The sequence below is a fragment of the Peromyscus maniculatus genome, chromosome 13 (genome assembly GCF_049852395.1).
Source record: "Peromyscus maniculatus bairdii isolate BWxNUB_F1_BW_parent chromosome 13, HU_Pman_BW_mat_3.1, whole genome shotgun sequence".
Lineage (NCBI taxonomy): Eukaryota > Metazoa > Chordata > Mammalia > Rodentia > Cricetidae > Peromyscus > Peromyscus maniculatus.
Genome location: NC_134864.1, coordinates 55691263 through 55761392, shown reverse-complemented (window position 1 = coordinate 55761392; position 70130 = coordinate 55691263). Strand labels below are relative to the sequence as shown.

At 45.7% G+C, this 70130-nt stretch overlaps 3 protein-coding genes across 5 annotated transcripts in view; 2 read left to right on the top strand and 1 right to left on the bottom strand.

Moving 5' to 3' along the window:
* Positions 1 to 20169, top strand: part of LOC102906072 (aldehyde oxidase 2) — a 102983-nt gene extending 82814 nt beyond the window's left edge. The window contains exons 35-36 of the mRNA XM_076550488.1: positions 15131 to 15205; positions 18545 to 20169. Of these exons, the coding sequence (XP_076406603.1) occupies positions 15131 to 15184 (54 nt within the window). The 3' untranslated portion in view covers positions 15185 to 15205; positions 18545 to 20169. The remainder of the gene's footprint in view (positions 1 to 15130; positions 15206 to 18544) is intronic.
* Positions 20170 to 34389: 14220 nt separating this feature from the next.
* On the top strand, positions 34390 to 50696 carry Bzw1 (basic leucine zipper and W2 domains 1). 2 transcript variants are annotated; one of them, XM_076550485.1, is made up of 12 exons: positions 34390 to 34527; positions 35701 to 35774; positions 39691 to 39867; positions 41968 to 42062; positions 43500 to 43565; positions 44309 to 44444; positions 45502 to 45611; positions 45730 to 45900; positions 46890 to 47036; positions 47691 to 47829; positions 48257 to 48379; positions 49211 to 50696. In XM_076550485.1, exons 2-12 carry the CDS (start codon positions 35711 to 35713, stop codon positions 49240 to 49242), a joined length of 1260 nt encoding a protein of 419 aa, XP_076406600.1. In that variant the 5' UTR covers positions 34390 to 34527; positions 35701 to 35710; the 3' UTR covers positions 49243 to 50696. The 2 variants fall into 2 exon arrangements, with proteins under 2 accessions (XP_076406600.1, XP_042116269.2); XM_042260335.2 differs by lacking the exon at positions 34390 to 34527 and adding an exon at positions 34905 to 35040.
* A 7808-nt stretch (positions 50697 to 58504) lies between these two features.
* On the bottom strand, positions 58505 to 69810 carry Clk1 (CDC like kinase 1). Of its 2 annotated transcripts, XM_076550486.1 has the most exons (13): positions 69656 to 69810; positions 67549 to 67709; positions 66840 to 67065; positions 65770 to 65860; positions 65316 to 65382; positions 63688 to 63804; positions 63437 to 63603; positions 61241 to 61335; positions 61026 to 61155; positions 60214 to 60296; positions 59595 to 59674; positions 59241 to 59331; positions 58505 to 58851 (listed from the first exon to the last, which is right to left on the bottom strand). In XM_076550486.1, the coding sequence occupies exons 2-13, from the start codon at positions 67707 to 67709 to the stop codon at positions 58708 to 58710; spliced, it is 1452 nt and encodes a 483-aa protein (XP_076406601.1). In that variant the 5' UTR covers positions 69656 to 69810; the 3' UTR covers positions 58505 to 58707. The 2 variants fall into 2 exon arrangements, with proteins under 2 accessions (XP_076406601.1, XP_076406602.1); XM_076550487.1 differs by lacking the exon at positions 65770 to 65860 and having other exon boundaries at positions 69656 to 69808.
* Positions 69811 to 70130: the final 320 nt, after the last annotated feature.

Here is a 70130-nt window from a genome sequence, read left to right as displayed (position 1 = left end):
GGCCTTGAACTCATAGAGATCTGCCTGCCTCTGCCTCCCGAGTGCTGGAATTAAAGGCGTGCACCACCACCGCCCAGCTTAAAACCTCTTAAATGTCATATTCTGTAGGTCTCTGAAGTGTTTGAATACCATCTATCTATCTAAAATATATGTTTCTATGAACTTGAAAACATAACTACAAGTTTGATAGTTATAGATGACTAACTATTACCTGTATTTATTATCCTAAATAGCTTTCAAGGACTAAAACTTTACATAACATTTTAAAATGAGCTGCATGGATACAATAACTTAAACAAGAATAGAAACATATATACAGTATAACAAAATAACCTTAAATTGGTATCAATATACAAAAATCCATACCAATGCAAAGTATTTGAGACTAGTGGTTGTTTAAAGGTAGACTCAACAATCCACCCTTTTATTTCATCATTTCTATACTATATCCCCCTTTTTTCCTTCAGAAAGAGATCCTTGAATCTATCTCCTTTGTTTAGTTTTTTCCCTGACCATGACCAATAATAACTTGTAACCAACCCAACTAAATGATGCCAAACATCTACAACCCATCGAATAACCAAAAGCCACCCACCCCACCTCTTGGGAATGTGAGCATTACGTTCTCTAAACTGCTTTCTGTTATCTGGGAGTACTGGCATTCCCCCCCCCCCCCCCGAGACAGGGTTTCTCTGTGTAGCTTTGGAGCCTGTCCTGGAACTCACTCTGTAGACCAGGCTGGCCTCGAACTCACAGAGAACCACCTGCCTCTGCCTCCCAAGTGCTGGGATTAAAGGTGTGCGCCACCACCACCTGGCAAGTGCTGGCATCTTTAGGAGACCCTGGGAAATTAGGGATAATGGTCAAGTCCTGGGAGAGTTAGCTGTATTATTTGTTGTCCAGGCTCTGTGCAATGGGAAAGGGCAAGGCTTATCTAAATTCCTAGCTGGAATAGCCTGTGAGGCTGACACATCTCAGCCAGCAGCCTTGAAGCTGTTCCGGATGCAGAACTCTGAAGAAACTGCAACAGAGGCACTCTGAGAGGCTGGGTCACCTGGGCCACCCATTTGCATTGGTGTCTGGTCCCCTTGCTTTGAAAACACACAAACTTTCAAAGGTAACACACATATCTGCATTAACACAAGTATGGAATGCGCTGTGTGCAAATCAGTTAAAGATGATTTTTTGTTTTATGTTTGAGCAGGTAAAAGGCATCTGTCAGCTTTATAAGTCCGTTTGGACTGTATAACCAAACTGTAATATAAATCTCTAGCCATCCATATGAAAGAAGGATGGCATGTAATAATAAGTCACGAGGACTCTGTAGCCAACAAGATTAATCATGTCTCATCTTATCTCAGAGCTGTTCCCATGTAAGGGGATCAGCTTACACATCACCTGTCCTGTAGGTTGTTTTTTTTTTTTTTATTTCCTCCCCCATGTCTGTAGCCAAGATACCCAGGAGGTCTCCCCTGGTCAAATCTGATCTCTATTAATCTGGAAGGAATACATAGCCTTTTGTTTCTTATGGCAACAAAAACATAACCTCCTCTCCCAATGCAACACATTGTCCAACTTCCGTTTTGAAGTTAAGACATTTTAAAAATATATAGTTGTATTATTTAGCAGTTTGCATAATCCAGTGTCTCTCAGGAGCTATTTTTTTTTGTGCATTAACATTTAAAAATTCAGAGTTAACAAGACACCATATAAGATCCAGACTCCCTGTGTATTTTCCATTCTTTGTGGCTTATTATTTTTTTATTACTTTACTCTCTCTTTAAAGACTTTACTATTTTTTGATGACTGTCTATACCCCTTTTCTTTCTGTTCTTAAGCCTACACACCTTGTTAAAAACACTGGAACCTGTTTGGAGGTTTTCTCAATTAAAAGCTTCTTTACAGCATATCTGTAACTTTTTTTTGTCTTCATGAGCAAAATCTTTTTCTTTTAAAGATTAAGTTTATTGTGTATACCAGTGTTCTGCCTGCATGTATACTTGCTGCCAGAAGAAGGCACCAGATCTCACTATAGAAGGTTGTGAGCCACCATGTGGTTGCTGGGAATTGAACTCAGGACCTCTGGAAGAGCAGCCAGTGCTCTTAACCTCTGAGCCATCTCTCCGGCCCCTCAGGAGCAAAACCTTAAATCTCCCACACAGCTTAGCTCATGGCGCACTGGCCACTCAAATTCACAGGTAGCAGGTGGGAGATGTGTCTCTGTGCCTCAGCCAGCATGAGAGACTGTGGGACTAAGAGGCCGTGTTCGGCTCGGTTCTGTGTGTTTGGAACCTTTTTTTAAAGCTTTCTCGGGTCTTCTTGTGTGGAAATATGTGGCTCCACATTAAGTGCCATTTGTTTGCAGATTTTTCTGTCCTGCCAGCCAGTTCCCAAATCACAACACGGAGACTTATTATGAACTATGAAAGATAGCTGAGGCCTGTCCCAATAGCTCTCATAACTTAAATTAACCCATCTCTATTCATCTGTGTGTTGCCCTGTGACTCGTGACATTTACCTGTTCTCCTGCATGTCTTGCTGCCTCCCCGTCTGGCTCTTGGCCCCTACTTCTTCTTCCCAGTGTCCCGTGTGCCTGAAAATCCTGCCTAGCTATTGGCTGTTCAGCTTTTTGTTAAACCAGTCAGAGTGACACATCTTTACAGTGTACAAAAAGATGATTCCGCAGCACTTAGTTTAATAGAATTTTTCATGCTATCTTTATAAAAGTAACGCACACTGGACATAGTGGTGCACACCTTTCATCCCAGCACTCAGGAGAGAGAGGCAGGTGGATCTCTGTGAGTTCGAGGCCAGCCTGGTCTACAGAGTGAGTTCCAGGACAGTCAGAGCTACCTAGTGAGACACTGTCAATAGATAAATAAAAGTAAAAGTAACATGTGTCTGTTAAGTTTCAAACCCTGGAAAAATGGCTGAGGTGTCAATTTAACATATCAAAGCAGATCTGGTCACTAGGTTCTCCCAGCATCCCCCAGTCACTACCTGTATTGGTGAAATTATTAAGGCCACTCCACATAGTTAAAAGGAAGATCTATTTAGTGGGTAATTTACAAATGAAGGGATAGGTAGGTCTTGGGGTCTGGGGAAGGTGTATCGCAGTCCAGCAGTGTTCTCTAGGGTCCAGGAAAAGAGAGAGAGCTGGCCCATCCAGATCTCAGGTCTCTTGGCGCCTCCCTTGGCCCCGCCTTGTAGGCGTGACAGTTGCTGAAGCCTCAATTGGGGTTGGAACTTCCAGATCAAAGCTAGAATGGCTACCCACTACAAACCTGTTACAGGGTATGGCTGGCTAGTACTCCCTGCCCCCTACCCTGAACTCTCCAGCCCAGGGACTGGGCAGCCCTTCCCCCAGAGGGGGATATATAATCCAGACATTTTGGTTACCTGCCCTTTTGTACCTTTGGTCTCCTGGCTGCCGCATCTCAGGTTCCCCTCTACCCCCTTTCCCCAAGTGGCCCATCTCAGTCTGATCACATCCACTCTGGACTCTCCCAGGGACCTACCTACCTATGCTCTTCCTATTCTATACACTAAACTTTCTCCTCCACCATGCCTAGAAGCAGTCATGTCCTCTCCTTTCCTTTTTATTTCTTTTTTTTTTTTTTTCATTCAATGTCCACTTTGGAAAAGTTAGAATATGTGGGAAAGAATAAGATGGAAGTTGAAATCAACCATAATCCTTTCAATGAGAAATAACTGTGACTATGTTGTGTGTGCATGAGTGTGCACGTATGTACGAGTGTGTGTGTGTGCACGTGCACGCACGTGTGCACGCGCGTAAGAGTGAGGCTGATAATGATACTGGGTGTCTCCCTTGATTGATCTCCACCTTATATTTTCAGGATTTATTTATCTGTTTATTTATTTAGTTTTTACATATGTCTGCACATATATGCTTGCCTGTGTGTGCAGATATGTGCAGAGGCCCACAGAGGTCAGCAGAGAGCACTGGATCCCCAGGAGCTTGAGTTGCAGGCAGTTATGAGCCTATGAGCCACCTGACATGGGTTCTGAAAACCAAACTCTGGCCCTCTGGAAGAGCAGCAGGAGCTCTTAACTGTTGAGCCAAATCTCCAGACCCTGTTGCTGTTGTTGTTGTTTTATAAAGTTCCCTCACTGGACCTGGAGTTCTCTGGTCCCCTGGGCTGGCTGGCCAGTAAGCCCCAGAGACCCTCCTGTCTCCACCTCCCCAGTGACACTGCTGCCCCTGGCCTTTGGCAGAGGTGCTAGGGATCCAAACTTTATCAGCTGAGCCACCTCCACCACTCCTGTGACACACTTTAGCCAGCTTTTACTTTGAATATGCTCACATGTACAGCAGATCTTATTTGTAAACTCATTTTACAAAATGGGCTTACCCCAGACATGAACTCTTGAAAGGATTCGAGCGGTGTTGTGGGGAGGGATTCCTAGAAATCTGAGTGGAGAAGGTACTTTTCCCATGAACTATCACTCAAACTCCTTATTAAATCTAAAGAACATATCTCCCCAGTGTACCCAAGCTGCGAACTCATCATCTAGGCACAGCTGGAAAAACAGCTGGGGCAGGGAAGAGTGTTGTCCTCCGAGTAATAAGCCCCACTGCTCCTAAAGTGGCTTGGACCACGTGGAGTGCAACTATTTGTTCTTCATGGTTATCCTGGCCTGTAACATTCCAAGTCATCCCACTGGCCTCATGAATATTTGAAAGAATAAAAATATTGGCCATTCCCTGATAAGACTTGGGGGACCCCAGAGTTGCTTTCTTATCGTCATGGCAGGAAAATGGTGGCATGTAGGCAGCATGTGCTGAAGAAGGAGCCGGGAGTTCTATATCCAGACCCACAGGCAGCAGGATGAGAGAGAGACTCTAGGCCTAGCTTGGGATTCCGTGGTGTAAGAATGGCCCCCATAAGCTCATAGATTTGAATGCTTGGTCACCAAGGACTGGCACTATTAGGAGGTGTGGCCTTGTTGGAAGTGTGTCACTGGGTGTGGGCTTTGAAGTTTCAGATGCTCAAGCCAGGCCCAGGGGGCTCGCTCTCTCTCTCTCTCTCTCTCTCTCTCTCTCTCTCTCTCTCTCTCTCTCTCTCTCTTTCTCTTCCTGCTGCCTATGGATCCAGATGTAGAACTCTCAGCTCCTTCTCCAACACCATGTCTACCTGCATGCCTCCATGTCCCACCATGATGCTAATGGACTAAACCTCTGAAACTGTAAGCCAGTACCAATTCAATGTTTTCCTTTATAAGAGTTGCTGTGGGCTGGGCAGTGGTGGCGCATGCCTTTAATCTCAGCACTTGGGAGGCAGAGCCAGGCCGATCTCTGTGAGTTCGAGGCCAGCCTGGACTACCAAGTGAGTTCCAGGAAAGGCACAATGCTACACAGAGAAACCCCGTCTTAAAACAAACAAACAAGGGGCTGGAGAGATGGCTCAGAGGTTAAGAGCACTGACTGCTCTTCCAGAGGTCCCGAGTTCAATTCCCAGCAACCACATGGTGGCTCACAACCATCTGTAATGAGATCTGGTGCCCTCTTCTGTATACATAATAAATAAATAAATCTTTAAAAAAAACAAACAAACAAACAAACAAAAGAGTTGCTGTGGTCATGATGTCTCTTCACAGCAATATGGCGTTAACTAAGACATGTTCTGAAACCCCAAACCCACCCCCTAGTGACACACTTCTTCCAGCAAGGCCACACTTCACACTCCCTAACCCCTCTAAACAGTGCTGCTCCCTGGTGACTAAGCGTTCAAATATCTGAGTCTGAGGAGGCCATTGCTGGTCAGACCACCATACCTTCTTAAGCTGATCACCAGCAAAGAGGAAATACCTCAAACCCAGCCTTGAGTGAATCGTCCCTAGAAGAGCAAAGAGGACACTGACAGAAGACCGGAAATACACAAAATAGTCTTCTGCAGGAAATGGCCACACTCCTCTATCCAATGGAAAAGCAGCAGTGAGTCTGTGCTTGTGATACCAGCCCTTGGGAGGCTGAAGCAGGAGGATCATGAATTTGAGGCCAGCCTGGGATCCATAGCGAGACACTGTTTTAAAAAAAATTGTGTGAGATGTATATGTGTATGTGTATAGAATGTGTGTTTATGTATGAAATTTATGTACGTGAAATGGCTGTGTGTATATATACATATATACACATATATATGTATGTATGTTCTGTGTGCATACATAGATATACATATATGTATATATGGTGTGTGTGCATATAGCATGTGTGTTTATGTATGGAATTTATATACATGTTCTGTGTGCATACATATATATGTATATATGGTGTGTGTGTGTGTGTGTGTGTGTGTGTGTGTGTGTGTGTGTGTGTGAAAGGCTCTGCTGTTCCACATCCCTTTCCTGGCATTCTGTGAAGCTTTTACTCCAGATAGCTCCGAGTTCAATCAGGGACAGAGAAGCAAAGACACACACACAGAGTATTTCTCATCACCAACACCAGACAAGCTCAGGGTACAGAAGGTCTCCTGGCAGGATGGGGACTGTGTGCATACAGCCCTGGAGGGAGCTAAGCTGCATTGATGAGGGGTGGGCAGGAAATATATGAAAGCATACGTTGGGAAGGCAGAGGCATTCCTCTCAGGGGAGTAAACTGAAGTCCTGTGGGATCAGAGTTCACACAGCAGGACAGGGTAAGAACACCTACCTCAGCTACAGTCTCATGCAGCTCAGTCTGACCTCCCGTTTGCTGTGTGGTCCAGGACAATTTTGAGTGCCTGATCCTCCTGCCGCTAACTTTCGAGCGCTGAGCGCTGGGATTACAGGCCTGTGCCGCCATGTTGGGCTGTTGACCGCTGTTTATTTTAGTTGAAGTATATGTGCGGATCTAAAATCAGGGGTGTAGTTCAATCGTAGCACCTTTGCCTCGCATACGAAATGCCTTGGGGTTTGGTCCTCAGCACAGAGAGGAGAAAAAAAAGTCAAGGGGATATATAAAATGATTCACATCAACAAGCAATGTTATAACCATGGCTGAAATAAATAATTTTTGTTTTTGCTCGGAAGGCATGGACAGGAGGATTATTTCAAGTTCAAGCCCAGCCTAGTGGACTGAGTGAGTGCCAGGCTAGCCAGAGCTACATAGGAAGACCCTGTATCAAAAAAAGGAAAGGGAGAGGAGGAGAGGGGAGGGGAGGGAAAGGGAAGAGACGGGAGGAGAGGGGAGGGGAGGGGAGGGGAGGGGAGGGGAGGGGAGGGGAGGGGAGGGGAGGGGAGGGGAGAGGAGGGGAGGGGAGGGAAGGCCCAGGTGGCTCAGGGTTTAGAGTGCTCGAATTCCCAAGAACCCACATCATAGACCATAAATACTAGCAGGTTTTGTATTTAACCTTTGAATTCTGAAATAAAAAACAGAGCCTGCTCTGATGACTAAGAACGTGGGAAGTTCTGTGGACTAAAACACGAGCCTTGGAAAGTTCAGGGCCTCCTCATCCGGGAACCTCTCCCCCACCACTAGAGAAATCACAACCTACCTGGATCTTTTTCTTAAACAGAAATGAAGGTAAAATACTCAGTACTTTTCCCCTGGAATTAAATGAAATAATGCCTGTAAAAATACTGTGTAAATACAAGTTGCTCCGTAAACACTAGAGCTAAGTTTTCCCCTAAATACTCATAACTGTTAATGACCTTCAAAACACGCCTCTCCGACGAGGCTGAAAAACTATTTCCACATTAACCAAGTTGACCTGCTGAGGCCAGAACAAACAGCAACTTACAACTGAAAGCCACATTTTCATGGGTAAACATCTTGTTTCCAAAACAAAACAAAAATCCCAGTGAGTCAGTGTTTATTATACATTGAGTTCTGGTGTTCAAGACTTTTGTTTGTGTTTTGTTTTAATACCTATTTTGTGTGTGCACCGTGTGGGAGTCAGAGGACAATGTGCTGGAGGCAGGTCTCCCTTCATCCTGTGGTGCCAGGGATCGAACTTGGGTTGCAGGCCTTGGTTGCACGCGCCTTCACCCAATAAGCTTTCTTGCCAGCCCCACATAGAACTTTATTGGTTTGAGAATTTGGGTTTGGTTCTCTCTTGAAGTTAATCTCTGGTAAATAGCAGTGTTGATGATGCTATTGTGTGCAGTTCTGAGTGGCCTGGCCCAACAGGAGGCGTTATCTCTATGACATTTCCTTTCTGGTGATGAGAGGAAGAAAAATGTGCTTTGTACGTAATCAATCACAATTCCACAAGAAAAAAAAATTCTCTTAAATATATAAAAAGAAAGAGATATAAAGTTTCAAATTAGTACTTAGGAAGAAGATTTAAAAAAAACTTTAAAAGTGTTTTTTTTGTTTTGTTTTGTTTTTCTTTTTTGATTTTTTGAAACAGGGTTTCTCTGTGTAGCTTTGGAGCCTGTCCTGGATCTCGCTCTGTAGACCAGGCTGGCCTCAAACTCACAGAGATCCGCCTGCCTCTGCCTCCCGAGTGCTGGGATTAAAAGTGTATGCCACACCACCGCTGGGCTTCTTTAAAGGTTTTAAAATGAGATTTTTTTTAAAGTACGGTTCTGAAATGGCACTCGGGAGGCCTTGGCGGGTTTGAACCAAGGAGACACACCATGCGGGAGGCCACACGGTGGAAAGTTAGTCACACCAGGCAGGCATGGCATCCACGTGGAAAGTTTTATTAAGCGGGGAGGGGAGAGGGAATAGAGAGAACGAGGGAGAGACAGAGACAGAGACAGAGTGAAAGGAAACAAAAAATGTGGTATGTGTGGCTCACCCCTTTAATCCCAGCACTCCAGAGGCAGAGGCAGGTGGATCTCTGTGAGTTCAAGACCAGCCTGGTCTACAGAGTGAGTTCCAGAACAGCCAGGGCTGCACAGAGAAACCCTGTCCTGAAAAAAAAATAAAATAAAATAAACAAATAACTTGGGATCTTGTTGTTACTAGTAGGGGAAAGAAATTAAATAAATTAAAGAAATTAAATTGATCTGTATGAGGGCTCTGGGTGAGGGGTAGGCTTGTCCAGCCTCACAAAGCCCTAAATTCAATCCCCAGCATCAGGGAGAAGAAGAAAAAAAAAAAAAAGAAGGGAGAAGAGATCTAGGGGATGACAAGGTAGAAACACAGTAAAGTCAATTAGCATGTTGTTTCCTTTTCCAGGAAGCTAAAATTGAACAACCCAGCCTAGAAACAAGTTTGCACATAGTTCACAAAGCATTTTGAATAGCAGCCTTGGCCTTGCTGACTCATGAAGGAGCCGCCCAAGCACCACAGACTCAGAAGTCCTTTCCTTCTTAGCCTGACTCTCCCTGAGACAAGCCCTGCTACTGTGTAAGAGGCTGGCCTCCTTTCTGTAGGCTCACTTTTCACCTGCAAACCCGGCGAGGTGGGGGGGGGCGGTCCCCAGGCCTTGATCCCCGGTCCTCCTCTACAGGACTTGCTCTCACCAGCCCCATATCTCATGTTCTCTCTGCCTACTTTCTTCTCATGATGCCCAGACTCGGCGTCAGCAACCTTAAGTGAGTCACCTGCTTAGCTCACTAAATTAGGGAGCCCCCTCCTCTCAGATGGCAGAGGAGAGGCAGTTGAGAACGGATGCCCCATCTACCTACACCAGCCGCTCAAGATGAAGTGTGCTGAACCCTCACAGTATGTATGGATACCCAGCTCCGATTTCTCTGCACGAGAGGAGTCGGCACTGCCAGTCCTACAGGACTGCATTCCATTTCCCGGGGTGCATGTACGACAAGCAGAAACAGGCAGCCTCCAGCATGTTTAGCTACAGTCTTAGCCACAGATAATCGGCAAGCCTTGATCTCAGTCATATGGATTCTCTGAGCCGGAAAACAACGGAAGGCATGCATGACTCTGTATAGGCTTCTCAGGGTGGAATCTCCCCCAAGAACTGAAGCCCTGCTCCTGAGACATGTGCATACAGCCTCTTGGATGCGTACAGACTCCTTCCTCGCCACATTCTTCTCCCCGCCCTTGGAAGACGTTTGGCGCGTAGCTTGTAAAACTGGTTCTGCTTTAAACACTATGCCCGGGACACAGGGACTGGGTTTGTCCCCTGCAGTGCCTGGGGACAGGGCACAGCCATCCTTCTGCTGCTGAAGCGTTCTTCCCTGGCCCAGTTTTGGTGGTCGTTGTTGGTTTTAAATGCGGCGCTTTTACTCTGTGATGAGGCGAGGTGATGAGTATCAGAGCTTTATTAGGAGGAGAGGAGGACAGAAGAGAGCATGGCCAGGCCTGTTGGAAAGACACCTGCGGAGGAGGGAGGGGAGGGAGGAGGAGAGAGCAGAAGGAGAGGGGAGGAGAGGGGAGGACCCGCTTTTTAAGGATTTCCTGGCACACGTGCGTGCGTGTGGGTTTAAGGGGCTGTACCACTCATGCACAGATTGTGTGACCACGCCGCTCGCATGGCACAATCACATAGCGCACGGATTACGTAGGACGGAAGACCCCTTGCTTGGCTCCTGAGCTGCGCATGTGCGGTCACCCTGCTGGGGGGGGGGGGCGTGGCCGGAATCCTAACAGTCATGGTGGTGACGACGGCATGGTGTGTTTTTGTAGTGCCAGCAATGGGGTGCAGGTCTTTACACACATTAGACGTACTCTCTACATCCGACCTGTAGCCAGCCCTCTAATACTGTTATAGAATGGATTTTTTTTTTTAATCAAAAAAACTCTCCTGCTGGCAGAAGGATCAGAAAGTCAAGATCACCCCCAGCCATAAGGCGTTGGAGGCAAGCCTGGGCTCCATAAGACCCTGTCTCAGAGAAAAAAGAAAAGTGCGCTACCCTGAGATATACATCTCAAGAGTCCACACCAGAGGCCCCGGGAGTGCAGAGGCTCTCATTTGGTTCTTGCTGGCCTTGACCTTACTGAAGGTGACCTTGAAGTGTGCTGTCCTCATGGGACAGCAGTCCTAACACAGAAAGTCCCCCTGTCTTCCTGAGCTCCGCGGATCTTTTCCCCAATAGCTTACGTCAGCATCTTGTGTGAAATAAAGCCGCTCGCTCATGGGGGAAAGTCCCTTGAGGGGCTGGTAGGATGGCTTAGCAGGTAAAGCTCTGTATGTCTGTACGTCTGTGTGTTATGGTACAGCACTCCGGAGGCGGATAGAGCCAAGGTGCGTCAGGGTGGGTGAAAGTGGCTTCAGGAAGTATTATTAACTCTGGATGTGAGCTCCTGAAAAAGTTCCAGTCTCTTAGAATGTAAGAGGTTTTGTTTTGTTTTTGTTTTCTGAGACAGGGTTTCTCTGTGTAGCTTTGCGCCTTTCCTGGAACTCACTTGGTAGCCCAGGCTGGCCTCGAACTCACAGAGATCTGCCTGGCTCTGCCTCCCAGTGCTGGGATTAAAGGTGTGCACCACCACCACCCAGCATGAGATATTTTTTATCATAATACATTTGCCACAGGAATATATTAAGGATACACTTCTAAAGGCACAGGCCCTGTTACATGTAATTCTACATGCAACTTACATGAGTATTACATGCTTCACTAGCATCTAAAATCTCCACCCAGAGCTCTGAGTTTTAGTAACATAATGTGCCGTCAATCACCTCGGGACACTCTGAAGTGCCTCTGTGCCTGCACAAGCGGTTCGATTTAGTAAAGCCTGGGTATGTGTAGAGATCCAGCCTTCCTCTTGGCTGATACATTTCTCTCATTTGCTAATTTTGCATCCTTTGCATAGGCCTTTCAGATGCCACTGTCTATCAGATTGTCTTGCCTCCCCTTCCTGTCCGGATTTTTTTTTCACATTTATGTATATATGTGCATGCTTATAGTGACCATCTCTTCGGTCCAGAGTCCAGTTTTTACTGGGAGTCAGTGACACAGGCAAGGAATTACTCTCATAGCTGACCTTGCTCCAGAGATGATACCAGGTATATCAAAGCCTGAGGAGTTCTCTCCCAGGAACTGCAAAGGCCAAACCTCTCTTTGGAATCCGTAGGATTTGGATAGCCCAGACCTGCTGAGCTGACCCTTATTGCACAACGCTGGTGATGAGGAACTCTAGGCTACAATTTCCATGAATTTAATTGATGGCAACCAGCACAGACAGCTAAACAAGAGACTGGCCCCAGACATTATCTAAGAGGTGGACTCTAAGTACACATGACGCTGGCCTTGACCTCTCAGTGAATGTGTTGCTTTGAGCAGAGTTATCAAGAGCCAGCCAAGCCCAGAACAGAGACAAGAGGAGAAGGTGGAGAGTTATCACCCAAGATCAGCGTGGGGCCGTTGAAGTCCCAGACTAAGAAAGGAAACCCTCTTAGCACAAGAAACTAGGGAGGAAGTTAGACCAGACTGAATACTGATCGCCACCCTAGGACAAAAAGCAGCCTAGGGGTCCAGATTGTTTGTTTGGATTGATTCAAATTGATTTTAATTTTTTTTCAATTACATTTTTTTTTTAATTCTTGGGTGTGGGTGGAAGTTTGTTATGTGATATTTTGATCACATTTTGACAATAGAGCTTGCTTTGAGTCGGAGGGCGGAGCTAGCCACTAGCTGACCAAATTTAACCATAGAGGTTTTGGAGGACCGGACAGATAGGAGTCAGGAAGTACTAAGGCGGGGCTTAGAGAAGATCTCAGTCATTTTTGGATGGAGAAACGTAAGAGATAGGAGGCCACTGGTGGCTCTGCTGCTTCTCTGGTGTTGCAGGTTCTTACCCTGGTATCTGACTCCCCATATTTTATTGAGAAAGAATAATTAGATAGCTGTGTGATGGTGGTGCACACCTTTAATTCCAGCACTCGGGAGACTGTGAGTTTGAGGCCAGCCTGATCTACAGAGAGAGTTCCAGGATAGCCCTGACAGTTTCACAGAGAAACCCTGTCTCAAAAAGAAGGGGGGGGGGGGGAAAGAAGAATTAGATACATGCGTCAGAAGTCAGAGGACAACGTGGCGGAATCAGCTCTCTCCTTCCACCGTGTGCCTGGGAAATCAAACTCAGGTTGTCAAGACTGGCAGCGGGTGCCTTTACCCACCAAGCCGTCTTGCCAGTTCCTGGTTTTCAGACAAGGTCTCATTGTGTAGTCCTGACTGGCCTGGACTCACTTTGTAGTAAGGAGGCTGGCCTCGAACTTGAGATGACCCCTCTTGCTTCTGCATCCCAAGGGTTGGATCACCAGCTGTGTCAACACACCCAGCCAAGAATTGAATTGGGGGGGCGGGAGGAGATTGGGAGACAGGGTTTCTCTGTGTAGCTTTGGAGCCTGTCCTGGATCTCGCTCTGCAGACCAGGCTGGCCTCGAACTCACAGAGATCCGCCTGGCTCTGCCTCCCGGGTGCTGGGATTAGAGATGTACACTACCACCACCCAGCACTTTTTTTTTTTTTATCACTTTTGTTGTTGTTGTTGTTTGTTTTGTTTTCCTGAGACAGGGTTTCTCTGTGTAGTTTTGGTGCCTGTCCTGGAACTTGCTCTGTAGACCAGGCTGGTCTCGAACTCACAGAGATCCGCCTGGCTCTACCTCTCAAATTCTGGGACTTAAGGTGTGCACCGCCGCTGCCCTAAATTTTTATTTTTAACACCTTTGTAGGTCAGGGATGTAGCTCAGAGATAGAGCACATGCTTAGGTTGCGCAAGTCTCTGGGTTTGATCCTCAGCACCAAAAACTGAATTTAAAATGGACCTAAAGGTCAGCCTTCAAACAAAAAACATGAGCATAGGACAGGTAATGAATTAAGAGGATGAATTCTCAGAGGAGATCACTATCAAGACCACAGGGAAGATAAAGGAGCGAAACCAGGGAACCTGTAGTAAAGAGATAGTAAAGAGAGCTTGGGATTTAACTGGTAAAAGCACACATCATCCACATCCACGCGTGCCTGATGTTACAGACAGGACACACATCATCCACGAGTGCCTGTTGTTACAGACGGAGCACACACCTTCCTGTTCCTGATGCTGCAGACAGGGCACACATCATCCACGAGTGCCTGTTGTTACAGACAGGGCACAACACCATCCTGTGCCTGATGCTGCAGACAGGGCTGTCTCCACAACAGTGGGAACGAGCATCCTAACCCAGTCACATTCTCTTCTCATGTCCCCTCCCCACATACATTCCAAGGGTCTGCAATTCTTCAGGGACTCATTCTTGGAGAGTTAAAAAAGATAGGGGACTCGTGGACATGTCCTGTTACTTAACGCTATAGGAGAGATTACAGCACCAATCCACCGGCTTCTTCTTCTTTTGACTGCGTAATATGTGGGCTCTGCTGGCTTCAACCTGGACATCCTTCTCCTTCAATTTCCCAAGTGTTGAGATTATATGCATGAGCCCCACACCTAACAGTGCTACACTGTCTGTCTTTTAAAAGTTAATCCCAGCTCTCAGGAGGCAGAGGCAGGCAGATGTCTGAGTTCGAGGCCAGCCTGGTCTACAGAGCAAGTTCCAGGATAGCCAGGGCTGGAGAGAGAGAGAGAGAGAGAGAGAGAGAGAGAGAGAGAGAGAGAGAGAGAGAGAGAGAGAGAGAGAGAGAGAGAGGGTTGTTTATCATTTGATGCTGGCCTTTTAGCATAGTTGTGTTGAGCACTGTGCTGATAAAAGTTATCATTTGAAAGGAATGCCAGGGTCCAGTTCCTCAGGAACAAAAAAACTCTGTTCTCTCTCTCTCTCTCAAGACAGAGTTTCTCTGTAGCTTTGGTACCTGTCCTGGAACTCACTCTGTAGCCTAGGCTGGACTCGAACTCAAAGAGATCCACCTGTCTCTGCCTCCTGAGTGCTGAGATTAAAGGCGTGCGCCACCACCGCCCGGCTCCCTGCCTTCTCTTATGAGAAGTTTTTGAAACCTTGAGATTTAATACAGCCAGGCATGGTGGCTCACACCTTTAATCCCAGCACTCAGGAGGCAGAGGCAGGCAGATCTCTGTGGGTTCCAGGCCAGCCTGATCTCTATAGAGAGTTTCAGGTCAGCCACAAGCATATAGTGAGAACCTGTCTCAGATAGATAGATAGATAGATGGATAGATGGATAGATGGATAGATGGATAGATGGATAGATAGATAGATAGATAGATAGATAGATAGATAGATAGATAGATATAAATATTTGGTATGATTTCTCTGATCAAATAGTGTAGTAGTATATGCATTCCAACACATGTTACATTTTGCTCTTTTATTATTTTTTTCCTTAGATCCCAAGAGATGACCCGAAGACATTTAAACCTTGGTCTATACCTATAGCTTAAGCTGCTGTCATTTCCTGAGAGGTGAGACCATTGAATTAAATGATAATCACTCCAAGAAAGGGAAAGGGGGTTTTCAAACTATGTTCCATGGAACCCGAGATGGATGCAAGTATTCAATCAAATAACAGTATCCCAGCTGGCAAAATTTTAAGTCGCCACATTAAGCATTCATGGCTTTGAACAAGGAGGATGCCTGTCAGGAGATTATAGCCAACAGGGCAGTTTTTCCTTTTCTTTTTAAATAAAATTTAAAAAATGAGAAGGGAGTAGATCAAGACATTTTAAACATTCTGGTCTCTGATTTGTGTGAGATACTTGCAACTTAAGTGCAAAACTAAAGCCAGATCTATTGGTGAAATTATTAAGGCCACTCCTCGTAGTTAAAAAGATTTATTTAGTGGGTAACTTATAAATGAAGGGGTAGGTAGGTCGTGGGGGTCTGGGGAAGGTTTATCACAGTCCAGCGGTGTTCTCTGGAGCTCTGCTAGGTCAACCTCCACCATCAAGGGTCCAGGAACAGAGAGAGCGCTCGCCCATCCAGATCTCAGGTCTCCAGGTGCCTCCCTTGGCCCCGCCTCGTAGGCGTGACAATTGCCAGAGTCTCAATGGGGGTTGGAACTTCAGATCCAAGCTGGAATGGCTACCCACTACATCTCCCCCTTTTTGTCTAAATAAGAAGGTTCTAACCTAATACAAGACTATATACAAAGGAATGGTTATCAAATATTGTCCAGAAATAATGAGGGATAATGACCTAGATAAGATGTAACTACAACCAATGCAAACAATATCAAGCAAGAAACACATGCTAAAATCCAGAGAAGTATAGAGCATAGGTAAATGGCGTGTTACAAAGATCATTTCAAATGGTGTCCTCTCCTAAAGAACCTGAATCTAATACTTAATATTCATTCAGACTGACTGCTGTCGTCTAGAGGAGTTACCTGTTTGGGGGGGGGGGGGTCCAGCTCCTTCAACTTTGTGCTGCCTCCCAAAGGCTTTGGAGAGCGGCACTGAGGTTCCCAGATATGAAATATGTTGTCATCGTCAGAAAACCAAACTCTGGGGGGCTGAGGAGATCACTCTGTGGGTAAGATGCTCGCTACACAGGCATAAAAATCTGAGTTTGAATCCCTAGCACCCACGTTAAAGTGGTGGCGTCTATAAGCTTAGCAGTGGGGAGGCCGAAAAACTCTGTGTTCAGTGAAAGATCCTGTTGGGGGGGGGGAATGAGGTCTGAGTGCTGGAAAGATGGCTCAGTGGTTAAGAACACTGACTGCTCTTTCTTTCTTTTTATTTATTTTTAGCAAGCCTTGTGCTTGCTAGGCAAGCGCTCTACCACTGAGCTAAATCCCCAACCCCCCCCCCCTTTCTTTTTGAGATAGGGTCTCACTATGTATCCATGGCTGCCCTGGAACTCATAGGGATCCGCCTGCCTCTGCCTCCAGAGTGCTGGGATTAAAGTGTGCGCCACCACTGCCCAGCTCACTTATTACACATCACACACACACACACACACACACACACACACACACACACACAGAGGGGGGGGCGGGGTTTAGAGTTTGGCAAGGTAGCTCTGAAAGGCCTGATAACACATGGCTGCCATCCTAGCACTTGGGACGGGAGGCAGTAGGGATCAGGAGGTAGGTCGCACAGCAAGTTCAAGGACAGCCTGAGCCACATGAGACCCTGCCTCAAAAAGAAAAAGGGAGGAAAGAGGGAGAGAGGGAGGAGAGGAGAGAGATCTCAGTGGTTAAGAGAGTGTGCTACTCTCCCAGAGTTGACTTCCCAGCCCTGAATGCCTGTAACTCCAGCTCCAGGGGATCGGAAGCCTCTGGCCTCCACAGGCACATGCATGCACACACGAACACCCATGCACGAACACGTAATTAAAATTAAACCTTGAAAGAAAGAAAGAAGAGAGCACCAGAGAACTGTGTCATCAACTTCTGTGACGTCTTGAAAGTTAGGACCGTCCATAGATGGCGAGACAGACACAGAAAAAAGGAACTGGGGTTGGAGATGTAGCTCAGTGGCAGAGTGCTCCGTCAGGCAGGAGGTCACTCTCCAGCACAAAGAGAGAGGGGTGCGGGGGTGAAGAGAGGAAGAAAATAAAAATAGAACCAACCCCGCTCCACTTTACCGTTTACACCTATTTTTGTGTCGGGATTATTTTTTTCATGCTGTGCAATTAAGACAAAGCTTAGTTGTGAATTTCATTCTTAGTATCTCTCACCTATAACCTCAACTCTCTGAACTCCTCAAAGTAGCTCCTGTGTTTGCTCTATAAGCAAATGTTAAACACTGACTTTGTACCTCTCTCTGGGTGTGGCTTGTAATCCCGGCGGCGTGTGGAAGATGGGAGCAAGAGGATCTGCTCAAGACCAGCGTCGGCAGCACATTAAGTTCTAGGCCAGCCGGAGCTACATGACACCCTGTCTCTTAAAAACAGAGCTGGCAGCTGGGCGGTGGTAGTGCACGCCTTTAATCCCAGCACTCGGGAGGCAGAGCCAGGCAGATCTCTGTGAGTTCGAGGCCAGCCTGGTCTACAGAGCGAGATCCGGGACAGGCACCAAAACTACACAGAGAAACCCTGTCTCAAAAAACAAAAAACAGCTGGGCGGTGGTGGCGAACGCCTTTAATCCCAGCACTTGGGAGGCAGAGACAGGCAGATCTCTGTGAGTTCGAGGCCAGCCTGGGCTACCAAGTGAGTTCCAGGAAAGGCGCAAAGCTACACAGAGAAACCCTGCCTCGAAAAACCAAAAAAACAAAAAAAACAAAAAAACAAAAAACAAAAACAGAGTTGGCAAGATGGCTCAGTTTGGTGAGCAAGGGCCCTTGTTACATGAGTTCAATCCCCAGGACATACGTGGTAGGAAAGAACAGGCTTCATCAGATTGAACCAATGCCCAAAAGTTGTTCTCTCACTTCAAAAGCAGGTTGCCGCCGGGCAGTGGTGGCGCACGCCTTTAATCCCAGCACTCAGGAGGCAGAGCCAGGCGGATCTTTGTGAGTTCGAGGCCAGCCTGGGCTACAGAGTGAGATCCAGGAAAGGCACAAAGCTACACAGAGAAACCCTGTCTCAAAAAACAAACAAACAAACAAACAAACAAAAAAAAAAGCAGGTTGTCAGGCTAGGTGACCTCACCAGCTCTCCTCACCAGCTCACCTCACCAGCTCACCTCCACCAGCTCACCTCACCAGCTCACCTCCACCACTCTCCACTTTTTTGTAGACAGGGTCTCATGTAACCCAGATTGGCCTTGAACTCTAGATCCTCTGGCCTCCAAGAATCCTTTTTTTTTTTTTAACTTGGGGGAGTTTTGTTTCTAACTATTCTCTTTTTCCTCCCTCAGGTATTTCCGTACTCAAGCAAAAAGACTGCCTAATCATGACTGGACTCCAAACCGATATTCCTATACTATTGGGTGGGAGAGAGGGGTGTGAGCCATATCACAAAGTTTAGAACCATTATTCAAATCTAACTCCATTAGCAAGATAAATCAGTTCGTACAAATCATTCTCTTAGTGTCCTCAGCCTGGAGGCCACCAGACAATCACAGCCGCACTCTCGAAGCATGTTTAATGATTTGCCTCAAAAAAAAAAAAAAAAACCTGAGTAAACGTTGGTGCAGAAGGACCAAAGAGGAGACCCCCGTGTGTGCAGACGCCATCTTTGCCTGAAAAACGCTCCCAGCAGATAAACATGGAATTCCTTTGTCCAGGGATGCTTTGGATGCAGGAGCCACTGAGCCCCAGCAGGGCACCGTTTCTGCGAGGTTTGGTTTTCTTTTCACCAGGAATGGGCTGTGGGTCTGTGTCCGTGCATTTAACAGAAAAGAAGTGGTGGTTTCCTTGTGTTAGATGACCCTTCAGCACGGGAGCATTCCCTTTGGAATCTGAAGGGGAAAAACGGTACACAGACTTTTGAATGCAATATCACAAAACGTTTTGCTTTTATTTATTTCTGTGGGCTCTTTGTGGAGGAGGTTGTTTGTTTTGTTTTACTTTTCATGGAAAACATCTGCTATGACAACAGAGCTTCAGAAATACTGGATGGCTCAGTTTCCCATGCATGAAATAGGTAACAGGGTAAGTGAATCATAAATTGTAATCAACCTCGAGCTGAACTGGGGTTTAAGATATTTAGGAGTTAAAATGTAGGTCAGTGATGGAGGGTTTGCCTAGTATGTCCTACATCAGTCCTGAGTTTGATCCCCAGCACAACAAAAATAAAACTAAAAACAATAAATGATAAAATATGCAGGGTCCATGGAAGTCCAATCTGGGTTTTAAGAGCTTTCAAAGGAGGAGAAACCAGCATATAAATTGAACAGAAAGTAGAGGAGAAAGCCAGCAGTCGGGGTTCATATGTCCTGGTGGATGGTCTAGAAGTGGGCAGAGAAGGTGAGGTTGAGCTGAGAGCTGGAGGTAACTGGTGAGTGGTGCATGCTGGAAAGCCGGTGGGGGCGGGGGGAGGCTCATGTCACTCAGGGACACAGAAGCATTGGCTTGCAGGGACCAGAGCACAGCGGTCCACAGGTCCATCTGCTGACTTTAGAGGTTCCCCGGGCACAGGATTCCCATGGAGAAAGTGAGCAGAGGAACAGAAGACAGACTCTGGGGCAGGACAAGCTAAGGCATGAGGGCAGAAAGGCGAGCGAGCTTTCCAGAGGGGGCGGAGGTGGAAATTTGAAATTAATAAGACAAATCTGAGCTCTCTTGAAAACAAACTCCTTAGCTGAACAATGACAAAAATTTGCTTTATCATTTGTATTATTTTAAATGGTTATCCATATAGTTGGGTTGTTTTTTTTTTTAATTTGGTTTCTTGGGGATAAGGGTAGTTACTGGAAGTGTATTTTCTTTGGTGGTCTTCTAAATACCAAAATGAGTGGGGTATTGCATACAAATTACTCCTGTAAATTGATGTACTAGAATCTGGAGATTACAAATCTTAATAAAGTCCTTTTTAAAATCACATTTGATTCAAGGTCAGCCTGGTCTACGTAGTGAGTTCCAGGCCAGTCAGGCTATTTCATAAGACTGTGTCTCAAAAAAGAAAAAAAAATCACATTTGAAGTCATATACTTGAAACTTGTTCTCTGGGTTTCTCAGCAGCCTGGGGCCCCAGCTGATACAGCCACACACACACAGCAGCCCAAGCCTTCTTTCCGAAGACCTCAGCTCAGGGGAAGCTAAGGTTCTTGATTTTGCTTCCGAAAACAATTCAGGATGAACGGGATGAACCAGAGTAGGAGTTTATTAAGAGGTTTTTTTCTTTTTCATTTATTTTTACTTTATATGTATGAGTGTTTTGTCTTTGTGTGTTTCTGTATACTACATGCATGCCTACAACCTTTGGGAATCAGGAGAAAGCACTGGATCCCCTGGAACTGGAGTTAGAAATGTTGTGAGCCACCGTGTGGGTGCTGGGAACCGAACCTGGGTCCTCTAAAACAACAAGTGCTTTCGGCCCCTGGACAACCTCTCCAGCCCCTACATTTTACTCTTTGTGCCAATAAATGACTCTTCCCAAAACCCATAAAGTTTTGTCAAGATCAGAGTTGCCCTTAGGATGACCAAATGTCACAATGTTGGAAAAATCTAAAGAAAAAAGAAAAGAAAAAAGTACTGGGCCAGCAAGACGGCTCAGTGAATAAAGGTTGCCAAACCTGAGGAACTTTCCCTGGGTCCCTCATGAAGGAGAGGACCAACCCATATTTTCCTCTGATCTCCACACATGTGTGTGCTATGGCACACAACACCACAGATAATAAAGACTTTTTTTTAAGTACCTAATTTCTGCCCCTGTTCTGTTTTGATTTTTTTGAGTCAGAGTCCTACTATGTAGCCCTGACTGTCCTGGAACTCACTAAGTAGACCAGGCTGCTGGAAGTCACAGAGATCCACCTGCCTCTACTTCCCAAGTGCTTGGATTAAGATCGTGGGCCAGTCAGGCGGTGGTGGCACACACCTTTAATCCCAGCACTTGGGAGACAGAGCCAGGCGGATCTTTGTGAGTTCGAGGCCAGCCTGGTCTACAGAGCGAGATCCAGGAAAGGCTCAAAGCTACACAGAGAAACCCTGTCTTGAAAAACCAAAAAAAAAAAAAGAAAAAAGAAAAGAAAAAAGAAAAAGATCGTGCACCATCACACGCTGCTTGCCCCTGTTTTAAGATTTAAGATTTGTGTTTTACTGTGTAGCGCAGGCTGGCTTAGAACTTGTGGGACTCCTCCATCAGCCTTTTGAGTACTGAGGTTGCAAGCCTCTGTCTCCACATTCGGCTGAAAGGAACTGTGGTTCCTCTCTTTGTCTCAGCAGGCTCTCAAGAAACCCAGGCTCACCTTGAACTTGTTCTGTAGCTGGAAATACCTAAAGCTTCTGATCCTCCTGAATGCTGGGATCACCAGTACACTCCAGTCTTGTGTGGTGCCAAGGGTCAAACCCAAGGTTTCCTGCATTCTAGGCAAGAACTCTTTCTCTTTGATGTCTCTGCAGCCTGGAACTGTAACTCATCTTGAGCTCTATGGTTCTCCTTCTTTGCTTCCCGAGACCCGGGAGCATGGGGACATTTGCACTCTTGTCTTTCTGAGTTTGGGTTATCTGAGAGGGTTTTCTCTGACAAAAGAGAACAGCCAGCTCCCAGCTCCATTCCAGAAGAGCAAAAATGAATACTTGATCCATCTTAGATAATTGGGTAAATAGCACAAAAGATATGGTTTCCAATTCTTAAGATGCCAAAAAGCCAAAGCTACTTGGCAGAAATAGCTGGAGACAGAAAATAAAGTTCTCCTCATACACCCTGGGAAATCAGTGCCAAAATCTTTGAAGACAAAAAACGGTAGCTCCCGCCGGGCGGTGGTGGTGCACACCTTTAATCCCAGCACTCGGGAGGCAGAGGCAGGCGGATCTCTGTGAGTTCGAGGCCAGCCTGGACTACCAAGTGAGTCCCAGGAAAGGCGCAAAGCTACACAGAGAAACCCTGTCTGGAAAAACCAAAAAAAAAAAAAAAAAAAACCGTAGCTCCCTTCCCTTGCGGCCACCACAGCGGGGCTCTCCTGGTCTGTCACTTCATTTCTGATGTCAGCGTCTAGCTAGCTGGCCTTGCTCCAAAACATTCCGCACATAGCTAGCCTTTCTCAACACCTGTAGCCACCCACACCTCTTGCCACTGGGTAAAAGAGAATCGGCAGGGGTGACTTTGTCCAAGGGAGCTGTCCTGTCCTATGTGGCCACCAACACAGACGGCCACCCCAAAGGGAGTCCTTTTCCCCCAAAGAGGAGACAAGGGAAGTCACCCGTGCATCACCCTACATGTTCCGGTCAGGCCGTTGGGAAAGGGCTGGGGTGAGCTGGGCCAGAGACTCGCTCCTGGCAGTTTGGCTCTTGAGCAAGGTGCACAAGGCTAAAGGGTAATGGACCAGAGGAGACGTCCCAGTTCCTGCTCATGAGTGGCTCTCGTGACCTCTTCCCCGCGGGCCCACGTTCATTTCCCCACAGCTGTCTGCCGCACCAACGACCATGTGCTGGGCAGCTCATGCCTTCCTTCATTCCCCCACAGCTCTAGGGGCTGGAAGGCCGCTCCCACATTGTCAGAGAGACCGTGGGATCCCGGGAAGGAAGCGTCTTTCCCAGCCTCTCCTGGTGGCTCCTAGTGCTTCTTGGCATTCTTTTCCTGGGGTTGCATCACCAATCCCTGTTGACATTACTACACGGTCTTCCCAGGGTGCCTGTGTGCAATTTCCCCTCCCCTTTCTCATAAAAGTGGCGGTCCTTGACCCATCCTTGGATGACCTCAGCTTGACTATATCTGCAAAGACCTGATTTCTGAATAAGGTCACATTCTAAGATTCCAGGTAGTCATGAGTTTGAGGGTGGGGTGGGACACTTCACTCTTTTTTTTTTTTTTTTTTTTTTTTGGTTTTTTGAGACAAGATTTCTCTGTGTAGTTTTGGTGCCTGTCCTGGGTCTCGCTCTGTAGACCAGGCTGGCCTCGAACTCACAGAGATCCACCTGCCTCTGCCTCCCGAGTGCTGGGATTAAAGGTGTGCACCACCGCTGCCCGGTATAAGGGGTGGGACACTTCCATACAATGTATAAACCCTGCTGAGGCTAACCAATAAAAGAACAGTCCGTCAGTGAAGTGATCCTCCCTTCTTTTGGCCTCCCACGGCATCTGACTCTTAGTGTTCCCACTGATGCAGGGACTGTGGACTGTGTATGCTCATCCTTTACCAGAATGAGATTTTCACCACGTTCGACTAAGGAAGGCCAACTGAAGTACTCTACTGTGACACAAAATGGTGGGTTCAAGCCGGATGTGGTGGTACCCGCCTTTAATCTCAGAATTTGGGGGACAGAGGCAGGAGGATCCCTGTGAGTCAGAGGCCAGCCTGGGCTACAAGGTGAGTTCCAGGGCAGTCAGTGATACATAAAGAGACTGTCTCAAAAAGAATAAAAGTTGGCTCCGGCTTGTGCAGTTCACATACTGGTGAGTCAGAAGAGCTAAGGAAGAGGAGAAGGACGTGATGGCTGAGACAAAGAAACCAGGTTTCTGGGCAGGGAGTGTGGATTGGTTGGAGAGCGCTTGCCCAACACGACCAAAGCCCTGGGTTCACTCTCCAGCACCAAGTAAAGCAAGATGTGGTGGTGCAACCGGTAACCCAGCACTTGGGAGAGGGAGGCAGAAGGGTGAGGAGTTCAAGGCTAACCTGAAGGATGAGGGGTTAGTTCAAGGCTATCCTTAGCTGTACAGCGAGGTTGAGGCATGGCTGGGCGACTTCAAACCCTATCTCTAAAAGGAAAAGGATGCCGGGCGGTGGTGGCACACACCTTTAATCCCAGCACTCGGGAGGCACAGGCAGGTGGATCTTTGTGAGTTCGAGGCCAGCCTGGTCTACAGAGTGAGATCCAGGAAAGGCGCAAAGCTACACAGAGAAACCCTGTCTTGAAAAATAAAAAAAAAATAATAAAAAAAGGAAAGAAAAGGAAAAGGAAGGAGAGTGAAGGGCCTGGAGCATGCCACAGCTCCCTCTTCTTCACTTAGGAAGGGCAGGCACCAGCTCTCCTAGGGAGTTCTTACCAATGCATTTTCCGAAGACACTTAAATCTGTCCTGTCCAACTTATTTAACGTTGCTCTTCCTAGGTTCTCGCTCTGCAGCCATAAACCCCCCCTGTCCTCATTTAACAGAGGACTGGAGTTCTTCATGGAACTCATGTTAAATTGTGTTGAAAGTCTATGCTGAACTATCGTACCTTAGCCCACAAATATGAGTGATGTGTCTCTTACAGGGGACTGGAATGCAGAGTAATGGACGTAGAACACTAATGGCGGATTTCACTTCAGCACTGATTAATGCCCTGGTGCTGTTCAGGGCGAGACTTAGTGTGCAGTGTCCTCCGGATGCCACAGCCTTCTGCCTTGCTCGGGCTCGCAAAGCACTGTTCCTTCAAGGACACAAAGTTGAAGATGATCTGGGAACCTCTCCCAGACATGTTTCCATTCGTGTGTGTGTGTGTGTGTGTGTGTGTGTGTGTGTGTGTGTGTGTGCGCTTTTACTGGGCAATAAACGCAAGATGGTATGCATGCTAGGCAAGCACTCTACCGATCAAGCTAGGTCCCTAGCCCCGAAAAGACAGTTTTAATACCGCACATCATAAGTCAGACCCCAGAACTGGAGGGTTGTCTCAGCTAGTGAAAAGCTCTTGCCATACCAGGCTAACCTGAATGATGCCCAGGACCCATGGCAGAAATAGAGAAGCAGCTCCTGAAAGTTGTTCTCCGACCTCCATGAACATGTCACGGCCTGCGTGCACGTGGGCTCACACATACATATTTTATCATTCAAAATGTTTATTGGGATGTCTTCTCACCCCTTCGTAAGCCTTGCCTTTCCTCCTGCAGGCTGGGAGAAGACACTGGAGAAGCCCCCACACAAGACTACCATTTGTGCATAGTGCAAGGCCACAGGGTAATTATAGACCATATGGCATTTCTCACCCGTGAAGCAGGAAGCAGGGCCTTGCACCTGGCATTTCCCATGTTTCCTCCCCTCCCTTCTGGAGAGGAATGAGGGAGATCCTTTGCAAGAGGCAAGTTTTCATAAGGAGGTCTCCACCACCAGAAAGCTACACTACATATTTATTATTATTATTATTATTATTATTATTATTATTATTATTATTTATTAATTAATTTTGTGGTTTGAGACAGGGTTTCTCTGTGTATCCCTGGCTGTCCCGGAACTCACCTTGTAGACTATTATTAGGATTTTTTTAATGAGTGGGACTCAAGCCAGGAATGGTAGCTAGCCTGTCATCCCAATACTCTGGAGGCTGAAGGAGAGTGTCACTCTGGGCTTGAGGCCTGCCTGGGCTACATAGTGAGGCTCTGTAAACTAACAGATGCTCAAGTATTGCTGCTCTTTCTCATCAGACAAACCGGCATTGGGTTTACTTAATAGGAGTCGAGCTTCTTTTTTTTTTTTTTTTTTCCCAGAGCTGAGGACCGAACCCAGGGCCTTGTGCTTGCTAGGCAAACACTCTACCACTGAGCTAAAACCCAACCCTGGGAGTCGAGCTTCTTTTGGAACAGCCATAATCAAGAATGTAGTAGTCATTTCATTCAAAGGAAGACCGTTCTGCACACAAAGTTGCATTAAAAGTATACAATATACTGAAACTAATTCAGAAGTGATTGCTTCCTCTAGAGACATAAGATCTGTTGTGATTCCCTGATTACAGGGCCAAGTGGTAGCAGTAGTCTACACTGTAAGTACCAGTACTATTACTGTTGTGTGTTAGTTTTCTGTTACTGTAACAAATAGCAAGTCAAGAAGAAAGGTTTATTTAGGCCCAAGATTGTGAAGGTTTCTTTTTTTTTTTTTTTTTGTTGTTGTTGTTGTTGTTTTGTTTTTTTGTTTTGAAATAGGGTCTCACTATATAGCTCTGGCTGTCCTGGAACTCACTATGTAGCATAGGTGGAGTTTTCCTGTCCCAACCACCTGCTCTCAATCAATCACTCAGAGGCTTAATATAACTTATAATGTTTGGCCAATAGCTCAGGCTTATTACTAACTAGCTCTGACATTTTAAGTTAACCCATGTTCCTTATTTGCGCTCTGCCATGTGATGGTACCTTTATTAGCATGGTACGTTCATCTCCTGCTCCCTTTGCACCTGGCTCGTGGCTCCTCTGTCTCCACTCTTCCTCATCCCATCATTCTCAGTTGGGCTTTCCTTTATCCTGCTGAGCTATTGGCCAGTCAGCTTGTTTATTAAACCAATCATAGCAACACATATCCACACAGTGTACAGAAGGACTATTCCACAGCAGTGTAGACCAAGTTGGCCTCAAACTCACCAAGATCTACCTGCCTCTCACTCACCACACCAGGCTAATTGTAAAGGTTTCAGTCCACTGTTGGCTGAGACAGTGATAAGGCAAAGAATCATGGCAGGAGCTATGGTGAAGTTCATTCCATGGCCACTGGAGAAAGAGAGAGGATTGGTGGTGGTGTCAGGGGGGGGGGAGGGGGGGTAGAATTTATATGGTAGGTTTCCTGAATTTCTAAGCCCTCCTCCAGTTATTTCAGCCTATTCAATTCTAAATAAAAGTGTGTACATTTGTTTAAAAGACTGTTTTAATTGTGGTTGGAGAGATGGTTCTAAAGTTAAGAGCTCTTGCTGCTCATACAGAGGGCCTTGGTTCAGTTCCCAGCACCCACATAGATGTTTATAACTATCTGGAATTCCAGTTCCAAGGTATCTGATGCTCTCTCCTGGGCTGTATAAGAAGCTGGCATGTGCATGGTGTATATACATACATGTAGGCAAACACATTCATACATATAAAATAGAGATAAATCTTTTAAAAAGAGGATATTGAGTTTTACTAAAATGTCTAAGTTATTAAGCAATGTTTGTTTTTTGTTATTTTTTTTTTTTTGAGATAGGATTTCTCTGTGTATATCTTAGCTGTCCTGGAACTCACTTTGTAGACCACGCTGGCCTTGAACTCAAAGAGATCTGCCTGCCTCTGCCTCCCAAGTGTTAGGATTAAAGGCATGCACCACCACTGCCTGGCTAATTTTTTTTAATCTTATGTCAAATATTAATAATTATAGTTTAACTTTTAGAATCCTGTATAGCAAGAGAGAAAAAGTGGTATTTAACACATATCTCATTTAAATAAAATTCAGTGCTCAATCACATCACAAGGACACATGCTCAACTATGTTCATAGCAGCACTATTTGTAATAGCCAGAACCTGGAAACAACCTAGATGCCTGTCAATTGAAGAATGGATTGAGAAAATGTGGTACATATACACAATGGAGTACTACTCAGCAGAGAAAAACAATGACAGCATGAAATTTGCAGTCAAATGGATGGAACTAGAAAATATCATCCTGAGTGAGGTGACCCAGACTCAGAAAGACAAACATGGAATATACTTACACATAAGTGGATACTAGATATAAAGCAAAGGACAATCAGACTGCAACCCACAGATCCAGGGACCTAGCAGGGGGGACCCTAGGATGACTGAGGCTTATAATAAGTTTGGGTTTTACCCTATCACTGGGCAAGCCTCAATGAAACATTTCACTATTAGGATAAGAATTTGTACTATATCAAGCTGATGAAAAAATAAATAAATAATAATAATAAAATAAAATAAAGTTCTATTTAAAAAATAAATAAATAAATAGAAATAAAATTCAAAAGCTTGTTGTATTTTAAAGGCTTTTCATTATAAACATTTTGTGGAAGTGGACTGGACTGGGACTCGGTTGGCAGAGTGCTTGTTTAGCATACACTAAGTCCTGGGTTCAATCCAAAGCATGGAATAAAACCAAGCATGGCAGTGCACGTTTGTAATCCCAGCCCTAGTGAGGTGGAGGCAGGGGGATCAGGAGTTCAAAGTCATCCTCGGCTATATAATAAGTTTAAGTTTAAGACCAGCCTGGTCTACTTGAGAACTTTTTTTCTGGGGAGGGGGTGACGACGGGGGACTGCCAAATCTATTTCTAGCCACATATTTGCATAAATTTACATACCAGTGTGCCCAGATAGACAGATAATGATACAGTTTTTAAACCAGGCTTATAAGGAACTCTATGGTCTGCTAGGAAGTCCAAAGCAAAATTCATATCCATTTCCCAGATCACAGGGAAGAAACAATGTGTTTTCCCAAACAAGCTCTTTCTTGAAGCAATCAACAACAGCTGTTACTTGCTTTTGAAAAAGAATCACTTATGTATCCTTTTCCACCAGCAAAGCGGCATCAAGCTCACACACACACACACACACACACACACACACACACACACACACACACACTCTGTATTTAGCACCTTTTTAACCCAAAAGTACTCTGGAGACTGCAACAATGGCAGAGAGAGTCTGGCAAATCCTCTCTCCAAACCTAGCAACATCGCAGAAGTCTCCAAACCCGCCACTTTATCACTGGGGGCTGAGGACAGCTCCGTGTAGAGCGGTGAGTGCTGAGTTCGAGGCCTGGTGCTGCAAAGACAAGGGAATTGATCAACTAAAGACAAACAACAAAGGGAGAAGTGTCTATTCTTGAAAAGCTACTAAGCTTAACGTAAGGACAGCAGACCTGTAGCTCTTTTGTCCAGAAAGGAAGAAAGACTCTAGTTTTCCTTTTTGGGGGAGGGTTGGGCGGATGAAGACAGGGTTTGTCTGTGTAACAGCCCTGGCTGTCCTGGAACTCTGTAGACCAGGCTGGCCTCGATTCACAGAGATCCACCTGCCTCTGCCTCCCGAGTGCTGGGACTAAAGGTGTGCGCCACCACCGCCCGGCTAAGATTATAGGTTTTTGATGAAATAAAAAAAGAGAAAAATCATAATGAAACCAGAGATTTTGTTTCTTTGAAAACAACAACAATAAAACTGGAAAACTTTTTTTTATATATGTTTATTTTTACTTCATTTGTATCAGTGTTTTGCCTGTGTATATGTCTGTGTACCGTGACCATACAGGCCATTGGATCCCCTGAAACTGGAGTCACAGATAGTTGTGAATTGTAGTAGAGGTGGTGGGAATCGAACCCGGGTCCTCTGGAAAAGCAGCCAGTGTTCTTAACTGCTGAGCCATCTCACCAGCCCCAAAACTGGTAAACTTTTACCTAGCTGGGATGCAACTCCATTGGTAGAGTGCTTGGCTAGCATGTACAAGGCCCTGGGTTCAAGCCCTAGCACCACATAAAATTGGTGTGGCTTGAGAGAGAACCCAGCAGTTAGTGCACACCGCTTTCCCAGAAGAACAGAGCTCGGTTCCCAACCTCTATGTCAGGCAGTTAACAACCGCCTGTAACTCCAGCCACTGGAGATCTGACACCCTCTCTGGGCCCTAAGGGTGCCCCAGAGGCACACACTTACGCCACACATTGAAAAAAAAATCAAGCAGAAAAAAGATGTGTGGGGGATGACACATGCCTCTCACCCAGCACTTGGGAAGTTGAGGCAGGAGGACCAAAAGTTCGAGGTCAAGGGAGATTCCAAGCTAGCTTGGAATACACAAGATCCTGTCTCACAAAAATAAAACTAAATTTATTAAAATAAAGGAAGAAAGAAAAAAACAGACAAATTATCGAAATCTGAACTAACCACTGGTTAAACAACTTAGATGAAATAAAAAAAATTCCTAAAAATTTGTAAATTGTCAAAACTGACTCAGGAAGAAATAGAAAGATCTGAATGGATCAAGAGCAAGTCAAAGAACCGAATTGGTGATTAAAATCCACTCACAAAGGGAATACCGCACCCAGGCAGATTGATTCCCTGTCAATCCTGTACAAGAATGTTGTGAAGAGGCTGGTAGGATGGCTCAGTGGGTAAAGAGCCTCAGAACCTGAGTTCCATCTCCAGGACCCACTCGGTGGAAGGAGGGAACCAGTTCCTGCAGGTTGTTCTCTTGAACTCCACACATATGCTGTGCTCTGCATACCCCCACACATATTTACACATACACAGACAGAAATCAATAAATGTAATAAATATTTCAGCTCTTAAAATGTTTATAAAGACTGTGCCAAGAGCAGTTGATGAAGTATGTTCATTCATAAAATCCTATCTTAAGTAGGGGCGTCAATCTGACATACTGGCAATGAAGAAGAAGAGGCCAAGCACACTCCTGCTGCTGCTAAGGATGGGGAGGAGGGGTAGCAATTGGCTGGGCAGGTCAGAGGAAGGGACCCCGACACTAAATAATTCCCTCCCTATTTGCCTGTTGGAGCAGGCAAGGTTAATCTTACAGATTTTTCTGTTTTTTTTTTTTTTTTTTTTTTTTTACCTTGCTCTATTTTTGTGACTTGGTGCAGTGTGTGTGTGTGTGTGTGTGTGTGTGTGTGTGTGTGTGTGTGTGTACATATACTGGCCACAGTGTGCCTACGGAGGTCAGAAAACAACTTCTGGTGCTCTTTCCAGCATGTGGGTTCTTGGGGTGGGATTCAGGTCAGCCTTGGTGGCAAGTGCCTTTGCCTGGTGAGCCATCTCATCAGCCCCAGAGCTTCCTCTAAATGTCTATTTTCGAGCTCTCTTATGAGAAGACTAGCTCCCCCTTAAAGGTCTTTGTCACCTTCGTCCTCCCCAGGATAAGGTCTGTGGTTGTAACAAATGCACTGGCTTTACAGAGTGGCCGTGTCTCCCGAAGGTGTCGCCTGCTGTCTGTCCACCGAGGCAGTACTAAAGCGAGCCAGACTCCGCCACTGCCGTGAAGACTGTCAGTTTAGGACAACAGCCCATTACACACACGGCTGAAATAGCAGACGGAAAGGACAACTTCCAAAAGACGTTTTCAAAAGGAATGCCTTCACATTAGAAGTAGCCACTCAGGAAGGCATGGGGGGGGGGGGAGCAGGAGCCAAGGTAAGCTAGACTCGGTGAGTAGGATTTTGATAGACTCCGTGGAAGGGATCACAAGGAGGGAAGACACAATGTTGTCCTGGCTGACTGAGGCATGGAGCTGAGTTGTTCAGGAAGGCTTTCTGCCAGAATATAGTTTATAAACACCCCACACTAGCCCACCGTGTCTACCCTACCAACATGGCTGAAGCCGGAAGACAGGCTGCCCGCAATCTGCTATTACTAAGAAGTCCCACCCCCCCACACCCATGGATTTGTGCATCCAAATACGGGATTGTTTTTATAGTAGGAAATACCTGGGTGCGTTTTAGTGTTTCCCCTATGGATTTGTATGATTATATGCTCACGCGTACATGTATGTGCATGGGTGTGGATGACTGCATTTGCCTGGTTTTCTACCTTATTTTCTGAGATAAGATCTCAAGTCTCCTTCTCCTGACAGGAGACGGAGTCTCATTGTGTAACTCTAGCTGACTTGAAACTCCTGTGTAGACCAGGCTGCCCTGGACCTCACTGACTCCCACCTGCCTCTGCCTCCTGAGCGCTGGGATGGAAGCAGAGCATTACCACACTTGGCAAAGCAGAGTCCCCCACTTGCCCTGCGCTGGGACAGCAGTGGACTGCCATGAACACCCCCACTGCCATGTCAATTCTGAGAGTTTGAACTTGAGTCCTCAGACTGTGTGGCAAACCTTTTGCCTAGAGTCACCTCCCAAGCCACGTTTTAACACACACACACACACACACACACACACACACACACACACACACACACACACACACCTGAGCTGAGGATCGAACCCAGGGCCTTGCGCTTGCTAGGCAAGTGCTCTACCAATGAGCTAAATCCCCAACCCCTATACCATGTTTTAATTTTTTTTTTTTTTTTTTTTTTTTTTTTTTTTTTTTTTTTTTTTTCCGAGACAGGGTTTCTCTTGTGTAGCTTTGCGCCTTTCCTGGATCTCACTTGGTAGCCCAGGCTGGCCTCGAACTCACAGAGATCTGCCTGCCTCTGCCTCCCGAGTGCTGGGATTAAAGGCGTGCGCCACCACCGCCCGGCCCATGTTTTAATTTTTAATGAACATAACTTTTTAACTTTAGTATGAGTTTTCATCAGATTGTTCACTGCCTGGGATGGTGGTATTGACTCCTTACCGGATGTCAAAAAGCCATCAGTGGTACAGGAAGTAAAGGTGGAAAATGTCATTCCTGTGGTCTTACATGACGAAATTCAAACACTGATGAGAAAGAACTTGGGCTACACTTAGGAAAATCACCCTGGGAATGTAAAGAAGGAGATAGCGCAATGAGGAAGCCTCATTTAATTAGAGGGGAAGAGAAACAAATCAATTGGGCTTGGTGACTGGTGCCTATAATCCAAGCACCTGGAAAGTTGATGCAGGAGGATTGCCAGTTCAAGGCCAGCCTTGGCTAGACCCTGTCTTAAAAATCCCAAGACAGGATGTGATCATGATGTTAACGGAAAAGAGAGAGAATTGGGAAATACGGCAAACGCAGATGAAAGTTTTATGAGGACATGGGCCTGCCTAGCTTTTCTCTCTGTCTCTAGCTGACCAGGCAGTTAGTTCATTCATTATACTGGTAGAGCCAGACTGACAGGTTCCAACCGAGCTAGCTCTTCCACTAACAGCTCTAGGCGACCTTGGGCAAGTTAACTGACTTTCGCGCCTTCTCTTCCCAACAAGATAAGAGGAATAGTGTCAAGGTCACAGGGCAGTTTCAAGGATTCGATGTAGTGAAAAAAGTGCTTCGGAGAATGTCTGATCACACACCCACACCACAAACACTGCTTTTTTAATAGTGAAATATCGCACCCTTAACAAATCAGAAACAAAAATAATATGGGGAAATGGTAGTCTATGGCACAGAGTATGAAATGAGGTTTCCAAGAGAAACGCCATAGGACTGGTAGAGAATGAAGGCGGAGAGGCTGTGGGCCCTGACTCCCACCTACGCCCCACAGCCTTTCCAGGTCCCCACAAAGTTCAGTCCCACTGGCCACCGGCAGTAAGTACCTCCAAGGAGTCAGGTTCTTCCTACTAGAATATCTGCCCACCGCTGTTTCTTCAGTTTGGGAAGAGTACTGCCCAGATCCAACAAACAGCAGTTTGATGACTTAGAGGTGACTCTGAAACTCCTCTCAATGCTGTAAGTGTTAAGCCCTCAAGAACAGAGGCGCCTTGTATGGATGAGTAAGGAAGATTAAAGCTGTGAGAACAGGAACGGTGATGGGCAGAAACGCAGACTATTGAGTGACCCGAATACCCAGGGCAAGGTTCTAAGGAGACCTGGAACACACTAAATATGACAGGCAAGGAGGGCGAAGAATAAGAATGACTGGCTTTTCCTGGAACTTCAGGAAACAACTCTGAGAAGTCATTTTCCCATCAAGTTGGTAGGTGGAGGCAGCGGTCAGAGCGTTAGGAAGGCGATTAAGAAATATACATTGGTTTTTGTTTTGTTTTTTTTTTAACCGAGTATGTATGATAAGAAAGAGAAGTTGGGACGGGGAAGGTGATTTTAAGGACAAATCCCGATTTCAGGGTTTCTGTAGCAGGAGAGCGAGGAAGCCGACGAAAAGGGCACACAAACAAGGTGCAGGCGCACAGTTGTTTTATCTGATGTCCCCGAGAATACACCCTTGCGAAGGTCCTCAGAGTGTGGCCCCCTCCATTGGCCATACCTGCATCTCGGAGACTCTGAGATAAAAATTTTGCACATTTTGGGGTCCTGCAGCAGAACCAATGACACACTCTGCGAGGTGTGTGTGTGTGTGTGTGGAGGGGGGGGTCCCCGCAATCCGTGTTAACAAGCCCCCAGCCCACCGCAGCCAGGGGACAAGCACCCCCTGGCCAGGCGTGGTGGCGGGCAGGGGACGGACGGCCCGGCTTGCCCTCGGCGCCCTCTCTGCACCGCAGACGGTCCCGCCGACCCCGGCCGGGCCGCCAGGGCGGGGACACGCCGCGGCCTAGCAGAGCCCACCCCCGGGATGGAGCGGACGGGCCCAACTCGCGCCCGTCGAGGGGCGGGCGGCCTCCCGCTCCCAGCCGCGCCGCGGGCGGAGGGGCCGGACGATGCGGCGTGGGGAGGGAGAGCTGGGCGAGCCCGGCCCGCACGGGTCAGGGCAGCCCGGGGCTTCCCGAGCGGACGTCGAGGCGCCCACCCCACCCCGCTCCGCCCCGCCGCGGCCGCCGGTGCCCCAAACCCTTCCGAGCCGCCACCCCGCGTCCCCGGCGGCGGGGCTGGGTGCGAACTGGCGCAGGGGAGAACTCTCGCGATAGCAGGCCGCCGGGGCGGGGGTGGCGCCTCTTCCTCTCCCCCCCCCCTCCCCTGCTCGCGTTAGTTCCGGTCGCAGAGGAGACAGCGCCGCAGTTGCCGCCAGCTCGGGGATTTCTGGCTCTTTTCTCTTCGCCTTAAATTCGGTGAGGCGAGCGCGGCGCAGGCCCGGGTGGAGGGAGGGTGGGGGGTCGGGGTCGGGGCTGCTCGCTGGCCCGGCGGCTGCGGCGGAGGGCGAAGGGTGGCGGCGCGGTTCGGCGGAGGGCTCCGGGGCCTGGATTCTACCGTAAGCCGGGGGGCCGCCGCTCTGGCTGGCGGGCCGGGCGGGCGGGCGAGCGAGGCCGCGGGGCGCCGGGCTGGCGGCGCGCCCTCCCTCCCTCCCTCCCCACCCCGCCCCTCCGTGTGCGCCCCCGGGCCGGCCTGGGTAACAAAGCCGCCGCGGCCTCTGTTGGGTGATGTACGCGTGTGTTGGGGCGGGGGTGGGGGGGGTTGGTTCGGCGGGCGGGGCGCAGCCGCCGCCACCACCGCCGCGGTCGCCGCCTCCGCCGCTGCTTTTCGCGGGAGGGCGGGCGGATGTACGGGGCGGCGGGGGCCCCGGCGCGCAGCGCCTCGGCGCCTGTGGTCCGCTCGGCGCGGCGGCCACCACCCCAGGCGACAGGGTCGGTGGAGGAAGGGCCCGCGGGCGCGGTGTGGGACCCGGCGAGGCCCCTCGGGGTGGGGTGGGGTGGGGTGGGGTGGGGGGTGCCCCTGCCCAGGCGGGAGGCACGGGGAAGGGTGTGGATGCGGAGACACGTGCCCAGCCGGGGAGGAGGAAGAGGAGGAGGAGGCAGCTTGCTCGGGCTGGAGCGAGTGCGGCCGGCTCCCCGTTTTTGCAGCTTTTGGAAGGGTGCAAGCTCCAAGGCGCGCCGCTCCGGAGTGAAGGGACGGTGCAGTGGAGGAGGGGATGGATGGATGGGTTCCCTTGGGCCGAGAGCTCGTGGCCCGTGAGAGTCCGCCGAGTTCTGGTGACTTAGAAGACGCGGGCGCTGCACAGGGAAGTGTAGACGAGGCTGAGCAAACAGGCTCGTGATAGGCGATGTGCCACCACCATACAGGGTGACGGTGTAGTGTCATATCAGGGTGTAGTTCCGGGACTTCGTTAAAGGGGTTCTTGTAGGAGGGGACCCGCACCGGCTGGCTCTGTTGCCGGTGAACTGAAAGTGTGTGCTCGGTTTGATTAGTTGTGATTTTTTTTTTTTGGCTTAAGGTTTGATACTGTGTTTTAGAAGTTAATGTTACTGGCGAAGATGCATTTTTAAGGCCCTATTTCTCTTCCCTAGGGTGTCTTTTATGAATAATCAAAAGCAGCAAAAACCAACGCTATCAGGCCAGCGTTTTAAAACCAGAAAAAGAGGTAAGTATTTGTTCATCTCCCTTAAGCTTTCAGACATTTTGCATCTATCTTGGTTTCTCTCACAGTCAGCTGCATGTTACTAACCCCTGGAGAGAAAATAACAGAAACGTGGGCTTCTAGCTGACTGCTATTTCAGATAGCTCGCTTAGTGTTTCTACTGTTTTCTCCGGTCTTTACTTTTTAGTATCAGTAGTCCTTTAGTGTGAACTCCAGTGGCGAAGATAAAAAGGTGTGGTTTTAGATTGGTAGGTTGTCCTGGAACTCACTTTGTAGACTAGGCTGGCCTTGAACTCACGGAGATCTTCCTGGCTGCTTCCTGAGTCCTGGGATTAAAGGTGTGCACCAGAGTTTGTTTGGAGGAAGAAGGCTAAAAGAAAGGGGGACACCCCTAAAATCGCTAATTTCAACAAGATTTTGTGGAGATCTGTGAAAGAGGGGCTCATTGATAGAGTATAACATGCTCTAGGTTTTAGAAAAGATGTGTGGGAGAAAAATCAGATTTTAACTTACAAAATTGTAAAATACGGTTCACATTGTAATTTTTTTTTTTTAAGGGTTTTAGATTATAGCTCAGGCTGGCCTCCAGTGACCTCCCAAGTGCTGGGATTAAAGGCATGAGCTCCTACTGGCAATCCAATCTGGGGATTGAAGATAGGATTCTCTTTAATCCCAGCACTCGGGAGATAGAGGCAGGCAGATCTCTGAGTTCAAGGCCAGCCTGGTCTACAGATGAGTTCCAGAACAGCCAGGGCTACCCAGACAAACCCTGTCTTGAAAAACCAAAACAGAAAAAAAGTTGAAGTGATATTCTTTGGACACACACATTAGCCAGGCATGGTGGCACACATCTTTAATTCTAGCAGTGGAGAGCCCAGAAAATGGAAGTCTATTTAGTGAGTTGTAGACCAGCTAGAGCTATGTAGTGAGATTGGTCTTAGGTTGTTTCTGGTTTTCTACCTTTCATAGGCAGTTTCACATGCAATAATTTTTTGTGTGTTCTCCATACTCTGTCCCCTTGTGATAAAACCAAAGTATCCCTTGTTCTAGTCTTTGTAGGTGTAGATTTAGCCAATAAATGTTCTTTAAAGCAATTTATCAATAGTGAAAAATTTGTATTCTTGGAGTTTGTAGATTCCTAGCATCATTTTGATATAATTGATAGTAACAAATAACTTTTATTGTTAGCATCTGGGAGTTGCCACTTCCTTAAATCCAGATAAAGATCATTCATGCCTGGTGTAGTGTGGCATATGCCTATAATGGAGTGCCCATAAGACTGAGGCAGAAGAGTTACCATCAGTTAACTGGACCAGCCTAGGATACAGAAGACCCTGTCTTTAAGCCCCCTCTCCTCCTCCCCATCCCTCAAAAAAAGTAACGGGGGGATCTCTTAGGGCCTCCTGGTTCAGGGTATAATCATCCGTGTTTGCCTGGACCTAAGGGAGTTTTGAAGGCAGGACTTTCAGGAAAATCCTGGAAAAAAATAATTTCTCTCTCTAGTAGTGTGTAAAAAAATTAGGTATTGTATGGCCTCAGCTGACAATTGTGAAAATTCAAATATCATCGAACATAAATTGGCAAAGCAAGACATCAAAGGGCTGGAGGTGCACATGAGTGGCAGGACACTTGCCTATCTGGGGGAGGCCTGGAGAGTGTGAGGGTTGGACAGTTCAGGAACAGCTGTGCTTTCTACTTTGTATTAGTTAATACTCACAGAAATGTAGATATTGGCTGGTCTGGGCCTGGAAGAGATGGTTCAGCAATTCAGAGCACTTGCTGTTCTTGCAGAGTATCTATTTGATTCCCAGCACCCACATAAGGCCGCTCAGATCTGCTTGCACCTCCAGTTTCAGGGGATACACTTCTGGCCTCCTCAGGCTCTGGGCACACATGCACAGGGTGTAGTGGAAATCAGGATTTCATTCTGGTGGGTTTTGTTTGTTTGGGGCCATGGTCTCTGCATAGCCCTGCCTGTCCCGGAATTCACTGTATACCAGGCTGGCCTCAAGCCCACATATCCTTCTGCCTCTGCAGTGCTGGGATTAAAGGTGTGTGTCACCATGCCCGGCCCAACGATCAAGTGTTTTGACTTCAGGGTGCATGCTCTGAACTATTAGCCAATATAGTCTTGTGGTTATGTAATTTTTCTGATTCTGTTTCCTCTCTGAAAAGATGGGAACAAAAAAGATGGACCTCATAAGGTTATTGCTGGGTTTAAAGCCAGATGAGTAGTTACATTGAAAAGAAAAGTCAGTGTTGTGCACATAAAAGAAAGAGGAAGGGGGACTGGAGAGTGGTTCAGTGGTTAAGAGCACTGACTGCTCTTCCAGAGGACCTGGGTTCAATTCCCAGCACCCACATGGCAGCTCACAACTGTCTGTAATTTCAGTTCCAGGAGACCCAACACCAATGCACATGAAATAAAAAAAAAAAAAATTAAAAAAAGAAAAAGAAAGAGGAAAGATCCACCAAAAACTTAAAAAGTAGTGTGGCCACACATATAGCCACAGAGCAGAGACTGTGTCTCAGAAAAACAAAAACAGCCAGGCAGTGGTGGCCCAGGCCTTTAATCCTAGTACTCTGAAGATAGAGCCAGGCAGATCTCTGAGTTCAAGGCCAGCCTGGTCTACATAATGGGTTCCACGACAGCCAGGGCTAGTAGAGAGCCTGTCTCCAGGACTGGAGATGCAGTTTGGTAGAGAGCCTGTCTCCAGGACTGGAGATGTAGTTTGGTAGAGCACCTGTCTGGCACGTACAAAGCCTGTAGCAGAGCTTTAGCTGCGGATGCTGAAGGATCATAAACTGAAAGTCCCGGTGAGTTTTCAGCCGCCCTGACAAGTGAGACTTGCTCAGAGCTAAGAAGGGACTGCAGAGATAACCGAGTAGGACGGCTGCCCACAAGCATGGAGACCTGCATTCGATCCCTGTGCCCACGTGAAAGCCGTGCATAGTAGCTCATGTCTGTGAGTCAGCATGGGTGAGGCAGAGGCAGGAGGACCCCTGAAACCTGCTGGCCAGCCAGTCTAGGAAAATCAGTGAGCTCTAGGTCCAGTGAGAGACTATCTTGATAAGATGGATACAAGTTAGGGGGCTGGAGAGATGGCTCAGAGGTTAAGAGCACTGACTGCTCTTCCAGAGGTCCTGAGTTCAGTTCCCAGCAACCACATGGTGGCTCACAGCCATCTGTAATGAGATCTGGTGCCCTCTTCTGGCCTGCAGTCATACATGCTGTATACATAATAAATAAATAAATATGAAAAAAAGAGATGGATACAAGTTAGAAAGATACTCTGTATCAACCTTATCAAACTGGGGCTAGATTGTAGCTCAGTAGCTCTGGCAGAGCATGGGAGACTGGATTCTGTACCCAGTTCTGTAGCAATTGGAAATGCGAGGTTAGGCAGATAACCAACCTATAACTCTGTCTAGGGGAAGGGGAACTTGAGTGCCGATTTTCAGAGGAGTAAAGTATACAGGCTATAGAAAGGTTAGCGTTAAGGGGGTTTGTTTTTATTTGCTTTAGAGACAGGATCTCACTAGGTAGACCAGGCTGGCCTGGAACTCGATCCACCTGCCTCTGCCTTTCCAGTGCTGGGATGAAAGGCGTGTGTCACCGTGGCTGGCATAGGTTAGTGTTCATCAGAGCAGTCTGGCGACAGTGGAAGCAGGAAGCCCTATGCATCCAGCTTGCGGAAGTGCAGCAGGCCCGTGGTGTTGACCAGATAGGGCATCCTGCAGGGGGGGGCGGCGGCACGACACAACACACATCTTTCTCCTGTCAAGCTTACTTGTTCCAAGTCTTGGGTACTTACCTTTTTCCGGCTGTTGAATTAAATGAAGCTCAGTAATTTGGTTAACTTAGCTTCATAAGGTGCTGGTGTTCCATCTGTGATAACTTTTTGTTTTTTCCCCCCAGATGAAAAAGAGAGGTTTGACCCTACTCAGTTTCAAGACTGTATTATTCAAGGCTTAACTGAAACCGGTACTGATTTGGAAGCAGTAGCTAAGTTTCTTGATGCTTCTGGAGCAAAGCTTGACTACCGGCGCTATGCAGAGACACTCTTTGACATCCTGGTGGCTGGCGGAATGCTGGGTAAGCGCTTGGGCTTGGTGGGTGTCATTTAGGAAAGTGAAATATACATAGATAATGGGAAAGCCAGAATGTGAGCTTTTGACAAACCCAATGAGAGGGATGTGTTTGGGTTATATTGTGTTGTTTTGTTTCTACCCCCTGTAGGCTGGGGTTTGGGGATTTTGAGATGGGGCTGTTACTTATTTTTATTTTATGTGCATTGGTGTTTTGCCTGCATGTGTTTCCGTGTGAGGGTGTCAGATCCCCTGAAACAGAGTTACAGACAATTGTGAGCTGCCTTGTGGGTGCTGGGGATTGAGCCCAGTGTGATTAACCACTGAGCAATCTCCAGCCCCCTACCTTCTATTTTTTAAGTATTTACTAAAGGAATTTTCTTTGTGTGTCTCTAGAGGAGGAGTTTTTTGAGATGGTTCTCCTATGTATCCATGGCTGGCATGGAGGTCACTGTAGATCTGGCTAGCCTTGAGTTTACTTGATTTTTCCTCTTTTTTTTCCCCCCTTTGTTTTGGGAGCATGATCTCATTTATGTAGCCCTGAATGGCCTTGACTTGATATGTTGCTGATGATTCTTGTGTCTTCTAAGAACTAGGACTAGAGGCTTGGCCACCACAACAGGCAAGCAACTTTGAAGGATAGTAAAGAGAATAATAGTATAATGAACATCTGATCTGTTACCCAACTTCAGTGCTTTTTAACACAGTCTTACTTTGTCTGTACCCTCCCGATTTCACACACCACCGACCTTTTTTAAGATAAGGTTTCCCATGGATGTATGTAGCCTAGGCTAGCCTTGAATGGGGAATTTCTCCAGTCTTAGCTTGCCTTCTTTGTTTGTTAGAATATGAAAAGGGGGTTTTGAGCCAGCTATGGTGGCATATTTGTAATCCAGGTATTCCGGAGGATCATGAGTTCCAGGCCAGCCTGGGCTAAGTGGCAGGATCCTTCCATAAAGGTACAGTGCAACCTTCTTGGAAGTTTAAAGAGTTACTTTCTGTGTAGAAAGTTAAATAGAATCAACACCAGATCTGAACACTTCCACTTGAGCTGTTGGGCACTATTAAATGGTTGATTTCCTGAGCTTATTTTACTAAACATTTTTACTTTTCTTTTGTATGTGCAGGAGTCTGTGTTGGCAAGTGTAGTGAATATTAGGTTCCTGCAGGCTTGGCAGCAAGCACCTTGAGTCTTGGTCTCTGAGTCTCTTTGGGGGTACTTGCTTGCTTGATTGCTGTCCTCATTTTAGCCGGGTGGTGGTGGCGCACGCCTTTAATCCCAGCACTCGGGAGGGAGGCAGAGGCAGGTGGATCTCTGTGAGTTCAAGACCAGCCTGGTCTACAAAGTGAGTTCCAGGAAAGGCGCAAAGCTACCCTGAGAAACCCTGTCTCAAAACCAGAAAACAACAACAACAAAAAGGGGGGGGGGGGAGAAATGATTCATTTTACTTGTACACACTGAGCCATCTGACCATTTGGATTTTAATTCATCTTAAGAGTGTTACTTAGGTGAGACAGTTGATTGACTTAATCTGTTTGGGAGGCATCTAGGCAGTGGTACCAGGTCCTGTGCTCATTGCTTGAGTTGGCTGTTTGAAACCTGGGACTTATGCAGGGACGCTTGGCTCAATCTGGGAGGAGGGGACTGGACCTGCCTGGACTGAGTCTATCAGGTTGATCTCAGTACTCGGGGGAGGCTTTGCCCTGGAGGAGGTGGGAATGGGGGTTGGGCTGGGAGGAAGGGGGAGAACAAGAGAATCTGTGGCTGTTATGTAGAACTGAATGGTATTGTAAAATAAAATAAAATAAAAGGGAAAAAATAAATTTTTTTTTAAAAAAAAGAGTGTTAACTGCCAGGCGGTGGTGGTGCATGCCTTTATTAATCCCAGCACTCGGGAGGCAGAGCCAGGCAGATCTCTGTGAGTTCGAGGCCAGCCTGGTCTACAGAGTGAGATCCAGGAAAAGCACAAAGCTACACAAGAGAAACCCTGTCTGGGGGGAAAAAAAGTTACTATTTTATTTTACATTGGAAATCCTTAGTATGTAAGGCTGAAATGATCATCCATTTATGATGGCCACTGCAAATTGACTGTTAACTGTTTGTTAGCCCCAGGTGGTACACTGGCAGATGACATGATGCGCACAGATGTCTGTGTGTTTGCAGCACAAGAAGACCTAGAGACCATGCAAGCATTTGCTCAGGTAAGTGAAACTGTCCATCGTAGCTACCATTCAGTTCATCTGGGGAGTGTCCAAGGGATGTCCTGCTTTTTTACAGGTTGCAGGTAGAAAGTTCAGGTTGGTTTTAAGTGTTAAGGTCTTAATAAAATAAATATGGCATATTAGAAACTTCAGAAGAATAAAATAGAAAATAAATTTGCTGTGGTTTGGGGTTTGTTTTTGGTGTTTTTTTGTTTTTTTTTTTTTTTTTTTTTTTTTTTTTTTTTTTTTTTTTTTTTTTTTTTTGAGACAAAGTCTTAGTATGTAGCCTTTGTTGGCCTCAAACTCAGAGAGATTGCCTTCTTCAGCAAGCCCAGCCTTTACTTTTTTCTCTGTTTGGGGGGAGGGGGTTATTATGGATGTGTGCCCCTGAGTGCAGGTGTCCTCGGAGACCAGAGGCATCAGATCTTCTGACTGCATAGTAACAGGTAGTTGTGAGCTTGTCCATTCTTAGTGCTGGGACCCAAACTCCTGTGAGAGCAGTGGGCACTCTTGACCACCGAGTTAACTCTATCCCTCTTAAGAAAGGCAGTAAGCAGCTGGACAGTGGTGGCGCACGCCTTTAATCCCAATACTCTGGAGGCAGAGGCAGGCAGATCTCTGAGTTTGAAGCCAGCTTAGTCTACAGAGCGAGTTCCAGGACAGCCAGGGCTACACAGAGAAACCCTGTCTCAAACAAACAGAAGACAAGAAAGGCAGGAAGCCAGCTTGGATAGCTCATTCCTATAATTCCAGCACTTGAGAGATTGAGGCAGGAGGATGGGGAGAGACCAAAATCACCCTCGGGTAAGTGTGTTCACTGCCAGCCTACACTACATGAACACCTGTTGAGTCCCCCATCCCACCTCCACACTAGGAAGGTACTAAGCTGGATGTGGTAATTCGTGCCTAGAACCCCACACTCAGGCGTTTGAGGCTAGAAAATCTCAGATTTGGGCAGACTTGGCCTACTTATAGGGAGACTGAACAAAAAAAGCTAAGACGAACAGAAGTCAGGTTTTTTTATTGTGATTGCCTGCCATATTGAGCCATTCTGTAGACATTCTTTTCATTTTGAAGAGAAAAAAAATGGGTTTACCCAGGCTGGACTGGAACTCACTTTGTAGCCCAGCCTAGGTTTGAACTTAAGTAACCCTCCTCGTGCCTCAGCATTCCCAGTGCCGAAAGCTGTGTTACCATATTCAACTTCATAGTTAAATATTGACTACTTGTAAGCAAAGAATTTAAAGTATCTAACCTGGAATTTGGTGTCTGTGTCTGGGGAAAATAGAGCTTATGTTGTGATTTTACTGTTAGTTGAGCAATAATTATTTAGTCTTTATTTAACATAAAGTGGTAAAGTTATTGAGACGTGGCCATATTTTCAGTATGTGGTGAGATTAACCAGTGGTTCTAGAAATGACTTTGATCTTCTTCTAGGTTTTTAACAAGTTAATAAGGCGCTACAAATATCTGGAGAAAGGTTTTGAAGATGAAGTTAAAAAGGTATGAGGAAGAATTGGGTAGAGCATGTACTTGGCACCAGAATAGAAAGGGAAATGTTAATCCAACTCAGTCACATAGTGGATGTCATTTAGATGTTTAAGTAGGCTGTTATTGAAATATAGTTTGCAGATTATATCAGTTAGTTTACTGAAATATTTGAAACTTAGTTATTTCAAATAGTCACTTAGTGTTATGTTGAAACAAATGACAGTTAAAAACTAGGGATTGTTTAGAAAGTAAAGGGTAAAGGATCAGAGCAGAAGATGCTGAGATTACTTGTATTTTAATCCTAATGTCAAATATTTCATAAATAGATGCAGCAGCAAAAAGTCTGTTCTAGGCCGGGCGGTGGTGGCGCACGCCTTTAATCCCAGCACTTGGTATGCAGAGCCAGGCGGATCTCTGTGAGTTCGAGGCCAGCCTGGGCTACCAAGTGAGCTCCAGGAAAGGCGCAAAGCTGCACAGAGAAACCCTGTCTTGAAAAACCAAAACAAAAACAAAAAGTCTGTTCTAACTCTTCAGTATTAACTAAAAACAGCAACAAAGAAAACCCATGTTTTATTTTCACATTTACTATGTAATGAAACCAAGACCAAACATTTAGTAATTTGTCCAAGACCTGTGGGTTAATGAGTTTTATAAACAAACGTGAATGGTTGGGCCTCAGAGCTGAGTGTAGTTTGTTTTACTGCTTTTAACATAATGCAAGTGCTCTTTTGAACCCTGACTTTTTACTTTTACAGTTATTGCTCTTCCTAAAGGGGTTTTCAGAGTCGGAGAGGAACAAGCTCGCCATGTTGACCGGGGTTCTTCTGGCTAATGGAACACTTAACGCGTCCATTCTTAACAGCCTTTACAACGAGAACTTGGTGAAAGAAGGTAAGTGGCTTTTGAACAGCCATGAAAGCATGCTTTGCTGTTTGTGTACGCACCCGGGGCCTGGGCATGATGCATGCTGGGAGGTGGGGAGGGAGTCAGGGCGTTCCTTTGGTGATACCTACTTTAGAGGGTACGACGGAGTCTCTCAGGGCCTGGAACTCACTGAGTAGATTGGGCTGGCTGGCCAGTGGGCCCGAGGGAGTCATTCATGTTTCCATGTCCCTAGTCCTGGGGTGCAGGGACACTGGCATGCTCGGCTTCTTTGCTCCTCCTCCAGCGTTAGTTCTGGAGCTCAGGCCCCTTCCCTCATGTGTGCGTTGCATGTGTTTCACCAGCTTAAGTGTCTCCCAGGCACCTAGGACCCTTTTAAGATTTATTTTTTTCTGTGTGTGAGTTTATGTACACTGCATGCACGCAGGCATCCTGGATGGCTAGAAGAGAACGTTGGTTTTCCAGGAACTAAAATTACAGGTAGCTGTAAAACTATGTAGGTGCTGGGATCCGAACTCAACTCCTCTAGAAGAAGAGCAAGTGCTCTTAATCATTGAACCAACCAACCATCTGTCCAGCCCCTTTAAAAGAAAAAAACAAATTTTTTTTTGGACATTCCAGTTTTGGACACTTGATTCATACCTTTAGCATCCAAGTTTAGGGTATGTCTTTAGAGTACAGCACATATCCAGGTTGAAGGGCAGACGATTGTATGTATGAAAATGAGAAGTCCCTTGGGAACTCCGAGTCAGTTGAGGAACCCAGGAGTTAAGGCAAATGCTCTCCCAACTGAGCCTTAGCCCTTACAATCATTTTCTTAAATGCCTACCTTATTTTCTCCATACCCACAAGTTGCTGGGAATGTGGGGTCCCTTTTGTTCTCAGAAAAGCACTGGTTGGCATCTAAGTTCTCAACTTTGACTGGACCAGTAACTTAAAATTATCAAATGACAGAATGTGGGGCTTGTAGTGAAATGGTCACATTGGCACAGGGAAGTGAGGGGTGGGCTGGACTTGGAGAAACTGAGGCAGGAACTTGTGTTAGATCTGCTTCTTTCTTTCCCAGGGGTTTCAGCAGCATTTGCTGTAAAGCTCTTTAAATCGTGGATAAATGAGAAAGACATCAATGCAGTTGCTGCAAGTCTCCGGAAAGTCAGCATGGACAACAGACTGATGGTTTGTACCTTTCCTCCTGCCCCGCCAACCTGCTCAGTGGTGTGAGATAAAAATGAGTTGTTTTTCATCTGAAAACTTTTCGTTTGGTGTAAGACCTCCTAACCGCTTGTTCTTTCAGGAGCTGTTCCCTGCCAATAAGCAAAGCGTCGAGCACTTCACCAAGTATTTCACTGAGGCAGGCTTGAAGGAGCTTTCGGAGTACGTCCGCAACCAGCAGACCATCGGGGCTCGGAAGGAGCTCCAGAAAGAGCTTCAGGAGCAGATGTCCCGTGGGGATCCCTTCAAGGACGTAAGCTGCTCTGTGCAAACCATTCTGTTCTTAATGTATGCGTCTGTTTCACCTGTGTCATGGCTGTGTCCCTCAGTGTGAGTGCCCGATGCTCAAGTGGGTCAGGAGAGGAGGTTTTGTTCTCCTTGGACTGGAGTCATGGGTCCAGGAGAGCATCCATGCTCTCCCCTGCTAGCTGTCCCCCAGCCCTTTTTAAGCCATCTGTTTATGGCTACATTTTCACATTTTAGTTTTACTCATGGCCCAGAAATGGTAACTTGGAAGATTTGGTGGTGTGTAGGCCAGGGGCAGACATTTTTCATTTGGAGCCAGTTTGGTTGTGGTAGTGATGGTTGTTCCATTTATATAGAGGGTGGGCATTTGTACACTGATCTCCCACCGTGTGGTCTGGGGAATCAATCTTGGGTTGTCAGGCTTGGTTGCAGGCGCCTCATCTGTTTGCTGAGCCGTCTCTCCTGCCGCGCCGGTCTGTATGTAAAACAGGTTCCCTCTCCAGGTCCTGTCCGCGGCAGTGGCTTCTGTTTGTGTGCGGTACAGGTGGGACTGGGGCCAGTTCCATAGAAAGGCTGTTTGTTTGTTGTTTGTTTGAGGCATGGGCTCACAGTATAGCTCTGGCTGGCCTGGGACTTCTTTGTAGACCACATTGGTCTCAAACTCAGAGAGCCACCTGCTTGGAGGTTAAAGGCATCACCACACCTGGCTGGAAAGACTTTTAATTTTTTATTTTATTTATTTTTACTTTATATGCATTGGTGTTTTGCCATGGGTGTCGGGTCCCCTGGAACTGGAATTACAGACAGTTGTGAGCTACCATGTGGGTGCTGGGAATGGAACCGAGGTCCTCTGGAAGAGTAGTCAGTGCTCTTAACCTCTGAGCCATCTCTCCAGCCCCTGAAAAGTTTTTTTATATTTTTATAAAATGTCTAAATTTGATTTATGAAGTTTGTTTATATTAAAAATGGCCTCTACTAAATTTGGAATTTTTGCAGATAATTTTGTATGTCAAGGAAGAGATGAAAAAAAATAACATCCCCGAACCAGTGGTCATTGGGATAGTCTGGTCAAGTGTGATGAGCACCGTGGAGTGGAACAAAAAGGAGGAGCTTGTAGCAGAACAAGCCATCAAGCACTTGAAGGTAGGGCTGTCCCTGGGGAAGGCGAACTGTCACACGTTAGTGGGGTGTGGACTCGCAGTGGGTGTTTTTCTAAGGCAGTGGTTCTGAACATGTGGTCATGACCTTTGGGGAGTGGGTCAAATGACCCTCTCACAGGGGTTGCCTAAGACGATCAGGAAACACATATTTATATTACGATTCAGAACAGTAGCAAAATTAGATTTATAAAGTAGTAAATAAGTTTATGGCTGGGGATCACACACCATGAGGAACTGTATTGAAGGGTCTCAGCATTAGGAAGGTTGAGAACCACTGCTCTAAAGGATTTACCACATTTGTGGTGCTGGGGACCATCTACCAGGAAGTAGACATTAGTGTTGATAATGCTTTTAAGGCTGACTTGGCTCATAAATTAAAAATAATAAAATGCTTAAAAATAATTGAAGCCTGTGATTTGGTACTGCTGAAGGAATTGGAAAATGGGAAAGTTTTTTTTTCTTACCCAATGAACTATACTTACCTGAATAGAGCTTAGTATATTTTTCTGCTTTCCTATTTTTTATTCCTGACTTCCAGTGAACTGACTAGAATTCACTGAGGTACGGTGAGCTCTGTATTGTGGGAATTCTGTAGTGATGGCCATTGTAATGAGTAAGCCATGTTTTCTTTGAAAAGCAATACAGCCCTCTGCTCGCTGCCTTCACCACTCAAGGTCAGTCTGAGCTGACCCTGTTACTGAAGATTCAGGAGTACTGCTATGACAACATTCACTTCATGAAAGCCTTCCAGAAAATTGTGGTGCTTTTTTATAAAGGTAACTCTTCAGTCTTGTGGAAGTTGTATTACATCCTTAAGTACTGGAAATAAGGAGTGTCTGGACATGAGCTCCCCGTAGTCACAAAGTGAAATCATGTCTGCTTAAATGGAGGGTTGTCTGTCATTCTGTTTGTGTTTGAGACAGGCTGTCACTGTTGTGTTGACTGGCCTGGAACTTAGAGAAAGATCCACCTGCCTCTGCCTCTTCCTCCCAAGTGTAGTATTGGGGTCCCCACATCCAGCAGAATTGAGTGTTTTACTTGGTACATTGCTATTATCTGTGAGGCTAGTTTACAGGTTAAATAAATCCACAAGTGAGAATCTCTTTGCCTACCCACACCCTTATCCCCACAGAAAAACACCTCAAGTGCCAAGTAGGCATTTGTACCTTATGTGGTTTCTAATATAAATGACATTATTTGTAGCTGAAGTCCTGAGTGAAGAGCCCATTCTGAAGTGGTATAAAGATGCACACGTTGCAAAGGGGAAAAGTGTCTTCCTTGAGCAGATGAAGAAGTTTGTAGAATGGCTCAAAAATGCTGAAGAGGGTAAGTATCCTCTGTGTAGATTGGAAATTGGGTTGTAGCATTGGTTTGTGTTGTCTTTTTAGAAAAGACTTCATAGTGTAGCCCTGAATGGCTTTGAACTTAGCTGTTCCCTTGCCTCCCCCTCCCAGGCGCTAGGATTATAGGTATATAGGTGTGTGTGTGTGTGTGTGTATTTCACCTACCACAAGTTGGTTTGAGATATGACACTGATAAACCTTCACACAAGTTTCTTTGATCCTGCTGACACACTATTTGGGGAGATTTTCTGTTCTTTATTTTACCATGGTTATCTCTTTTTCAGACGAGTAGAAACAAAAGTAGAAACTAAACTTTAATCTTGTAATCATTTTTAAAGTGTTATTGTATTTTTATTTAGTGTATGTGTATGAGTGTGATCGCCACATGTGGGAACAACTTTCCTTTTAACAAGGATCAAACCGGGGTTAGATCTTACCTGGGCTTACTGTGGTCTTGCCGGCCCAATTATGGGATCTTCGTACACTAAACAACAGGGAAATTGTTGAAATTTTTGAGATTTGTAAATGTGTACTTGTTCTCAATTGATATTAGTCAAATTCTTTTTTTTTTGGTTTTTTTTTTGGTTTTTTCGAGACAGGGTTTCTCTGTGTAGCTTTGCGCCTTTCCTGGAGCTCACTTGGTAGCCCAGGCTGGCCTCGAACTCACAGAGATCCGCCTGACTCTGCCTCCCGAGTGCTGGGATTAAAGGCGTGCGCCACCAACGCCCGGCTAGTCAAATTCTTACATGATTATAAAGTTTCAAATAATGGCTTCCTGAAATGGTGTTTGACTAGTTTTCAAACTCTTTTCTAGAATCTGAGTCTGAAGCTGAAGAAGGTGACTGAATTTTGAAACAACATCCTCAGTAAAGCAAACAGGAGTTGTAGATAAAATGTCATGTCTCATGTGTCCTGGTTCTTACATCTCCCTACCTCCCTATATCAAGCATGATATAAGGGCTTTCATGGCAGTTTTTATTTTCACTTTTTATGGTTCCTGGAAACGGTGGGTTGGTTTCAGAAGCCATGTGTCAGGAGCTGCAGGGGCTGTAGAACTGAATCTGGTGTGGCATTGTCTGTCAGTTACCTTCTACCTCCTGTATTTTCTACTGTAATAATGTGATGCAAGGCCTTCGCAGTGAGCACTTCACTTGATCCAACCTGGGTTTTCTATATAACAGTTTTCAAGATAGGATTTGGTTAAAAATAATTTGTTACAAAAAATTCTGTTTGCAAATTAAACTGTAAAAGTATCCAAAGTCTCAAAAGGCAATGATTTGTGTGATAATTTAGTATGTCCAGAGCCCTGTCCCATCAGCGAAAATCCTGTAGACAGTTGAATCCATAACATTAATCCTGAGTGTTTGGACCATTGGTTATATGTTAGCATTTTACTGTATTTTCAACCCCAGATGTTGTTTGTTCTCTGGTTTCATCCTTAGTAAATCCATGGAGAGCAAACTTGAGTTTGAGAGCTCATACATGGCAGAGGTAGGAAGAGAGCTGAGGTTTTCCCTGGAAAATTGTATGTCCATCTGTATTTGGATAACTTAGATTCTCTGCATAAACATTCTACTCAGGACACAGCTAGACTGTGAGGAAGGGACTCCCAAAGAATTGGGAGTTGAGGAAACAGCTTGTCACTAACCCCTGAGATGGTTGAGAGTATTCGGGGTGAGCATGTCCTCCCAGGATCTATCAGGACTCCATTTCCTGTTAGGAAGGTGAAGGCAGTCATAGCCGCCTCCTGCTGGGCCTGGCTTCATTTTTCTATGTTCCAACACCAAGTCACATACCCTAGTTGCCATTTTTTTTAATTGCCATGAGCCAAAATATATCTTTAAATGATTAATCCATTGATTTTAATTTGATGGCTGCCTTTTTCGTTGCTTTTCTTTTTGCTATCCATTTGTAGTTGGTAGGGGGAAATGTAGCCATCTTTTTGGGGAAGGCTAAAAGTGAGTTTTTTAATTGATAAAAGAAAATAGAATAATGCCACCAGAGACTGAGTGGAAATTGCCCATTTTTGAAGGTGCCATTCTTAGAAGCCAATAATTTGGTATTTAAAGCTTGTCTTGAGAGAACAACATGTAATATAATTTGAAATAAAGGTATAGTAACCTTGAGAGCATTATAGCAAAAAATGGATGGGTGGGGTGACTTTGTAAAATGAATGACTTTGATAAAGTTTTATGCACAGGCAAATGTATTCATTAGATTCTGTGTAGTGATCTGCTTTTTCTTTGTAATTTGTAGTCCTAAAAAAAATTTTTTTTAAATAAAGTCCATCCTTACATTTAGGTTTTATAGATCAGTCTTTTTTTTACCCCCCAACAAATCCCATTGATCCCCAATGATGTGCTGTGTGTTGTGCTTTCAGATGTTTACTGTATAAGCATTAACAGTTCGTCCTTTCAACTTGTAGACTAAACACCTCACAGATTCCAATGTAGCTGAAACTACATTGCCATTTCTACAACCAGATCCTTGCATGCTACCGCCGTTCAAAACGCACCGTTTATTATATACTGTGTATAGTGAAAGAGTGTGGAGTCTTCCAGAATTACATTATGATCTTTGATCATAGATTTTCCCTTCATACACATTAGTGTTCACTTATTATAATAGTACATTGGTAAGGCACCTGTAAATACAATGTAAAGAAAGGGAGCAATTTATAAAATCTCATTTTGAATTTAAATGCCAACCTATGGCCATGGCCTCCAATATGTATTCCTAATAGAGATGTTAAAACTGTGCTTTTAATCATTATAAACAATTGTTGGTTGACTTCCCTAATTTGGTGTCAGTTTCTAAGGCTTTCAGTCTCTTAGATACATACTGTGTATTTAGAACTGTTAAGTGTCACCTTACTAGGATTATTGTCCTAGAAATACTGTTCTTATAAAATCTCCGGATACCAAAATGCCACATATTTTCCTTGGCATAATGATGGTGGTAAGGGAGATGCATGTGACCAGGAGGTTAACTTACAGCAGTGTTGAAGCTTTTCCATTATCAGAACTCTCAGAACCCTTTCCCATAGTGCCCCCAATAAATTTTAATATAGATACACTACATACCGTGTCTGTGCTTTATATGTGAAAGAGTATTTTATATCCTCTAAGAATGAACTTAACCATTGAGAAAATGAAAGTAGAGGTTTAATGATATGTTTCCAATGTTTATTACTATTCAGTGTAAAAGTTTTTGTTCTTTCTATCAGGGTCACTGGAAAAGCTCCCCGCCCCCCCTTTCCCTTCCCCCTTTCTCAATCAACACTGGGCCTTGACCAGTCTTGTAATGACAAACTACCACCGACCCATCTTGAGATGGTTTCATCAAGATACTCATGGTAGCCTTGAGACTCCTCCTGTGCCCAGGCAGGCTGTACACTTCAGTCTTCCTGCCTCAGTCCTCTGTGCAGCCTAGGCCTGTAATGGGCAATTCACGATCTATGAATCATCTCCCAACTGATTGGTACCTTAGCACCAGGCAAAGCATTTCCACTTGGCCTTGGGGCTTAGTAGGGCTTTGCAGATTCTTGAAGCCAGGTGAAGTGGCTCACACCTGTAACCCTAGCAATGGAGAAAAAGGCAAATAGACTTGCTGCTGCAAGGTTGAGGCTAGTCCTGACTGGCCTGAACTCTGCCTCTTCCTCCCCGAGATTTGATTATAGATTTATCGTTTAATCTGAGTTTCTTCTAATGTGTTTTTTAAAAACCATTAGAAATCTTGTAGAAAAATGGTCCATTTCAAAGTTGTGGGGAGCAGGGGGGGGGAATGGTTTTGAAATTTTGCTGGTTGTCTTATTCTATTGCCGTGACAAAATGCCATGACCAAGGTAATTTATAAAAGCATTTGATTTGGGGGCTCACAGTCCCAGAGGGTTAGTCTGTGACCATCATGGCTGGAGCATGGCAGCAGGTAGATAGATGGCATGGCATGGAGCGGCAGCTGGGAGCTTAGATGCTGAGAAGACGCCCAGGAGGCAGACACACTGGAAATGCCGTGGGCTTTTGTAACCTCAAAGCCTGCCTACCTCCATATGTACACCGCCTGGTCCTTGGAAAGCACTTCTACAGACTGGGGAGCAGGTGTTCACATGTGGTCCTGGGGAGTCATTTCCCATCCAGACAGCCGCACTTGTCAACATCTCTGCTCAAGGAGACTGCTTTCAGAACCTAGAAACTTGGTTGATGTGAGCCTAACAAACCAATGTTTGCACCTTACTGAATTATTTTGTGTCGTAACACTTTTCTCGGGTACTATGTTAAAATAAGCAATTTTAAGTCTTAAATTGCTTTGTTAGGATGTGTGTGTTAAGTCTTAGTCTTTTTATCAGTCTTAAATACTTCTATACAACCATAATACTGAGGCCTTAAGATTTAAAATACTAGGGGGCTGGAGAGATGGCTCAGCGGTTAAGAGCACTGGCTGCTCTTCCAGAGGTCCTGAGTTCAATTCCCAGCAACCATATGGTGGCTCACAACCATCTGTAATGAGATCTGGTGCCCTCTTCTGGTGTGCAGGCACACATGCAGGCAGAATATTGTATACATAATAAATAAATCTTGAAAAAAAAAAAAAAGATTTAAAATACTAGGAATACCGTGAGCATGGAGACCATGCTTTTAACCCAGCACTCAGGAGAAAGCGGCAGGTAGATGTGAATCCAGGCTAGCCAGGGCTACAGCTTGAATAAAGTGGGTGGAGATAGGGTAATGAAAGATGTTATGTAGGCATGGTGGTTTAAACAATCTGGAAATAGCTGGTGCTTTTGACTAGAAACAGCTTAGTTTAGAATTGCCTTTTTCTTGAGAAAAATGTGAATTAATAGTGGATTAATAGCGGGGCGCACGCCTTTAATCCCAGTACTTGAGAGGCAGAGCCAGGCGGATCTATGTGAGTTCAAGGCCAGCCTGGGCTACCAAGTGAGTCCCAGGAAAGGCGCAAAGCTACACAGAGAAACCCTGTCTCCAAAACAACAACAAAAAAATAGTGGATTAATAACTCTTGGCCAACTCGGGTGGAATTGGCTGGGCTATAGCTCAGCCGGGGAGCCTTGTCTGATAGGTGAGGCCTTAGATGTAGTTTTTACTCTTGCCAAAAGGCTTCCAGACTCAATTAAATGGCAAGGATACTTTACAAATGTGCTGGGTGACAGTTTAGTAACCCCTATTTGTGAAATCCTGTGTTACAGACCAGCTGCTGGGCATGTCATCCCAGCTCCCAGAGGCTGAGGCAGCCTGGGCCAGTGCTGTGTTTCTAGGAGAGGTGAAAGGGAAAAGTTCCAGAAATCCTTGGTGGATTATCCCAAGACAGTGAAAGATTAGGAGACTAATGAAATTTGAATGTTTATGGTTGTGTGGTGGATTCTAGTTGCTACAATTAGCAAGTATTATGTTGTCACCCGTTTAAAAATAAGTTGGTTGGAGAGCTCACCAAATGGTAGAAACTTGTTAGCATACCCACACTAGTGTGAGACTTGTAGGGTTTCCCACAGTTCTAGTTACTGACATAGTAAAGGCAACAATGAAATTGTGACTGCATCTGGAATAACCACAAAATCCCATAGATTCAAGGGCTGTGTTGGGATTCCTGGCCACTCCTCCAGCTGCATGACCACGCATGTGCAGTTCCGTAGCCAAGTAAGGGGCTCTCCCACAGGCCTGGTCACGCTCTCTTCTGTCCCTCCCTCCTAATAAAACTGATAGTGGATTCTGTTGTAGCGCATGGCCTTTCTCACTGTAAGAGCGCTGCTTAATGAATGACAGCACCACCACATTAGAACCAACATTGGTGGAAGCAGGCTCTCCCAGCACTCTGCGTCTGGGACCCTGTACCGAGGTTTCCTCCATCTATGACTGCCCACTTTTTCTACACACTGGCTGCCCAGATTGGTGAGTTTTTTCTTTCCAGTCCCTCGCCATTTCCCAGGACTGTAGCATGTAGTATTTCTCACTGTCGGACCCCCGGGGGGTCCTCTGGGTATGTACACCCCGGCCCTTGTCCCTCTCTTGAGGAAGGGTGGGATAACTTGTGCCGGTAACTTGTGCTGATTCACAGATCCTTCCTTTGCCTCGGGGATGCCTGAGACTGGGAGTCTTGGGTCCCGTTTGTTATTTCAATTGTTCATTTTTTTCTCTCGGCTACAGTTATGGGACAAAGGCTTCCTCCTCTTGGTCCCGCTCCTCTGAAAAATGCTTTAAATATCCCTAGATACCAGTAAACATGGCTGCGTAATGGCTGCTTGGACCCGGATATTTCATGGGAATTATCTAACTTCTGCCAGTGAACAGGCAAATGAACAGGGTTAAACCTTATTCCCAAGCTTTTTACCTAAGCTCTGATCCCTCCCTTTTTGATTCTTTCTCTCCTGCCCACATGCATTCCTGAACCTCAGGAATCTCTGACTCCAAAGAATCTACGCTTATCTGACCTCCAAGGCCGCTTCTGCCAGACTCTGGCTCCCACTTTCACTCTTACTGTGACCCGTTCTCAGCAGCCCTGAGAAGCACAGACAGGTCTGGAAGCAGGCTGGGACGCATGCAAATGAGTTTACAATCAGGACCCACATTGGGATTATAATAATCCGATGGCTCTCTAGCCAGAGATCAGTTTACAACCTGCCTCCTGGCGGGTCTTCCTGTAGCTGTCCTCACACCAGCCAACTATCCAAAAACAAAACAAAACAAACAAACAAAACAGTATCCAAAAACAAAACAAAGCAAAAGAGTAAAACCGGACTCATGTTTCCCATCAGGGTTCAATTTAAGCATCTGGAGAGGGGGCTCCTGACCCCACAGGCAGAAGTTTTAGCTGTAGCATTTAAGGTGCCATGGGAGAGATGAGAAAGCCTGTGAACAGAATTGCCAAATGCTGGCATACGCTATCTGAGCAGCTGCATGAGGCCTTCCAGGTCCTCCTGCTAAAAAAGGCCACACAGGCTAGTGTGTGCCCTGCTCCTAGGACCATCAATTGAGCCTTGTTCAAAGTGCCAGCTAGAGAGATGCTGGTCAGCTGACTGCCCTCATGCATGGGTGGCATGGGGACATCAAAGACCTCCAGCAGACTTCCTAGGCTTGGCCACGGGCTCACAGGAAATCCAGGAGGAAGCATGGGGCGAACTGTTCCTTCCTTTTGGACACCAAGCCACTTACTCAGTCCTGAGGGTGTTTTGGGGTCCCACCTCTCCTCATTTCCCTATGACAGCCTTGCCCATCTCACCAGACCTCACCACTTAGTTGTACTTGCAGGGGTACCTAATGGGAAGAGTTTCCAGCTAAGGCAAGAGCTTTTGTTTCGTTTGCTCCTCCATGTGCCTCCAGACCAGTCAGCGGCGCTTCTCAGGCACAGGGACACAGATAGGGCCCTGCTCTCAAGTTCCAGAGGAACTCAGGATCCACTGCCTTAGCACCAATTCCAGAAGAATGAGATTTCACCCCACAAGCTTTTCTCTTCCCTCTTTCTTTTTTGGTTTTTCGAGACAGGGTTTCTCTGTGTAGCTTTGCGCCTTTTCCTGGAACTCACTTGGTAGCCCAGGCTGGCCTCGAACTCACAGAGATCCGCCTGCCTCTGCCTCCTGAGTGCTGGGATTAAAGGTGTGCGCCACCACTGCCCGGCTTCTCTTCCCTCTTCTAATTAACTACTCAGCTAATTGTCACAGGATCACCATATACCATCAAGTACACCCAGGCGGTGAGGAACAGTAACGGTCCAAAGCTCAAGATTTTAAATTTCCTATGGCTGCTTCTTAATATGTTTAAAAATTCTTCCAAGCTCCGGAATCAACTTGAATCCATCTGGACAGGTCGGATCTGCTTCAGATAAGTACAGCCCAAACTTTCCTGGTCCCAGGACCCCCTCCCTCAACCCGGAACTCCCCCCCCAAAGGAAAAAGTATATACTTCTTTTTCTAAGCTTTTCTCTGTCTCACCAGCACTCAGACTCAAGCAGCCAGAGTCCCAAGCCAAGGAAGATGGACAGCTCCAAGGCAGCGGACAACAGCCCACCATCCCAGGATGCCTGGCCACCTCAGAAGCCCCCTTTCCTACCCCCAAGAGTTAGCTGACACCCACGGAGTCAGCTGGAAGCAGTTTTGGGAGACAGCTCCCCCATTCCTGTTCACCCACCTTTTTATAATAAGAAAAGAGTGTGGAATGTTGGGATTCCTGGCCACTCCTCCAGTTACAGGACCGCACATGCGCAGTTCAGTAGCCAAGCATGGGGGGGCCTTACATCCTACGTAATGTGCAGGGGAATCCACAAGAGGCGGGACACAGACCCCTCCTCTCTTCTCCTCCCCGCCTTCTCTCTGCAGGCCTGGTCAGGCTCGCTTCTGTCCCTCTTCTCCTAATAAAACTCTGCTTTGATAGTGAGTTTTGTCGTGCCTTGTGACTTTTCCTCGCAGAGTAAAAGCACCGCATTAAAACCGACAGGCTCGATCTCTTCTGAGACTTTCCCAGAGCTGGCTCCCTGGCTTTCTGTTTTACACTGCGTGTTTGAGCATGTCGTGCCTGCACTCATGCTCACACTCGAGAAGGTCGGTTCTCTCCTACCATACTGCTGCTGGGCTTGAACTTTACTAGGCCACCTGGCTGTTGAATTTTGAGACAGGTCAGTCCCTGCTGGCCTGCAACTGCCTGTGTAGACAAGGTTGGCCTGGATCCTAAGAGATCCACATGCCCTTGCCTCTCAAGTGCGGGGATTAACAACATACACTATACCTGACCTCCAATGTAATTTACTTTTTACCATTCTGAGCCTTCATGTTGGTGCTGGGAACCCAGGTCCTCTGGAAGAGCAGGCAGTGCTCTTAACCACTGAGCCATCTCTCCAGCCTCTTGAGTATACTTTTTTTAAAAAACCAATTTAAGACTCTTTAAGGTTGAAGTGTAGTTCATCATTGAGTGTTTAGCATAGGTAAGACCCCAGGTCACTCACTTGACCCTGCAAAAACATCCACAACCAAAATTTTATTAGACACTAGGAACTCTATCACAAAATGTCAGTCAGAATATGGGAACCCTTTCCAATGTGGATTGTAAGCCACTGTTTAAACTTTTTTTATATATCTAACAATACATATTGTGATCTTGATTTATCGATAAAAACCATAGGAGTGATGTTCCTAATGTGCCTAGGAAACTAGGATTTTGGTGGTGTATGGTTCGTGTGCATGCACTCAGGCAGAGGTCAAAACAAGCTGTGGGGTGTCTTGCTCTATCCGGTTCTGCCTTACTACCTTGAAGCAGGATCTCCACAAACTTCTCAAGAGGTAGGTTTCTTCAGGGCTCTCAGGAAAATTTGCACCACCCAAGACCATGCCTGGGTACCCAACACATGCACTGAGCATTTGAACTCAGATCCTTGGCCTCCTGCTTGCACAAGTGCTCTTGCCTACTGAACTGCTTCCCCAACCTCAAGGCAAGGAGGTTGGTTTTTTGAGACAGGGTTTCTCTGTGTAGCTTTGCGCCTTTCCTGAAACTCGTTCTGTAGACCAGGCTGGCCTCGAACTCAGAGATCCACCTGACTGCCTCCCGAGTGCTAGGATTAAAGGCGTGCACCACCACCACCCGGCAAATAAATCTTAAAGAAAAATACAAAACCTTGGCTAATCTTTAGTTGGGCTTTATACATTAACCTAAAGATGACCCAATACCACTCACTTTTTAATCCCTTAAAAATGTAAACAAGATTGGGGCTGGAGAGAAGATTCAACGGAGAGCATGGGCTCCTCTCCTCTTCTTTCTAAAGGACCCAGGTTTGATTTCCAGCACCCACAAAGCAAGTTAATCTGTAACGTTGTTTTCTGGCTTGTACACACGTGTAGGCATACATGTAGTGAAAACACTGCAGAAAGAGGCCTGGCAGTGGTGGCGCACACCTTTAAGCTCAGCACTCAGGAGGCAGGTGGATCTGAGTTTGAAGCCAGCCTGCTCTACAGAGGGATCCAGTACAGCCAGGACTACCCAGAGAAACCCTGTGTGTGTGTGTGTGTGTGTGTGTGTGTGTGTGTGGGTTGGGGGGGGGGGAAGCGATGGGAACAGGACAACATATATCGAAACAAAACGACTACTGACAATACATCAAACTGTACAGACTCTTATAAATTCATAAGCACAAAGTTTATTCCAAATTAATCATTTTTAATTACTGAAATGCTTATTTGGCTTGGCCATGTATTTAATAAATCATGTAAACAATAAAAAAAACATAAATGTACAAAGCTATATACAAAATAACTTAGTATTTAAAACTAGACTGATGCAGTCTGTAATCTTTCAGAGCACTGTAAGTATTTACAATCTATGTGTGTTTCTTAAGCGGGTAAAAGAAAGGATGCTTTAAGGCTTCTCTGAGAGTAATTCTTTTGGCTGGATCATACTCCAACATTTTTCCAATGAGGTCAAACAGAAGCTCATGTTCAGCATCCTGAGACAGCATAAACTCCTGAAACAGAAAAACATTCTTAACTGCTGTGCATAAACAGAAAAGAAACTCTTCAAAATCGTGGGATGCCAGGTTACTAGGCCTCCTTTTCTAAACCATTGTTAACATGTTTCTAGAGGGAAGGAGGATGAGGGGGATAAGCCAGCTACAGCAGTGCACACCTGTAATCCTAACACTGGGAGGCTGATGGAAATTTCTGAGGCTAGCCTGAACTACATACTACATAGTAATACAATCTCAAGACCCTGTCTCAAAAAGCAAAACTCAAAACTAGAAACAGACCAGAGGGTCACAGTAGACTATGAGAGCCTGGGTTTAATCTCTACACCCCAAAGTGGGGAAGTGGGAACATGCAAGTCCTGGTTATATTTAAGACCACCCAAGCTTACCTTCAGAGGCTTACAGCGCCGTGAAACATATCTGCCAGCAGAGCTGTGTTCATCCCAATCCAATCTATCATGATGGAAATATTTACGTTTCCTACAACAGTTAAACATTCAGTTACCATTTGACATCTGCAAGCTTAAAATACCCAGCACAGATGAACAGTTGCATCAACTACTGTATTTTTCAAGGTTAAATCTTTTTCTAGAGATTTAAGATATAGCCAAACAACAGAAGTACTAAATTATTCACTATCAATAATATAATACGCTATTTACCTGAAAAAAGAGTTAGATTTGTTTTATAGTTCTGATCAGAATCCAGTGTACTAAAGATGGTGTGACTCAAGTAAAACATACCTGGTTTTCTGTATCATGTGCTTTGGTAGTGGTCCAAGAATCCTTTCCATCATCGCTAAGTGTTCTCTGCTGTCGTGAGTCTGAAATGAAAACCCCTGTTAACCAGGTCTTTCTGAACCAGCCCACTCCACAACCCAGCACTGGTTCTCCAGCCCCCGCTGTTCACAAGTCATCAAAATGGCAGACTCCAAAACAGTGTCACAGCCTGAAGCTTGCCAGAGGCCTTCCCTAAACGCCTGGTGACAACTGTTTTGAATATCTGTAAAACTACCTAAGACAAATCACACAATTTTGAATTTTGGGCTTTATAAGTAACAGGGGAAAAAAAAAATCTATTGTGTAAATGTATTGTTTGAATTAAAGGAGTTATTTTACACAAACAGGCACTTTTTTTTGTTTTGTTTTTGTTTTGTTTTGTTTTGTTTTGTTTTTGAGACAAGGTTTCTCTGTGTAGCTTTGCGCCTTTCCTGGAACTCACTTTGGAGACCAGGCTGGCCTCGAACTCAGAGATCCACCTGCCTCTGCCTCCGAGTGCTGGGATTAAAGGCGTGCGCCACCACCGCCCGGCACGAACAGGCACTTTTTAAATGCAAAGCCACTAAACACCATTGTCACTTACTGGAAAAACTGTGAATCCGAGATAATACTCAATAAGAATACATCCTATACTCCAGACATCACATGGCTGAGACCACCCTAGGGCTGCAAAACAAAGCACAATGTTAGGGGAGAAACCTCAATATTTCTGAAAGACATTTTACCATAAATTAAAAGTTATACTAGCAAAACTATCAGGTTCTGAATTTAGTGATAATGCCCTGCCCTCAACGTATAAGGTTTAATCTTGTATTCTGACTTGTTCACAGTAGCCTGGAGCATTATTAGACTATACCGGCCTCCCTGACCTATTCTGGTGCACGGTCAGACTCTGGATAGCAGCTCAGGTTAGTCTTGAGCATAAGGACTTCCTGACTCAGCCCCAGGAGCTGGGATCCAAGACATACCACCCCTGGTCTGAGCAGATTCTAAGATGCACAGTCAACAACACCTGACAAGCTCATTTTTACAGGCTAAGTAACTTGCTAGCTCCACAGATGGTTGAAACTTCAAGGTTTTTGTTTTTGAAACAGGATCTCAGTATGTGGCCCAGGCTGGCTTCTAACTCAAGAGATCAGGCTCTGATCAAAGGCAAGTGCTACCATGCCAGCAATTTGGAGAAACTTAACATAATTTCTAATACTGTATTTTTTTTCTTTTTTTGATAACTGTGGGAATTGGGCTAAGGGCCTTGGGAGGTTAGACAAGAGTTGTACCCGAGTTACATTCCCTAGTCTGGAGTATTATGTAATGAGAAAATGATCAACGAACAGTCATAAAAACCCAACACTACAGTAAAGTGATGTGGGCTGTTAAAGCATAAGCAGTACTGACCTAAAATAACTTCAGGAGCTCTATAATGTCTTGTAGACACCAGTGTACTGTGATGCTCATCATCGTATGTTGCACTTCCAAAGTCCACAACTTTAATATCTGGATTTATTAAGGTTCGTTCATCACGTTTCTGAAAATCATAAGTGACAAGTTATAAAGGCAAACTATTGAAACCAAGGATTTACAAGCACCCTGATGGTGTTACAAGGACTTACCATTTTAGGATTATAAACCTCTGTGTAGTCAGACTGCACAAATAAGATGTTTTCGGGCTTTAAGTCTGTGTGAGTCAGTTTATTACTGTGCAAAACTGTAAAGAAGTACAAAAAGTTACTATAGTCTCAAAGATCAAAACTGTAAAGAAGTATAAAGTTACTATAGTCTCAAAGATCAAAACTGTAAAGAAGTACAAGAAGTTACTAGTCTCAAAGATCCAAACAAGAACATAAGCCTCATGCCACCTATACTCAGCACTCAAGAAGTTGAGGGCACGAAAGTCCCGAGTCTAGGTAGTGTACTTAAAGACACTTTGTCATTTTTGTTTGTGACAGGGTCTCTCTACAGAGCCCTGGCTTTCCAAAAACTCACTTTGTAGACCAGTCTGGCCTTGACCTCAGAGATTCGCCTGTCTGCTTCTTGAGTGCTGTGATTAAAGATGTACACCATCCTACCTGGCAGTCTGATGAGATTGGTCAGTGGTTAAGAGCATGTACTTAGGCTGGGTGGTGGTGGCGCACGCCTTTAATCCCAGCACTCGGGAGGCAGAGCCAGGCGGATCTCTGAGTTCGAGGCCAGCCTGGGCTATCAAGTGAGTTCCAGGAAAGGCGCAAAGCTACACAGAGAAACCCCTGTCTCGAAAAACCAAAAAAGAAAAAAAAGGAGCATGTACTTGTACTGATGAACCTCAAGACCTGGGTTCAATTCTCAGCTTACAACCACCTGTCCCCAACTCCAGGGGGATCTGAAACCCTAGGACTGTGATTACCTGCAGTCATGTGTGTGTTATGTACACATGAAAATAACAAAATTAAAAGACAAAAATCTAATCCCCAAACCTTTGGTGTCTTTCTATATACTATAATAATCTCGGTCTAGAAAAAAAATGACCAGAGGCATGGGAAAGACATTCCTGCTAACAAACTATTTCAGCTGCACAGCCATCTATCCACAGCACCCAGGTAGTTCATTCTAGGGCAGGATAGTGAGAGCTGAGGCCAGTCTGAGGTTCTACAATGGGCCCCTCTCAAATCACCAGGGATTGAAATACTCCATCCCCCAACTCCAGTGACGCTGGATGTGGTGGTAGTCCATTCCCACAATCTTAGTACTAGGACAGAGGGCAAGGCTAGCCTGCACTACAGTGAGACTATACCTCTAAGGAACAAGCAGTCAGCTGGCAATGACGGCTGCCATCTGTAACCTCAGCACTTGGGAGAAAAAGGTCAGTGGGTTGCCAGGACAAAGGCAACAGGAAGTTCAAAACCAGGCTGGTTTACAAATCCTACTCCAGGCCAGCCAGGTCTATGTAGTGAGAAGCTGTCTAAAAACAGGCATGCTCAGGAGTAAGGCTTTGTACATGGTAAGCAGGCACTGCGCCAACTTACCACATTATGAATTAAACACTAGACCAACAACTTATTATCAAGGAAATCTTATTTCACACTTAATCATTTCTCTCCTGTGGAGAATGAACCTAAGGTTATGTGCCTAAGTCACACCCCAAACTGTGCAAGGTACTAATAACTATACAGCCATCAAGATGTACATTAAATCTTTTCAACTTTGTTTTAAACAGGAATTCTGGGTAGCTCTAGCTGTCCTGGAACATGCTCTGTAGACCAGACTGGCCTCAAACTCAGGAGATCTGCCTGCCTCTGCCTCTCGAGCATTGGTATTAAAAAGGCGTGCGCCACCACTACTAGGCTTCTTTGAACAGATTTTTTTTTTAGTGTATGAACATTCAATCTCCACAATTCATAGATTCTTCTGGAAGGTAACATTTTTTTAAATTTCCTTATTTTTATTTTTTATTACATATACAGTGTTCTGCCTGCATATAGACCTGCAGGCCAGAAGAGGGCACTAGACCTCATTAAGATGATGGTGAGCCACCGTGCGGTTGCTGGGAGATGAACTCAGGACCTCTGTGCCACCTCTCCAGCCCTTGAACAGATTCTTAACAAGCTTTCTGTCTTTTAACCACCATGACCCCAATCTCTCTACTCTCAGGCCTGGCTTTTAAACCCCACATTGGATCTCATCTTCAGTTTTCTGTGGTGATGAAGACACAACAGAAGGCCTCATTTCTGTTACTGAACTACACCCCCAACCCCACTAGGTTCTCTTTTTAAAGATCCAAATTAGTCTGACATTAGTCTCACTCAAATTTTGGAAGGCATGCAAGAACTTACAGTTTACAGATCTGCAGATCTGATAAGCCATCTTCCTAATATGGTCCATCCGAAATGGCAGAAAGCCATTCTCCTTAATGAAGTCGTAAGTGCTCAGACCCAGAAGTTCAAACACAATGCAAATGTGACCACGATGCTCAAACCACTCCAACATCTGGACACAGCGGCTATAAACACATCAAAATAACTCAATAAAGTTTACAATTCAACTCTATCTTAAACTATTTCCCAAGTTTTAATCTGATACTTACAAAGTACTGTGGGGATCTGTTGTATTTAAGTGTTCCAGAACTTGTATTTCTGATCGAGCAGCTTCACAGTATCTATCCACATTTTTAACTATTTTAACTGCTACATGTCTACCTCCCCTGTTAGAGAGAATAAATCCAAGTTAAAAAGATGATAATCTAAGATGGGCATAGTGTCACATGCCTTTAATCCCAACACTTTGGAGGCAGAGGCAGGAGGATCTCTGAGTTTGAGGCCAGCCTGGTCTACAGAGTGAGTTCCAGGACAGCCACAGCTACCCTGTTTCAAATAGCAAAGAAAAAAGGCACTGCAGTTCAGCATTAAGCAGCACAAATAACCTTTCACTGTAATAGAGCCAGTCATTCTACCATTTACTAGATAAAAGACTTTAACCATACAAACTACTCATGAGTTATCCTTTGTTCTTTCAAATAAAGAATATAAACAGTCTATGTTAATACTATATTGAGAGAACACTACCTCAATCTGCCTTCTAAGACTCAAAACTATAGAGTTAGGTAGGTTTTTTCTACAGTGCCCAACCACTATCAAGTACTATCCTCCAGAGTATCAGAAAAGTTGATGTAGGGGCTAGAGAGATGACTCAGGTTAAGAGCACTGACTGCTCTTCCAGGGGTCCTGAGTTCAATTCCCAGCAACCACATAGTGGCTCACAACCATCTATGAGATCTGGTGCCCTCTTCTGGCATGCAGACAGAACACTGCATACACAATAAATAAATCTTAAAAAAAAAAAAAAAAAAAAAAAAACAGTTGGTGCAAAGTCTCAGAACCTTACGGCCTCTTCCAACTCAACTCATTTAGAAAAGTATCTGTGATTCCTGGGGCAGGAAACCTATAGCTAACTGATAAAGATGATTGTTTTGTATCATCAAGGAAGGGCCCGTATCTTATCCCCAGGATGAAACACACAAGTTTCATTTATTCAGAAGGGAAAAAAAAAGAATAAAGAATTCCCTCTTTAAAACATATTAGATGGGGGCAGGAGGATGGCTCAGCAGTTAACAGCATGTGTGCCACTTTACAGAAGTCCAGAGTTCAATTCCCAATTCCCCACACTGAGGAGCTCACAACCACATACACGGCATGGACACCCTCTTCGGCCCTGCACTCATACGATTAAAAATAAAAATGTGAAACATCTTTAGCACATGGAATCCCTGGGTCTGATTACCAACATGGGCATGGGTTAAGGATTTGGTGGATACAATTCCACCTTTGACACCCATCTAGAAGAGAAGAACAATCATCGGGCCTGACTGTGACATCACAAGTTATCACGACTTTCTTTAAAGCAAAACCAAGCCTCCTTATACCCTTTGCTGCTGGGAATTAAACTCATCTTTCTATCCCCCTCCTTCTGCCCTGGTCAGGAGCTGCAAATACATTTAGTTTTGTTTAAAACGGTATACACCTTTTGATCCCAGCACTGGCGAGTTCCAGGCCTGCACACTAAGACCCTGTCTCCACCAAATAAACAAGGTACCTTTACCTATGAATGTGTTATACCCCAAGTTAAAAGACCCAAGCCAAAAGGCTATCTGGATATCAGCTAAACTAATTTTCTCTACAGAAGAACTCAAAAGTAAAATGTAATCTTGAAACTTACATTTTATGATCGATGCACTCCACTACTTTTCCAAAAGCACCTTCACCTAAGGTATTAACAATTTCATCTAAAAAAGAGAAAACAAATTTCACTAACAAGAAGTGGAAACAATGAACTTAAAGGCTATCAATGCAGATTATTCTAGGTGATGCTATGCATTTCCTCATCATTAATTACTTATCCAGCCAACACCATCCAAAAGCATACAACTATTCTTAGAATGATTTCATTCTCAGGCTAATTTCATTAATTTGATTTACTGTTCTGAAATTTCTGTACAACAAATATTAAAACTCTAAAGAAAGCAAAGACATAATCCCCTCCCACCAAAAGAAATGAAACAAAACAAAAACAGAAAGAAAAAAAGATTTCCAAATCCCTGAAATCTTAATCTATATATACATATAGATTATGTTATCTGAAAAGTTAATAAGTGTTGAAAAATATTCTATACATCTTGCACTTAGTACGTCTCCACTCTGACAGATCAGGTGACCCTCCTCATCATCCTCTACACTCCTGGTTCTTTTCCTTCGGTGACTCTTCTGGAAACGTCAAGTGGGCGGCACCAAGATCATCCAGCCAATCAATATACCCGAGTGAATTCAGGGCAGAATACGAAATTCATTCAGCGGGGAGATATTCAGGCATTCAGATACACGCCAGGCCACAAACGGTTGGCAGGAGCAATTTCAAATTCAGTCCCCAGAAATGCACAGGGCACATAGTTTATGTTAACAGGAGAAAAACATGGCAAGGAACAGATTTTCAGATAAGATACTCAAAATGGTAAGGCAACAAAACACAAACACAATTGTTTTTCTTAAATAAAAAAAAAATTTCTTATCTGTAGCATTCACTGAAACATAATTTTAAGTTTCTAGTGTCCTAATTTAATGCTACAAAACTGTAGGATGTAGTATTTATTTGTAGTACACTGTGGCCAAATTAAGATTCCCTCACTAAGAAAATAGGTATTAAAACAGTAAAACCATAGTCCTAATTTTGGGAGGAAAAAATTTGGTATATAACATCACAGCATTTAAAATGTCATCTGATATGATTTCCAAATTAATACACAAAACCATTAAGTTCAAATCTGTAGTTTGTTTAATGAGAAAAAGATCATAAACAGGTTAAAATAGTCTTAACTAACCCTTCACACATTAATTCCTAATTCTTTGTGATAAACTGACTGAACTAATCAAAATAAGACTTCTTAAAATAGCATTAAGAAAATCTTTTAAAATATACTATTTTTAAAGTTACCCCCTCCACTAAAGTAATAGAATGGCAATCAGTAGCTAAGAAGTCATTAATAATAAGTCTATTATAAGTCTATTATTACAGAACTAAATATACATTGTTTTCATGAATTTCCTATGCAGTGCATAAATACTGAAACACTCCCAGAAGCTGGAGTTGTGATGTATAATTAATCTTAATTTTTCTCAAACACAAATTTGCTCCCTGTTCTCTCCCCGGGAAATAAAACCTTTCCAAATATTTAAAAGGTGCTCGTACCCCATGAGTTCGATGACGGGAAGTGCTGTGGTGAGTCCTGGGTTTACTCTTATAGCTGCTTCCTCCACTTCTCCCAGAGGACTTGCTACTGTGATCCTGATATCGGCTTTCATGGTCTCCATAGTAATAGGCTGGCTCACACCCCATGTAGTCATTCCTGTACTCATCAATGTAGCGTCGACTATGGTACTCTTTCTCACGTATGGATCTGCTGTCCAGATAATAGCTGTAAGAGAGAAGTTTGTTTGATACACCAGAACAAAAGCCCACACGGAATCCCCAAGTTCTCTGCAGTGTAGGGAGTTAAGTGTCTCACCACTGAACTACTGTCCTTTGCTAATCTCTGCATTATGCAATTAAGTGATATCACTTACATGACCCTCAAGGCTTTATGCACGGCAGGCAAACAAACATTGGACATCTGAACTACATTCCCAGGCCAAAAATGGCCTTGAACTCAGAGATCTGCCTGCTTCTGCCTCTGGGATTAAAGGTGTGCACCACCACTGCTTGGCTGAAAAAAGAATTTTTTATACTTTGTTTTATGTGCCTTATAAAGATGCATTTTTAATTATGTGCATGTGCCTGTCTGTGTGGGTGGTACCCGTGAGTGCTAGAGAGGGCATAAGGTCCCGGGGGTGGGGGTGGGTGGGGTCTTAAGGGCTGAGACCCCAACGTCTTCCACTACAGCCGTCAGTACTCTGCTTACCCATCAGTTGTTTTAGAGTGATCGTATTTGCATCGCTTATGCTCTCGAGCAGGGCTGTATGATCTCTTCTTTCTTCTGTGACTGCCGCTGTTCCTCCACGTCCCATAATCCCAATCTCTTTCGTCCCAGTCAGGGCAGTAAGGTCTCTTTAAATGTCTCATCTATACAAAAGACAAATTTTCCCAGGTAAATTGGATTTCTGGGATGTGTAGCAAAAGCTTTCTTTGCAAATTCACAATAGTTCTGATTCTTTTTTCTTTTCTTCCCGGAATGGTCTCACTATGTAGCTCAAGCTGTACTGGAAATATGTAGACCAGGCTGGTGTTGACCTCAAGAGACCTGCCTGCCTCTGTCTCCAGAGAGTACCGGGATTAAAGGCATATTGTGTCCAGCACTGACCTTTTCTTTTAAATCTAAATTCTGAAATTGTTTACAATTATCTGAAATCATAAAAATTATTGCATTGTTTCAGACGCTGGAGTCTGAATTTTATTCCCACATTTTTTCCCTTATTCTCACCATGCCCAAATTTATAAAAGTGGAAAGAGATTTTTTTTTTGTTTTTTGTTTTTGGTTTTTCAAGACAGGGTTTCTCTGTGTAGCTTTGCGCCTTTCCTGGGACTCACTTGGTAGCCCAGGCTGGCCTCGAACTCAGAGATCCACCTGGCTCTGCCTTCCAAGTCCTGGGATTAAAGGTGTGCGCCACCACCGCCGGGCGGAAAAAGAGATTTCTATAGAGCTTAGGCAAAATTTTACCACCATCTTTCCAGAAGTACAAATTACAGGTTCGCGACATGATTCATTTTCCCCCAGGAACAAGTCTCCCCTATAACACAGCCGCAACTAACCCTAATTAATTTTTTATCTGTTCAGATATTACAATGTGTTTGTTACTACTCAATAAAAAATACGGCGACAGAAGGAAAAGCCTGAAAAGAAAAATGGCTCATTATGGGTGTATGCCAATCTGGCTGGCCTTTTACGCTGAGTCAGCGAACTTCACGCATCACTAACAAAGCCAATTTGCTTACGGGGCAGTCCATCATGATGATGAAGGCCAGAAAATTGTTTACTTAAGAAGGGGGGAATGATTCATACTCTTAGGGCGCTCCGATCCCCTCCCCTTTGCTAAAGGTCAACAATGCCCCTCAAGAGTACATTTTACGCCGGGCGACCGTGGCACACGCCTTTGATCCCAGCAGAGGCAGGAGGATCTCTGTGAGTTCGAGGCCAGCCTGGTCTACAGAGCGTGATCCAGGGCAGGCACCAAAACTACACGGAGAAACCCTGTCTCGGAAAACAACAACAACAAAACCAACCAACCAACCAAACAAACAAAAAAGGGTACACCTTACAACTTCTGTCTACAAAGGAAAATACTTTGACTTTTAACATCGCTACCCGTTACACCCTTTGAGCCCGGTCTCAAACAAAGAGGCCGTCACCATCTCTAGAGCCACCCAAACCCTAGACCCGTCTCTGGAAAAAGCACCTGTCACTCCGCCAAGCCCTGTCGCAGGGCTTGACTCTTTGGGACCCTTTTCTGTTTAGCAAACTCCAGGAGCGGGGCTTCGGCTCGGGGGGAGTCTCTAAAGGCCGTCCCCGCCGCCAGCGCCCGCGGCGGGCAGGATCCCACCAGCCCGTGGGTCCCGCCGGGTCCCGCCAAAGACCCTTCGCTTCACATCCAAAGATAAATATTAGAACCGGCGCTAACACTGCGCCGTGCCTCTTCTCCCCTCTCGACCGCCCGGTCGAGAGCAAAACCCCGACGACCGCGGCGGAAGCCGCGCCCCGGCGGCGCCATTCCGCAGGGCGAGCGCGGCCTCCGCCATCTTAGGTGCGGCCGCGGGTCGCCGTCGCCTGGGACAGCCCGGCGGCGAGCCCCGGTCCCGCCGCTGGTCAGAGGCGAGGCCGGAGGTACGCGGGGCCGGGAGAAGCGAGGCCCGGAGGTCCGCGGGGCCGAGAGAGGGCGAGGCCGGAGCTCCGCGGGGCGGGGATGGAGGGCGAGGCCGGGCCTCCGCGGGGCCGGGATGGAGGGCGAGGCCCGGAGCTCCGCGGGGGTCGCGAGGACGCGAGGACGGCCCTTGCAGACGACACCGCCTCTTACCTTTCCGCAGACGCCAACCGGGGGGGACAAAGCGAGCGAGGCGAGGGTAGGATGCGTGCAGCGACGACGACGAACGCCCGGCACAAAATGGAGCCGAGAGCCGCGGCGCCGGCTTCTTCTCGAAAACACTGGTGACGTCGGAGGGGCGGGGCCTGAGTGCGCAGGCGCGGGCCCCGCCCACCGAGCGAGCCCGGTAGGAAGGCGGAGGAGGTGGTGGCTGCTTGAGAATTTTTTTTTTTTTTTTTTTTTTTTTTTTTTTTTTGGTTTTTCGAGACAGGGTTTCTCTGTGTAGCTTTGCGCCTTTCCTGGAACTCACTTGGTAGCCCAGGCTGGCCTCGAACTCACAGAGATCCGCCTGCCTCTGCCTCCCGAGTGCTGGGATTAAAGGCGTGCGCCACCGCCCGGCTTGAGAATTCTTAAGGACCCTGAAGGTTACAGTCGAGGTCTCCTCCGCACTCACACTCACGCACACAAA

Excerpts from the sequence above, each read along its gene's own strand:
- Clk1 (XM_076550486.1), bottom strand. The coding sequence starts at position 67,709 with ATGAGACATTTAAAGAGACCTTACTGCCCTGACTGGGACGAAAGAGAT. Across the intron at positions 65,861-66,839 it reads CCCGTCATCGAACTCATGGG|AAGAGTCACCGAAGGAAAAG; the intron begins GTACGAGCACCT and ends TGACGTTTCCAG. Across the intron at positions 63,805-65,315 it reads GAGTGCATCGATCATAAAAT|GGGAGGTAGACATGTAGCAG; the intron begins GTAAGTTTCAAG and ends TCTCTCTAACAG.
- Bzw1 (XM_042260335.2), top strand. The coding sequence starts at position 34,955 with ATGTACGGGGCGGCGGGGGCCCCGGCGCGCAGCGCCTCGGCGCCTGTG. Across the intron at positions 35,775-39,690 it reads TTTTAAAACCAGAAAAAGAG|ATGAAAAAGAGAGGTTTGAC; the intron begins GTAAGTATTTGT and ends TTTTCCCCCCAG. Across the intron at positions 45,612-45,729 it reads GCATGGACAACAGACTGATG|GAGCTGTTCCCTGCCAATAA; the intron begins GTTTGTACCTTT and ends TTGTTCTTTCAG.